Consider the following 72,089-nt stretch of genomic DNA (forward strand, 5'->3'; position numbering starts at 1 on the left):
GACTTTAAGGGGCTCAGCAACTTTTACGAGGGTACTTCAAAAAGTTTGTGGAAAAATAAAATTAAATGATAATATGTATCCTTCCACAAACTTTTAAAAGTACCTTCATATAGCTGTTTTGGAAAAGCCAGTATTAATGTAAGAAGTTTAACAACCTTGGGAATTCCATGCTGTGAGGAAGTCCAAGTTAGCCATGTGGAACTGACAGGTAAAGAACCACTGAGGCTCCAGACATGTAAGTGAAGCCTTTTTGTACTATCTGGATCAGCCTAGTTAGCTGAATGCAGCAGAGTGAGTGATTCCAGGTGGCACCACATGGAGCAGCTGAATCTTTGCAAAATTTCTGACCCACAGTGTGTGTAATAAATCATTTTCAGCTACTAAGTTTTGGGCTGGTTTCTTACGCAGCAGTAGATAATTGATACACCAGCCACACTGATTTTCAATATAGAGACTGCCATCAACATACAAGAATGTAGGTAATATTATTTCTGTGAAATTTTCCTAAGGAATCTAATAGACAATATACTTCAGACAACCAAAATAACTAGAGATACATAAAGACTAGTGATGAGCATTAGAAGTAGGATTAAATGAGGGTTATAAAGGAGAGTTTCGTATGTAACTGTATGTTTTGACTAAGAGAATTTAACTGTAAAAAAAATATGTGGGGAGAGCATATGCGAAAAACTTTTAAACTATTTTCAGCAATCATATTTTTTATTGTAGCATTGGTTTTATTAATCAGATATTGTTTTCTGTAGGGCCAGCCCGGTGGCGCACTGCTACAGTGCGCCGCTTGGGAGCGCAGCAGCGCTCCCTCCGAGGGTTCGGATCCCACATACAGACCGGTTCCCACTCACTGGCTGAGCGAGGTGCGGGCGCAGCACCGAGGGTTGCGATACCGTTGCCGGTCCTGGTCTGGTACGGGCGCGACACTGAGGGTTGCGATCCATTGCCAGACACGAAAAAAGACAAAAAGGAAAAAAAAATAAAAAAAAAGACTGTGAGATTCATTTTCAGTGATTTTTTTCTTTTATATAAACTATTCATTAAAATCTGTGATTTTTTTGATTGAGTGCCAATAATAATTGTAACAATAACTCAATCCAAGGGAAGTTTTTTGTTTGTTTTGTTTGTTCTTCTGTGTTTTTGTTTGTGTGTTTGTTTTATACAGAACCATATGGTTACTGGGTAAAATTTAGATTTACACATTTATTTTTTCAGAGGCTATGATAGAGTGACCAATAAAATACTTTGAATCTGTAAATATAATAAATGTGGATGTTTTCTGTATATTGTACAGCAAAGCAAATTATACATTGATTCTCTTATTGCCTATGTTTTTGAGATCTAGGAGTATCAGTGTGGAAGAAATTATATACAGATATAAGATAGAAGGTTAAATAAACACCCTGTGCTTCTGACTTTTAATTGGAAGTATCAGTATGATGAACTTGTGAGCTATTTTAATTCTGTTTTAAAATAGTATATACCTTATATATATCTATATCTACGTATGTATGTATATGTATAATGTTAATCTGAGAGTATTTTGTGTGTATTGTAGAATAAAGCAAATGAATATTTATATGATATTTTAATTCTGGCATTTCCTGGCTATGTCTGTGGAAAAGTCCCAGAAATAAGCAAGTCTAGTTTCCAGAGTGTGGTCTTGAAATGCTGTTTGTTTGTTTCCTACTAAAGGAAAGTGGGACTTCTTTGAGAAATCTTTGATTCCAGTTTTGGGGTATGAAATGTATAAGATTATCCTGGAACATTTTTATATCAGATACTAATGGAGCTTTTAACTGTTAGGTTCATGACAAAGGAACTCAGGAATTAACTTGAAGAGGCTGGAGGGTGACCAACTGTCTGTTTTAGCACTGAAAATTCTGAATCCTGGGAAACCTCTCAGTATCAAGTAAAGTAGTATAGTTGATCACTCTCAGAGGTTCCCACTGCCAAAATAAGATGATTTGAGCATCAGTAAGGATAAGAGCTACAATGGATTGTCATCCCTCATTATATTTAAATCTATAAGTTCATGATAATAGCAACACTACCCCCCCCCCCCCCAAATTGTTCATCATAGGTGGATATTAGGAAACCATTACTTCATTTTGAGAACTGATAAACCAAGGGATTATTCTTACTTTCCTGTATGAACAGTACCCTGGTAAACTAATAATAGATGAGGTAAAGTTCTTTTTATTGAGAAATTTTATGTGCTAGCACATAAATAAGGACAAAATGATAGAATTGGGGTATCATCATTTTGTAATCGTTTATGTTTTAATGGATTTTGACATTGAGTACCAGTGGCTGCTAACATTATAAAAGGAGAGAAAATCATACATGTGTTATAAATATGCCATCACCTAATGATTAATCTTGCCAAAAATATTAAACCTGAGTCTGATGAAGCTGCCTACATTCAATTACTAATTTATAGGAAGTATAGAAGATAGCGGAACTTACTAAACTGCACTATGGGAATACAGTCAACAAAACTTAGTCTGTGGGAAACTTTATAGGACAGATGATCCAATAGACTCAACAAATTGTGAAGAGAAAAAGAGATGGTGAGGGAACCAATAGATTAAAAAGAGCAAAATTAAACTATAGCACTATACCTAAGTGTATGTAAAACCCTAAATAAAGTACAGAAGTGATTACTATGAAAGTCCGGATAGTGGTTTCTCTTAGTTGGGGTGGGAGAGTGAAAGGGGATGGAGGGTGTTTTGATTGGGAGGGAATACATGGAGGGCTTCTGCAGCGCTGACAGTTCTGTCTCCTGATCTGTGTAGTGGTTCCAAGTTAATTTAATTGTATATTTCTGAATGTGGTTTTCTATGTTTATATTATATTTAATAATAAAAATTTTTTTTAAAAAAGGCAAGGAAATTGTCATAGAGGCAACTATATTGGGAAATGGTGAGAGTTAACGCCTTATAGATTAGCTAAGACTTGTTGACTGAAGATTTTATTAAATGCTATTCTCAGAAAATTTAACACAATCTGTAAGTACAGAGCAACTAAAGTTTATTGAAAAGAGGGTCGTAGTGCTGCAAACTATGTTTTTAAGAAGATAAATCTGGCAGGGTAGATTTCAGTGAGAGACTGGAAAGCTAGCCAGGAGAACACTGTGTTAAGGTAAAGGTGATAAAAATTACGATTTGATAAAGATTTGGATTAGGGTGATTCTTGTAGGAATGTAAAATAACAGCTATGTGTTATGCAGTAGGACAGTCAATAAGACTTGGTGACAGATTAAGTATGATTGAAAAATAAAAACATTAGATATAAACTCAAAGCTTACATATTTGAGGGCATACACTTTATTGGGTAGGACTAGGGAATTCCATAAGGACAATTCTATGTGATCATGCTAGAGTAAAATATGGTATTTCTCCTTATGATGTATTTAGAATCTCTGAGGATTGGATGCTAGGGATTCTACATACCAAATTTTTTTTTATCTGAAAATGGCAATTCTGACAAGCAAACTGATAACAATGGTTGTTTCTGTAAAGTGAGTAGTTGGGGACATAGAGATATGAGAATAACTTTTCAATGTTACTTTTTATCTTTTGAATTTTGAATCATGTGCTTGTATTATCTATTCAGAAAATAAATAACATTTAATTAAAAGATAAAGATGCCCAAATCTTTAATTTCCAGGGGGAAATACTTATTGGGCATTCTTTTATTATTTTAAGTACTCCAGATTATAGTTACTCTGAAAAGGAGTTAGGTAAACATGTTTAATACTTGGTTGCCTTTGGCTTACATGTTTGTAACCATTGTATGTTTGATTTTATGCTTGTGTATGTTGTGTGCATGCATGTTGTGGCTGTGTGTGACTCTGGCGTGTATATGTTTCATCTGTAAAAGAATTTTTATAGTTGGAGGCTCAGGGACCCTGTCTTCTCAGAGCTTTTAATTCTTATTGCCATCATTTAGGATTTTTCTCCTTAGACAGGGGAGGTGATCTTGCTTCTCAACTAGCCTCAGTGTCATTCAAAGATGGTGGTGATGCGTCAGTATTGACTGTCTCTTTCCTTTGTTATTATTACTGAGGCTGAAGATACTACATGTTGATTATTCTGTCTGTCCTCTCCACTTAACTCTCCCCCAGGCAACTGCTCTGGATCTAGCTTCTGTAATGAAGTGTTCCAAAGTACATGAATCTATTTCTTATCTCAGCCTTTGGACCTAGTATTAGATCTGGGAAAGATAAGGGAATAGGAGGTAACATGAAAGTATGTGAGTATGTGAGATAGGGGTTTTTTTGGTTCATTTAAAAAAAATTTTAGTAACTTTCCCTTTTGTAATTTATTAGTGATAAAAACCATTAGGAAAACTCAAGTGGGGAATGCTAATTCTTTAGACTATTGAAATTGAGAGAAGTGTTAAGACTATTTCTCTAGGGACCTAGAAAAAAGAAACCAGGATTGGAATGACAGGCAGTAGTAGGAAAGCTAAGCAGCCTGGCATATTTGTTGTCAACCTTGGCTGCATATTAGCGTCAGCTGGGGTTATTTAAAAAAAAATATGGATTCTTGGTTCCTACACCTAGAGATTCTGATTTAATAGTCAGGGCTATGGTATAGTTATTGGAACGTTTTGAATCTACCTGCTTGAGTTTTTTTTTTTTTCCCCTTTTTTGTCTTTTTTACTGACCGGTAAGGGGATCGCAACCCTCGGTGTCGCGCCCGTACTGGGGACTGGCAACGGGATCGCAACCCTCGGTGTCGCGCCCGTACTGGGGACTGGCAACGGGATCGCAACCCTCGGTGTTGCGCCGCACCGCGCTCAGCCAGTGAGCAGGAACCGGTCTCCACATGGGATCCGAACCCTCGGCGGGAGCGCCGCCGCACTCCCAAGCAGCGCACTCTCCAGTGCGCCACCGGGCCGGCCCTACCCGCTTGAGTTTAATATGGGTAGGTTCAGTTGAGTAAAGACTGAGAACCACTTGAGTCAAGACTGAGAAAACTGGTCCAAGACTAAGAAGAATCCTTGGGTTTCACAGGGCCTCAATCCCAAATTCTTTCCATTGGGGATAGATTGGAGTTTATTGTAAAAGGTAAATATACTTCCGTGCGTTCTCTAGGAGATTTGATGCTTTTTAAAACTTATGATTATTTAGGTTTCTGATTGGTGGGAAACAAAAAAGGCACAAATGAGTCTTCAGCATCTGGAAAGAATGGACAGATTCACATATTAGCAGTAATAGTAATAAAATTTTATGGGTCAGCTATACTTAAACACTGTGATATTTGTGCAGGTTGCCTGTGATTTGCTTCGGAGAATTATTCGCATCTTGTATCTCAGTAAGAGACTCCAAGGACAACTGCAAGGGGGAAGTAGAGAGATAACAAAAGCTGCTCAGAGTCTCAGTGAACTTGGTAAGTCCTTTATGATTGGAAACTTAGCAGAGGTTTAAAGATTTTAAGTCACTCGATTTGTTGACTTTTGTTATTACCACTACCAAATACTCTTGAGCAAATTCTTAAAATAATTGACTATACAGCATTGTCATACTTTTCAGAAGGGGTAAGTAAAATTAGTTGATTTCTTGGAAATGCTGTTGATTTTTTAAATTATCGTTCATGTAAAATTGGCCTTTTTTTCATATACAGGCTGTGAATTTTAACATGTATATAAGTCATGTAAGTACGACTACAGTCATGATACAGAATAGTTCTACTCCACCACCCCCAATTCCCTCATTATCCCTTTATGATCATACTCATCCCCTCCCCCTAACCTGAACAACTACTGATCTTTTCTCCATCATTGCAGTTTTTTCTTTTTTAGAATGTCGCATAAATGGAAACATAAAGTATGTAACCTTTTGAGGCTGGCTTCTTGTACTCAGCATAATACCTTTGAGATTTATCCAAGTTATTGAGTGTACCAATCGTTTGTTCCTTTGTGTTTATATACCATTGTATGGATGTTTGTTTATTGACTTATTGGTTGAAGGACATTTGTGTTGTTTCCAGTTTTTGCTGATTATGAATAGAGCTGCTATAAACACTGGTGTACAGGTATTTATGTGAACTTCAGTTTTCATACCTCTAGGGGAAATATCCAGGAGAAATGCTGTGTTTTAGGTGAAAAATTCCACGTTGATATTTTTGCCTGGGAGATTTATTTAAATCATTTCTTTATTCATTTAGTCTTTTCTCAGACATTTAGAGCAGGACTTTGATATTCAAGGGTTTAATGTTCATGGTTTTGACAAGCTGCAAGGTCCATGATACAGCAATTCATAATTTTTCAGGTGGAATTTCAAATAGCTTGTGAGTGCCCATAGAACTGACCAACACGTGTGTTATAATGAGGCTTTGTGGTTTTCTTCTTTTTATTGGGTACCCAGTAATTTTCCTGAAGTGGATATATTTAGTAGTATTTGTACATTTATAGGTTCAGAAGTACTTATATAGCCATCTCAAATATTAATAGTTTGCTTTCTCTTGGTGATGTGCATTGAAAGTAGTTATGCCAAAATAAAAACAGAAAAGTGCACTGTGTGTTCTTTCTGAATTTTCCTATCTTTATTATTTCAATTTTATAGTCATGCTGTAATGCTTATTTCATATATTTTACTGATCAAGGAAATGTAATATCCTTCACTGATCATGCTTTAACATTTTAATTGTATAATGCTCAAATATAGGCTTTGCTTAGGCTCATCAATGAGAATCTGTCTAATGTGATTTAGAAAGCTTGGAATATATCATGTAAAAAGTTAATTTTTTAAGCAATGAATAATGCTCGAGTGTTGTTTTCACAGAATGTTCTAAACATAGGAGTGTAAAAATCCTAGTATCAGCTGTTATTTTTTATTCTATCATGTTTAATTTCTGTTTTTCTTCAAAAATAATCTGTTGATAATAGAATCATTAAACATAGATATAAATTATTCCAAGGTTTATTGTGTATGTTTGTCATCACCCACACTCCTTCATATTAAAAAATAGCTGAAATTTTGATTATGATTATCATCTCTTCTAGAATCAACAGATGCTGTAAAATAAATGGTGATGTCTTTTTTTAAAAACAGGCACAAGTATTGATCATAATGTTCTGAGTTGGTGCAATGAGGAGTGTAAGCCCATTATTTTTCCAATGTGGTATTGGCTTTTTCCAATGCTTTTATAAATATTAAATGTTAAAAAGTTGTTGAGAAAGTATAGTTCCTGGTGCAATTATCTCAAAATGGATTGTATTAATTTAAATTTTTAAAGCTTTGCAGATAATCGGTGATTTAATATTTGCAAAGGCATCATCTCTTTATCATTCACAGCCATGGTTCAGCCTTGAATCCTGGCACTGATGTCTAGTAAGAAGAAGCCAAGAGGAACATAAAGTTTCTACATTTGGAATTAATATTTTAATAAAAGTAATAATATTGCAGTCGCTATTACAATTACACATGTACACTAAATGACATTTCTATGATTGGAATATCTCTAAAATTATCAGTCTTTATCAGTATGGTTCAGATTCTCATTAGAAAGAATAAAATGGTGAAGAGTAGCAGTGTGTTTATACCACAGGCCTTTGAAATTAACTTAAAAGCATTCTTTCAAACTTGAAAGGTTTTGAGGCTTGAATTGGGATTACCAGGTGAAATACGTTGTTATCTGGAGATTATATTTTGAGGGTCTGGGGGAGAGTGTAGAGTGACTGTTAATGAGTACAGATTTCTTTTGGGGGTGATGAAAATGTTCTGGAATTAGTGGTGATTGCTGCACAACCTTGTCAGTATACTAAAAACCACTGAATTGTACACTTTGAAAGGGTGAAATTTATGTTATGTAAATTATATGAAGGTCTTCAAAAAGTTCATGGAAATAGTCATATTACCTTTCAATTACATCACTTTTTCAATTACCTTTTATTTTCCTAGATACCATTATACTGGTATCTTTTTAATTGAGGTCTTAGTGACATACAGTAAACTGCATGTATTGAAAATATACAGTTTAGTAAGTTTTGACATGGAACCATCCCCAATATCAAGATAGTGAATGTAACTATTACTTCCAAGTTTCCTCATGCCCCTTGGTAATCCTTCCTCAGGTGTATACTGATCTGCTTTCTGTCACAGTAGATTTGTTTTCACATTAAAGGGTTTCGTATGAATGGAATCATACAATTTACATCAAATTCATCAATGTTGTTGCATGTATCAATAGCTTATTCCTTTTTATTGCTGAATAGTGTTCCATGTATATATCATAGTTGGTTTATTCATTCATCTGGTGATGAACATTTGGGTTGTTCCTAGTTTTTTGATTTTAAAAATCAAACTACTATAAGCATTCATGTACAACTTTTTGTATGAACATATCCTTTTGTTTTTCTTGGATAAATACTTAGGAGTGGAATGTCTGGATCATATGGTAGATGTATGTTTAACCTTTTAAGAAATTGCCAAGGTGTTTTTCAAATTAGTTGTAATATTTATATTCCTACCAGTAATATATAAAAATTCTACTTTCCCTACCTTCTTATCAATGCTTGATATTGTCTGTCTTCTGAATTTTAGCCATTCTAATAGGTATGTAGTGGTACCTTGTTTTGAGTTTACAAAAAAAGCTAGTAGAACTAATAAAGGAGTTTAGTAAGATTTCAGGATAGTAGATTAATATATAAAAATTTAGTTGTATTTCTATACACTCTGCTAAAAATAAGCAATTGGCAATTGAAATTAAAAAATACCATTTAGGGCCGGCCCGTGGCTCACTTGGGAGAGTGCGGCGCTGGGAGTGCAGAGGCGCTCCCGCCGCAGGTTTAGATCCTATGTAGGGATGGCCGGTGCACTCACTGGCTGAGCGTGGTGTGGGTGACACCAAGCCAAGGGTTGTGATCCCCTTACCGGTCACATAAAAAAAAAGAGAGAGAGAGAGAGAAATACCATTTATAACAGCATAAAAAATGTGAAATACTTATAACAGCCTAAAAAATATGAAATACTTAGGGATAAATCTGACAAAAACTGTGCAAGAACTCTATACTGAAAACTAACAAGGCATTGTTGAGAACAATGAAAGAAGACAAATGAATATGTCTTGTCTATGAGTAGGAAGATGTAATGTTTATTAAGATGTCCATTCTCCCCAAATTGATCTATAGATTCAACACAATTGCAATCTAAATTCCAGCAGGTATTGAGAAATTGACAAGCTGATTTTAAAATTTATATGGAAATGCAAGGGGTCTAGAAGAGCCAGACTAACTTAAGAGAAAACACAGAGAACTAACCCTACCTGATTTGAAGACTTATTACAAAAACTTACTACAAATAGTTATCACAGTAATCAACAAATAAGATAGACATAGGTCAATGGAATAGATTTAGAGAGCCCAGAAATAGGCCCACAAATACATGAAAAACTGATTTTTGACATATTTAGTGGACAAAGGATAGTTTTTTCAACAGATGATGTAGGAGCAATTGGATATCAATATGCAAAACAGAATTTGTATCCACAGCTCACTTCTTATAAAAACATTAACTCAAAGTGGATCCTAAAGGGTTTGGATTCTTATACTGGCTAGCCACAAAAAAAAAAAAAAAAAAAAAAAAAAAAACCCGAAAAAAAGGATATTAATCCTAAATGTAAATCCTAAAACTATAGAACTTATGGAAGGAGACATAGGAAAACATTTTTGTGTCTTTGAGTTAGATGATGATTTATTATATGTTACCCAAAGCACAATTCACAGAAGAAAAAAATTGATAAAATTAATAAATTATCAAAATTTAAGACTTATTCTTTGAATGACGTTAAGAGAATGAAAAGACAAACCACAGACAGGGAGAAAATATTTGTAAAGCATATATTTGATAGAGGACTTGTATTTAGAATATATTAAACTCTCAAAACTCAGCAAGATCACAAATATTCCAATTAAAAAATAGGCAAAAGATTTTAACATACACTTCATCAAAGAAGATGTGTGGATGGCAAATATGCATATGAAATGATGTTCAACATCATTAGACATTAATAAAATGAAAATCATACTAGTATTTTACTGACAGAGAATAAGCAGAATTATTTTAGTACAGAGTTATTCATTGTATATTTTTCATGCAGGTTATTAATATGTAATAATTATAAAATAAAACTACATAGTGTAGATTATAATTGTTTCACATTGATTTATGACTTCTTCAAGAAGAGACCTGAAATGAGAAAAAAATTTAAATGAGCCTTACTACAAAGTGATAACATTTTTTTTTAGCATTAGTAAGACAATGTACTTAAAAAAATATTTTTTTATTTGACCAACTAAATTTTTCAATTATTATCCCACCTAAGCAGGATCTCTGCATAATTTTTAAGTTTAATATTTTTCATAATTTTTTGAACAGCTGGACGAATTGTCATTGTGAACCAGAGGAGGGCAGCTCTTTTTACATTAGTGTCTGAAAACACTTAACATGATTAGAAGCATTCGAAAAGTTTTTATAACACAATATGTGTGGATCAGGTCAAGTAACAGATTTGCTTATTCCAAGGAACCATGTCAAATTGAAGCTGCAGTGGTGAAACCAGAAAGTCCTATATTTCCACAATCAACATTAGTACTTTCTAGTTTTTCATATATTCCGCCTGTAATAGAGATACCTTCATCCAGCCATAATAGAGACATTAGTGAAGAATCAAGTGTACTCTTTGCTTCAGTGTTATTAAATGTTAAAATTCTGCTAGGTACTATTTAATTCAAATATTCAAATGCAGAGGGAACATGGAAGGTGTACATATGTACTATTTAAAATTTAGCCAGATGGTTCTTTTCCTGTATACTAGTTTCTTTGGATTTGCTGAGAAACTCATTTTGAAACTAGTTCCTCTCTACCTGTGATTTCATTTCAGTTATTTCCATTTTGTTTCTCCTTATTTATATGAGAAATGACTTGCTTTTAAAAGGATTTTTAAAAAGTCTTTTAATTGTCTTATGATTAATCAGATGTTTCTGAGATTCATGGCTGCCAAGAGATAGTATTTATTTTGGTAAATTTTTATAATTCAGTGTATGTTTCTTGCTTTTTCTAGCTTAGAAACTTGATTTTGCTGACACAGAATTATTTAATAATTGTTTGAGTGTTTATTGCCTAATTTGTTCTAAAGAAGGCAACAATTTTACAGACAATAATACATAATAAGAACTAATAGTAAGTCAAAAAGAGGATGAAAAAAAGAGACTATCAGCAAGAGCATGAAAGAGAGAGGAATCTACAGGAGCCCAGCTTTTATGTTAAAGTTCTCACTTGAGGCAGTGAGCATTCATCATTTTCTCCTCCCTCTTCCATTGATGGGCATTCTTTTCACTCTGCCTTTTTAAAAAAATTTTTATTTAAAAAAATTTTTTAAAAGTGTATTGGGAGCCAAATGTGAGGATCGACTCAGGAAACACCACCTGACAGAGTCAGTCAGAGAAGTGCTCTTCACTCTGATTTTGAGGATAAATGGAATATGGGATTCATAGGAGGGTAAAGATGATTGTATCTCTTACAAACCGTGGTGACAACTCATTCTTCTGAAATTTTCCCAATTCTGTAAATCTACATTGATGCTTTATGTTTTTCTTCATATTAGACAAGTTCCCAAGAGACTGGTTTATAGTCCAGAACACTGATTCATTAATTTGCAATGAGATATATGTTATCCACATGGAAACAGATTTATAATCAGAAACTTGTTTGGTAAAGTTTGAGTAAGATCAGAGGATGCTGGTGTGTGATTCAGATGTTTGGCACAAACTGTGATTAGCCCGATGCTTACGTGTTAATATTAATAATATACCTACTTTACCTGGAGTACTAAATAAAAGTCTTGGGTTATAGAGAGCTCTTATATGGCCACTGCTAATCTCTTGATTCTTAAATTTTTATTTCTTATGCTTCATATTGTTGACTGTCTTCATTTGGTTTACACAATTTGCAAACAGGACACAGTAAAATTGATTAGGTTTCTGCTTCCAATTAAGATTCTGTTTTAGGGGCCAAACCTGTGGCTTACTCAGGAGAGTGCGGCGCTGGCAGAGTGGCAGTGCTGGGAGCGCCGAGGCCGCAGGTTCTGATCCTATATAGGGGTGGCCAGTGCACTCACTGGGTGAGCGCGGTGCGGGCGACACCAAGCCAAAGGGTTGCGATCCCCTTACCGGTCACAAAACAAAACAAAACAAAACAAAACAAAACAAAACAAAACAAAACAAAAAGATTCTATTTCAGTGCTGAGTACAGTTATATTCTAGACATGAATTGGAATTTTGAGTGTTCCCTAAATTTCTGTGATGCATTTAGTCTCTTGAATGATAGAATAATTTTCTACCAATTCCTCTTGCTAAAACAAACTTGTTAGTATGTTGATACTTCAAATTTATATGCTGATATGATAAACTTTGCATCTTTTTATCATATTGATGCTTTCTTAGCTGAAACATAATCTCTTCATTTTTCAAGTCTACTTTTATATCTTCAAAGTTTTGTATGTCTTAAAAATAATAACGTCTATATCCTGCATTTTGTATGTCATGATAACTTTATTTCTAGGTAGCTTTTTGTTATTTTGTTATCTAATCTATTTTTTTTTTTTTGGCTGGGAAGGGGATCACAACCCTCGGCAAGGTGTGGTCTGCACCAGGCTCAGCCAGTGAGTGCACCGGCCATCCCTATATAGGATCCGAACCCGCGGCCTCGGTGCTACCAGCACCGCACTCTCCTGAGTGAGCCACGGGGCTGGCCCTATCTAATCTATTTTTGACTTATCCTACAAACAAGGATTGAATGAGGAAAATTTTCCATGAGAAAGTAACCTGACTATACTTTCATGGATACTCTGTCGTCTTTATGAAAAGCATGGTTTATAATTTATTTATCAAATAATTAGGTTTCAAATACATAAGCCTTGTAGTTTGTTGGGAACCTGTTATAAAATGAGTGAATAATGTGCAGTTTTTGTGTTTGAAAAGTTTAAGGTCTGTTCTTATTTGTAAACTAAGCATAAAGTCAATAACAATGATGATAATATCCATGGAGGAAACCAGTCTCATCTCGCAGCTTTCTCATTTTGGCTCGTCTGCACTTTCCATGAAGTAATAAGAAAAAACCTTCAGTCATTCTCTTACCATATGATTTAGGTAAATTCATTCATTTATTCAGCCAATATTTATTAAATGCCATGTGCTATTCTAGACAATGAAGACACATCAATGCTGTTTATAAAACTTATACTCTAGTGGGTCCTAAGGTCACACATATGGTATATCAGTAAAAATCCAATTTCAGACCTTGAGCTTTTAAACCACCAGCATTATTATTTATTTATTTTTTTTGTCTTTTTTTTTTTCGTGTCCGGCAACAGATCGCAACCCTCAGTGTCGCGCCCGTACCGGACCGGGACCGGCAACGAGATCGCAACCCTCGGTGTCGCGCCCGCACCTCGCTCAGCCAGTGAGCGGGAACCGGTCTGTATGTGGGATCTGAACCCTCGGCGGGAGCACTGCCGCACTCCCAAGCGGCGCACTGTAGCAGTGCGCCACCGGGCCGGCCCAAACCACCAGCATTATACTCTTTTCCTAAACTCTGTGGCAGCATTTAATTGCTTCACAAAAGATATTGCTGCCATTGGTAGATCTCCCAATGTCATTTTTTGACATACAAAATACAGAAAATTCACATTTTCAAAATCCCCGTTTCTAAGAATGCCTTGAGTGTAAAAGTAAGTCTAAGTGAATATATATTATAATTAGGTGAAAATGGGGAGAAAATGACCTTTGATTGATGTGATAGCCTCATATTAAAAATGAAAATATAGGTCCGGCCCGGTGGTGCACTCAGTAGAGTGCGGCGCTTGGAAGTGCAGCAGCACTCCCGCCGAGGGTTCAGATCCCATATAGAGACCGGTCCGCTCACTGGTTGAGCGCGGTGCGGGTGTGACACCGAGGGTTGCGATCCCGTTACTGGTCACGAAAAAAGACAAAAAGGGGAAAAAAAAATGAAAATATAAAATAGTATGTTACATATATGAGATGCCATGTTTGTATAGTAAACATACTTTGTGTTGTGATGTGGGTTGACTGTTGTTAGTGACTTAACATTCTGTATTAAAGTTGTATTGAGTTACTTCAAGATCATTTTTAAAAGTATAACCAAGCAATAAATTAAAATCAAGCAATTGGATATGATGGAAAGTATTTCCTCCATTAATTTTTATTGCTTATGGTCTATTTTCTGGGTTTTAAATTTTTGTTGCTAAGCTGCAGTATATTAACACCATGTGTCATGAAAGAATATTCTTAAAACCAAATTTATCATAGAAGCATTTTAAGATTATGTTTGTCATGGAAGGAAGGGATAGCATAAGCTTGTTTCATCTACTAATGTTCTTATTGTAGCTATGATATTTTCTTAATCTGATAAAACAGTACTTATTGGCAAACATTTCTGATTTACGTGTAGGTGAGAGAAAGTGTGATTTATATAATCTTTGCCACTTAAAAGGTACCCAGTAATTACTGAACTAATGAATGTTTTTTGAGATGTCTATAAGATGTTGTTAGTGAAAATTTTAGTAACTTTTATTACTTCAAGCGTATTAAAATTGTTTATTGATAGGAAATATTGTAACTATACAGTGAAACTATTTCCAGTATTAAATTAGCTTTGTTTTTATTATAGGTGTGAGGTGATTTGTTCTTAAATGCATTTAATACATACATAGTTTTCTTATGACAACTTCGGCATAGGGAATTTGATATACATTTTAAAATCTACAGTGCAATGACATATGATAAACATTTTCAGTAAGTATGTTGGATAAAGATGGTCTCTAAATTACTTACAATTGTGACTGGGTACAGCTACCACCAGGTGGGGGTGATGCTATGCTCAAATCCAGAAGATCAGAATGGCTTATGCTTAGGTTTATATGGGTTTCCAAGTAGTAGAGATAGCATATTAAAACTACAAACACATACTCACAAACCCTCTTTTTAAAAAAATAATTGAAATTAATGCTACTAAAATTTATATTTAGCAGATGATGCCCAGATAGCACTTATAATCTTATTTTATTGGTCAAAAATTCAGAATAACATCCAGACAAAAACAAGCATCTCATTTACTGTAAACTTTAGTACGTTCTTTTTCATACATTTCAAATTTGCAGTAGCATTTCAAGGTACGTGTTTTATTCTATATTGTTGGTTAATAATGCTTATGGAAGCTCTGTATTTTACCTGTCACCCCTTTCTGGACCATTTATTACTGCTTGAGAACAATTTATGTAGTGTAAGTTTCCTCAAACTAGTAATGTATCAGATTTTCTCATTTCTTGGTTCTAAGGGGTTTTCTTTTCATTTGGATGCTTTAGCCAGTAGTTCTGATTCTCTCTTTCATTCTAATGTGTATTACTATTAGTGTTAATTTTTAAAAATTAAATGTGTCTTACATGTATACAAACAGTACCTCAGAACTTACAGGCACTGTTGTTTGTTGACTGTTCCTTTAAAATGGTGTCAGTTTCTTAATCCATTTTTGGATCTCTACCTCTAATATTGTATGGGAAGGTTAGGTGGATTTGAAGGGTGCCACTTAAACCTGATGGCCGTCTGGGTGCTGTAAAACCCAAGTAAAGAGTGCCACATGCAAATGGGCAGATGACCCGAGAATGGGTGCCCCTGCAGAATTTCAAGTATGTTTTCACCTGGTGAAAATGTGGAAAAGTTAGTCTCCATTACTACATGCTTGTCTTGGTGGCAGTGGTTACAGGAGAGCCACAGATATGCATGGGGCAAGGCAGCCACTCCTTGATGGACTGGGTGAATGCAGCTCTTTGAACTGTGGGCAAATGCTGCTGAACTGCCTGAGACTGACTGAGTAGCTGGTGTAAGCTGAGCTGATTGAGGTAATTCAAAAGCCAGAATGTGAAGGGAAGCAGAGCATAAAGATTTGGAAAATTTGCAGCCTGGCCATGTGGTAGAGAAGCAGAGGGCAGGAGAAAAATGCAAGGGTGAAGCAGATAAACTGTTTGCTAAAGACATTATTTTGGAGGTGAGGCAGCCAGATGCTAAGAGCCAAAACAATGGGGAAAAAAAGCCCTAAACGCATTTGAGAAGTCTGGATGGGTGCCCCACCCATAACAGGCTCTGAGGGCATTTGAGAAGTTTGGGAGAGTGCCCCTTCCATCATAGAAGAACTGAGTTTGTCCTGGAGGGCATTCCTGAGGTGTCATAGCCCTTGGCAAACTGCTCCTCACATCCTAGCCTCTCTGGCTGGAGCAATCCTGCCTCAGCACCTCCAAAGAAAAAAAGCCAAAAACCTTGGTGGCATCCATGTTGTAAGTTTGTAGGCTGGCAGTATGTGAGAGCGATGGAGGCGTGGCAGCCTCCACCTAGATTGTGGAAGATGTATGAATAAGCTGGGGGACTGAGGCGGAGACCTGCTGCAGAAGTGGAGCCACTGCGGAGGTCATCTATGGAGCAATGTGGATAAGAAATGTGGGGTTGGAGCCCCCACAGAGAAACCCCACTGAGGAAATGTCTAGTGGAGCCAGTATGGTGGGACTGCCACCAGGAGCCCAGAACCGTGGGGCTGCTGGCAGTGTGCAGCGCCAGCTTGGAAAAGCTGCAGGCACCAGGGCAGCTCAATGGACTGCACTTGGCAGAGCTGTAGGAGTGAGGTTGCCCAATGCTTTAGGGGTCCAGGTGCCCCAGTGTGCTTAACATTTGCCCTATTTGGATTTTGGATTTGTTTGGGGCCTGTTTTTCCTTTCTATTCCTCTCTTCTGGAATGGGAATGTGTACCCAATGTCTGTCCCACTCTTCCTTGGAAGTAGATAAACTTGTTTTTGACTCTTTACAGGTTCATGCTGGAAGGACTTTTGCCTTTGGTCTCAGAGGAGACTTTGGACTTTGGACTTTTGAGTTGGTACTGAAACAAGCTAAAGACTTTTGGGACTGGGATGGAATGTGTAGTATGTAAATGTAAGGGTCATTTATCCTCACTAAGGGAACATCATGGAAGATTCTGAATGCATAGATTGTATGGCGAGGACCCTGAAGGGGTGGATTGTTGGGAAAATAGAATAGTTTGGTCGGGGCCCTTGCCTTGGGTCCAGTTGAGTGTGATTTAGCACATCCGTTGTAAGCAAATTGTGTGTGTGTGTGTGTGTGTGTGTGTGTAGTTAGTGTGCATGCACACCAATGTATCTTTTAGTTTTGTTGCTATTCTTGTGTTCTTCATAGTAGAGAGAGAGAGAGAGAGAGAGGGAGAAAGAGAGAATTTTAGTGAAGTAGGCGGGCGGGCCTCTGCCTTGGGCGTCCGCCCTGCATGGCCATGCTTTCCAACCTATGGCTTCAAGGACCTTTTGGTCGGCTACCTAGCTCATAGACCTATGTGTAAGGGGTCTGGTGACCCAGCCTGGCATGTGTGGGGTGTGGGGACCCAGCCTGGCATGTGAAGGGTTTGCGACCCAGTCTGTGAACGGGTTGTCTATGTTGTTTTTTATTTATTATTTATTCCACATATATATTCAGAGTCTAACTTGGGCCAGCTACTATTCTGTGCTCTGTGGATACTGCTAAGGACAAAACAAAGTCCCTGCCCATAAAAGCTTATTGCCTAGTGACTGAAAGTAAAAATAAGTACACAATACAATACCAGGTTGTGATGAATGCTAGAAAGAAAAATAAAGCAGGTATGAGTATGGGCAATGATGGTGACAGTGACAGAGGAATGTTAGTTTTAGATGCAGTAGTTAGGGAAGCCTAAGAAGGTAAGAGTTGAGTGAAGTTATAACTAAGTGCTGTCTTATTTGACTTAATCTACTCTTAAACTTTGTGCTTATAAACATAGATCACTGGAGAATAATGTGCTTTGAAGATGTTCATTCTGTGCAAGATTCTGGAAACAGCAGTGATGAATTAACAGCTTAAATATTAAATACAAAGTAAATCATAGAAAGATGAAAAGGATCTTTATTTCAGATTGCAGAATTAATATTAAATAAACAGCCCGTGCTTATAAACATAGATCACTGGAGAATAATGTGCTTTGAAGATGTTCATTCTGTGCAAGATTCTGGAAACAGCAGTGATGAATTAACAGCTTAAATATTAAATACAAAGTAAATCATAGAAAGATGAAAAGGATCTTTATTTCAGATTGCAGAATTAATATTAAATAAACAGCCCCATATTAAATGTGTCCTCAAATATTGGGAAAAAAAAATTTGTCTTCAGGTATTCGTTCTTTCATTCAAAAGCATTGTTTCTTATTACCTACCATATGCTATAGCCCCACAAAGTTGCAGTATACAAGAGACATAATGGTCCTAACCCTACAGGGCTCAAATTCTAGTAGGGGATTCTATTCATATAAATAAGATAGAGCTACCAAACACTCTTCACCTGCTATTATTAAAGTTTGAGTTAAAGATATTGAAATTAGTATGTCCATCTACTTCTTATCCTCTTTTACATCTGAAAAAAAGATTCACTTCACTCTTCCTTTCTATGGCATAGCTCCTAGTACTTTTTCATAGGGTACAACCAGGTCTTTGGCTTCTGATGCTAAAAAGGGGTGAGAAATGAGAGTGTACTACAGATGCAGAGTTTTGTAGTCATACCAGATCAGTCATTTGTAGTGATATTAGACAATACCTATAACCATAATGATGTATGATTTGTTAAGTCTTTACAGTGTGTTAGATACTTTGTACATGATGTACTATTTAACTTGTACCATAATTATGTTCATCATATTTTATAGATGAGTTAGATGAAGCTCAAGGAGTAAAGTAGCTCACTCAAGATCATGTGATTCACAATACGGAAGTCTGAACTTGAAGGCACAGTGGTCTAATGCCTATGTTCAAACCACTGGGCTACAAATTAAGAACAAGAAAAGAAAAATGAGGTTTACGCCCAAGAATTCTGGAAGTTAAGAAAAATTATAAAACTGACATAATAGAAAAGATTAGGGGGTCAGCAAATTTCTTTAAAGGGTTAGACTGGATGTTAGGCTGAAACAAAGTCAAACAGAAGACATTCATCTATCTGATGAAAGAAAAGGTCAATCAGAGTCAAGTCAGGTTAATATTAGAACAACAGCAAAAAGAATTCTGGAAGCACGTGTTGACACTGCCCATTCGGGCATTGTTAAAAAAGGGGACACCTTGGCCAACAGACTCAGAGAATTACATGCTCAGTCATTCATTCATTCAACAGTATTTTTTGAACACTTAGTACATTCCAAATACCACACTAAGGATGCAGCAGTAAACAAGACCCACAATTGCCCCATCCTCATGGAGTTTGCATTTGCAGGGATTTCTATCCAAAGAGAATTCTAGATGGAGGCTTCCTTTCTAGCCTGCAGTAATTTACCTGGTCTCACTATACATTCCTCCCCTGCATTGTGTAGTTGCTGTCTTTGCTCAGTTCTTCCATCTTATAGCTGCTACTTTTGTGGCCTGGTGCCCTATAAATCCCTTGTACCTCTAGTAGTTAGCTATCACCAAAGATTTTGGCAGAGTTGATACTAAGATTATGGCCCTCATTTTTTTTTTTCTTTTGAGTATTTTCTCTCTAATTTTCCAGCTGCTCTGCCAGCCATGAGATCTGTCCTCTGACTCCTCAAGTTAGTAAGGTCCCAGCTTTCTGCTGCTTTGCTGTTCATTATTTAGAGAATGCTGTCAGTCTGAAAAAGCAGCAAACTCACCTATCTTATAGGTCCTTTAAATGTAGATACCCCTCTGACTTTTGCTTGCTTTTCCAGCCCCCAATCCCCTATGAACTCCTGGTACATAGGTATTTTAATGGTAAGCCAGGCATTTGGATCTTGTTCCTTCTGCAGCAATATTGCTCTTAGGATTTCTCCTCCTAAATATATAGCTACTCTGCCTGCCCTGATTCCTGTCTTCTGTCATCTTGAAGCTGTAAGCCTGTGGTTTTCTTCTGCAAGATTGGAGAGCAGAAGATCCAAAAGTAGATAATGTCCCTGTTTTAAGATTACCAGCTTGCAACCATTCCTTCCCACTGTCCAAAGAAAGGAAATGGCTTTCCAAAGACTTTGTGAAAGAGATAAACTTAAATTACTGTAGCTACAAAAATTTATGAAGCTTTCACTGAAAAATGCTAGCCTGAGTAACACCTTCTAAAGCTCCCATACATTCCCTCACATTGAAATGTCACAAACTCAAAGTGAAGAAGATTCTTTGGGATTCAGGAGGACTCTAAGAAGTTCCTTACCGTTAAAAAGAAAATACATCATAAGAATTGCGAATGCAGTTCTGATCCACCTGCAGAAGAATATTCTTTTGAGTATTTGAATAACTCTGAAAGACATTAATCAACAAGTTAATCAAAACTAAACAAAATAAAATCTGTGTACAAATTAAGAAAAAAAATCTGTGGGCATTGGAATGGAGGTGGTGGTGGGAGTTGTGGTAGTGAGTGCCCTCAGGCAAAACGGGCCTAACTTGCAATTCTTAGCTTGACAACTTTTGTAATTCAAAGGTAAATCTTCCTTTATCGTATTCATTCCTGCTTTTGGTCACTTTCTGGTACCTTCAAATAGTGTGTTTTTTGGAAAAGCTTTATCTAGATTTAGAACTTACCTGCAGGAAACCAGGCCTGACCAATTCACTCTGCCATTAGTGGAAACTAGATTAAATTAGTTTGTATTTGCCTGTTTCTCATATGCACTCAAGGTCTGTAAAATTGAATGAGCATTGTAAATTTGAATCACTTCGAGAACAATTTGTGTGGGTTGAGAACTCATGCATTAATTTTAGTTTTTAAATACAAATAGAGGTAATATTAAATGCAGGCAAACTTTTTAAAAATTTTTATTGAATCGTAATTGATTATACGTATTTTGGGGGTTCATTGTTGATATCTGTTGATCAAATCAATATTACTAGTATATATATTGTTACAAATTGTACTTATTCTTTATGCCCCTTGTCCAGTCTCTCCCAGCGACCTCCTTGTTCACCCTCCCTCCCACCTCTGATAATCTTAGATTTCTTCTCTCCCTCTGAAATTTTTATTGAATCGTAATTGATTATACATATTTTTGGGGTTCATTGTTGACATATGTTGATCAAATCAATATTACTAGTATATATATTGTTACAAATTGGACTTATTCTTTATGCCCCTTGTCTAGTCTCTCCCAGTGACCTCCTTGTTCACCTCCCTCCTCCCTCCCACCTCTGATAATCTTAGATTTCTTCTCTCCCTCTGAAAGAGTAATGGTTACTCTGTTGATTTGTTGCCTAGGTGATCTGTCTAATGCTGAGAGGTGTGTTCAGGTCTGCCAATATTATTGTAGAGCAGATGCTGCTTCTGTTAGTCTGGAATGGGCTTTGTGGAGAGAGATATCCTCTTCTTTTCTTTGGTCTCTGCTGGTGACTCTCCTTGTGTCCATGCACTCCAGTGGCTGGTGGACCATCTGCATGGTGGTTGTGACGTCTAGTCACTTTCACAGCAGCTGTAGTCACTGCGGTGGCTGTGGTAGGCCACCCACATGGAGGTGATGTTTTTGGCATGTTCCTTATCACTGGCAGTGTGCCTGGTTGTGGGGGGTCTGGTCCCCAGCTCTGTGCCTCAGGACACTGGGCAGGCCCTAAGGCGCTGGCAGTGTGCCTGGTTGTGGGCAAAAGTCCAGTCCCTGGATCCATGCCTCAGGTCCCTGGGCAGGCCCCGAAGTGCTGGCAGTGTGGGTGGGGGGTCCAGTCCCTGGCTTCATGACTCATGTCCCCTGGTGGGCCCCAAGGCACTGGTGGTATGCTGGGGCTGGAACTAATTTTTTGTCCTTTGCTTACTTCTAAAATGGGGGAACTTCCTGTGGGAACCAGTACTTGAGCTGTGTTGTTGAGCTAAATTGCTGCTTTGCTACTGTTTCCCTAGGGAAGGCTTTTTGTGCGGCTTAGGGTTTAATGGTTGACTTTATAGGTACTTCTGGCTCTCCAGAGACCTGGTGCACCTGGGTTGTCTAGAAACTCTGATCTAGGCCTGAGTCTTTTCATCAAAGTGCACCCCATCCAATTCTATATTCCTGACCAGTCTCCTCTGAGTGGTCCTGTACTGATTGGGGGGTGGATTGGCTGTCCTTGCTGTGTCCCAGTATTCTCCTGGTGGGTCCATCTCCCCCACCGCCCATGCTCCAAACACTTCCCATGGGATGGGCCGCACACTGGTCCTTTGTGATGACTCACTGGCTTCTGAGTGGTTCCTTTTTTTCAGTTGTCGTGGCTCTTTGCTCCCATGTGGGTCCACAGGAACCCTATTAGTGGTCTTGTTGTCCTGGGAGCCACCAAGGCCCTCTTCTCTCTTGCTGCCTCCATGCAACTTCATCCGAAGGGCACAGCTGTGGCTTCTGCCAGCTCCTGCTCTGTGCGCTCAGCAGCTCTAGCCTTAAAGTGTCCATGTCCTGAAATGCTCCGAGCAGTTTTTTTTTCTCTCATCGTGGTTTCTCCTGCCTTCATGCACTCCGTAGCTGTCGTTGATTTTTTATAATTATAAATTGGTTGGTTTGTGAGACAGAGTGATGCTGGGGATCATCTCTTCCGCCGTCTTGACTGGAAGCCAGACTTAAACTTTATGTACATAAAATCTGTGTTACCAAAGAATGAATGGATATAAGAATGTTTCATATAGTCTACACAGCATTCAAATTTAGGACAATAAATTTGCTTAGTCATTTTTCTTTACTTTGACTTTCAGGGTCTACTGCTATTAAAAGTTATTTCTTTGTTTTGAAAAGATGACATGTTTTGTGGAAATTTTTAATTAAGGACTGAAATCAGTTTCGTGCGATCATTTTTCTAGCTATTTAACAATCTATTTTCTAAGGCAAATCTTTACTTAGAATAGCAGAAAAACTATGCCTATAGAAGTTATTCTTTCTCTTTGTCATACTAATTTGAAACAGTAGCACCTTTGCTGTGATATGAAAAATGTGCTTTCCAGAAGATTTCATCTAAGCCTCTGTGTCTTCCAATGTGATGTTAGCCTTGTAGGAAGATTATTTAAGGATAAAGATTTGTGGGATATAGAGGCAGTGAAGCAAAGAGAGAGAAGTCTAATAGTAGAAACATGCTATTTTATAATGAGAAATTTAATTTATTTAGCCTTGAGTAAATTATGTTCAGGTATTTAGATATTCTTCCATTTAAAAAGAATTAAGGATTTAGTGATAGTACCTATTCAAATTGTTGGATTCACTGATAGTGGTAGTATTTAATGATGTGATTTCTTAGCATTTTGAACTTTAATGCTTTTGGTAACAGCTTTTGTTGCTAAAGGATAGTGTTTTAGTCTGTTTTATGCTACTATACAGAATACCACAGACTGGTATTAGAACAGACTGGGTTATTTATAAAGAACAAATTTATTTTGTCACAGTTGTGGAAGCTGGGAACAGACTGGGTTATTTATAAAGCACAAATTTATTTTGTCACAGTTGTGGAAGCTGGGAAGTCTAAGATCGAGGTGCTGGCATCTCATGAGTGACCTCTTGCTGCTTCCTCACATGACAAAAGGCAAAAGGGCAAGCGAGATGAACTCTTTGTCCTCACATGACAGAAGAGCAGAAGAGAGAGAACCCACTCCCGCAAGCCTTTCTTATAGCAGCATTAGTCTGTTCATGAGGTTGGAGCCCTCATGACCTAAACACTTCTCAGAAGGCCCACCTCCCAACACTGTTGCATTGAGTATTAAGTTTCCACACAGCAGATAATGACATGCTCTGTGGCTTTTTTCCTGACTTCAAATTAGTGCAGCTCAACAAGTATGGTGTGGTAGACAGAGTAATTTTGCTCCCCCACCGCCCGAGATATCTACTTTCTAATCCTTGGAACCTATGAATATGTTACCTTACATGGCTGAAGGGACTTTACAGAATGATTAACATTATGTACTTTGCGATGGGGAGATTATTCTGGATTATACTGATGGGCCCATTCTAAATACATGAGTTCTTAAAAGTGGAGGAGAAGGCAGAAGGGTGGGTCAAATGATGGGAAAAGAGAGAGGAGGGATTTGGAGCGTGAGAAGTAGTATTTGACCTTCCATTGTTGACTTGGAAGATGAAGGAAGGGGGCCATTATCCAAAGCATGTAGATGTCCTCTGGAAGCTAGGAGCTTCCCTCAGATGACAGCCAGCAAGGAAATGGGGACCTCAGTCCTACAATAATGAGGAACCAAACTTTGTCAGCGACTTAAGTGAGCAAAGAAGTGAATTCCCCCCTAAAGCCTCCATAAAGGAATGCAACCTTGCCAACACCTTGAGTTTAAGGCCATTGAGACATGTTTCGGACTTCTAGATTCCAGAACTATAAGATAATAAATTTGTAATATTTAAGCCTCTAATACATGCAGCATCTGTACCATGTCGGCTATGTGGAAAGAGGATTATTTGTTTTGGAGGAAAGAGAATAATTAATCTTTGATGTTCTGCCCTAGAAAGACAATAGAATTAAACCAAATTAAGATACACACACACATACACACACACAACACAATTTTAAAATATTTTCTGCCTTTCCTCACAGAAGAAAATGCTGGGGTTAATATGAGTTTTTACTGGTAGGAACTAGATTTTTTTTTTCCTTTTTGTCTTTTTTACTGACCGGTACGGGATCGCAACCCTTGGTGTCGTGCCCGTACCGGGGACTGGCAACGGGATCGCAACCCTCGGTGTTGCGCCTGTGCCACGCTCAGCCAGTGAGCGGGAACCGGTCTGTATGTGGGATCCGAACCCTCGGGTGGGAGCGCCGCCGCGCTTCCCAAGCGGCGCACTATCCAGTGTGCCACCGGGCCGGCCCGTGATTCCTTTTTTAAAATAATTTTTTCCTTTTTAAAATAACTACATTACATAATTGAAAATTCATTTGTTTTTTAAATAAAATTCTCAATAATTAAGATAAAAGCATCCATTGATTGCTATGTGGCAATGTTTATGTTTTCTCTCATTGAAGCTTCCCAACAGCCCCTCTGAGGTAGATATGAGCATTTTACAGGTGGGCAAACAGATTCTGGATGAGATAAAGTAGCTTTAACAGGATCACAAAGCTAGTAGGAAGAAGACTTTTATTTTTCTTTTCCTTTTCTTAAATCTCTTGGCCACTTATTTTGCTATGTTGCAAATTAGTTGTTGAAATCATAAGCACTTAAATTTTTGATCTGACTGGGAAGCTGTTTTCCTTGAGGGTCATTCCTTTATAAGCAATTCTTAGGTTAGATAATTGGAGTGCAGTAAGTTTTTGAGCTTAAAATTCAAGCATCCTTCTTCACTGAACATAGATTTTTTTTTCTTTTAACAATAAGTAAAATTGTTTATTGGAGTCCCACTTTTATTTCCTCAGCTTATACCCTGGTGGAGGTGCTAATGACAACCAAAGCTCTATGAGACAAGAGTGTCTGTGAATTTGGGACTTCTGTAAATTTTGGATAGGGCTTTAATAATATTGTTAGTAGAAGCTGAATGACCTGTATAACTTTTTTTTTTTTTTTAATGTAATGGTGCCTCTTCCTTGACGCTGTCTGTATTTTTCTTTTGAAACATCATTTATCCCAGCAGAGATATGAGATTGGTTATTTTGCTTATTTTGAGTATTCTAAGAAAATAAGAGTACATCTTGGTCAAGAGTTTTTGTATTTCATTACTGGTTATTTAAATGTATTCTAGAGAACATTTAAGAACATTAAACAGGCATTATTTAAGTAGTCTCTGTAGTTTTATTTTTAACATTTTATTGAACCGTTAAAAAAGTGGACATACTGCAAATGTACAGTTTATTTCACCCTTGCAGTTTTGATAGCCTGGTCTAATTACAAATACAAGAAAATAGAGGAAAACTTATTCAAAGAACATTCCAGAGGCTGGAGAAATCACAATTAATGTACTGTGTTTGTGTAGTTGTCCAGGTTTTTTAAAATGGGAAATGGCATGTTCCATATGTTTAACATTTTTTTTTTTTTTTTTTTAAAGATGACCAGTAAGGGGATCTCAACCCTTGGCTTGGTGTTGTCAGCACCACGCTCAGCTAACCGGCCATCCCTATATAGGATCCGAACCCGTGGCCTTGGTGTTATCAGCACCGCACTCTCCCAAGTGAGCCACGGGCCAGCCCTATGTTTAACATTTTAAATGGGGAAATATATAGTTTTGAATGTAGGAAGAAGAAATGAGAAAAATGCTGCCCATTATTCTTTTGGTTTAAAATAAACCCAAAACATGGAAAATTATATGTTTTCAGTTTTGTAATCTCTTCATATTATGGCAGCGGAATGAGTGTTTTGTAAAGTATGCTCGTAAAAGATAACCTAAAACTAGAGATGAGACAAACAATGAGACCTGGATTTTGACAAATTGGTTTCAATCTGGAAAGTGCCTTTGTGAGAAAATCTTTTCTAAATATTATATTGATGTGACCAATTAACTTGACTTTCAATGGCTCAATTTTCCTTGTATGTTTCATTTAATAATATAATTTTGCACTTATTTTTGGTGACTATTAATAAGGTCCTAAATGCAGCAGCAGAAGGAATTTTTATAAAGCCTGCCATATGCTCTATTTTCTTCTTTTTTAATAAACACATTTAGAATAATCAGTTCAAGTCTGTGTTATTTTTAAAATTAAATAGTACTGCCACATTACTTTCAATAGTTTAATAAAATAATGTTTTTATAAACCTTTTTAATTGATAATGTTATATTAATAAAGTTTATTGTGAAAACTAGAAAATTCAGGTAAATGTTAATTGCTGAAAACTAGAAAATTAAGGTGTTGGGAAAATATAGGAAAATGGTCAGGGCCCCTCAGATGTTCAGAATCTTGCCGAGCATTTGCTGCAAATAGGTTGTGTGGGCGGATTTAGTGCGCCTGCATGGTGCCACCACCTTGGCTGGAGTTTACTGCCTCAGGAGGCTGCTGTGCATGTGGCCATGCTTTCCAACCTATGGCTTCCAAGGACCTGTTTGCTGGTTACCTAGCTCATAGACCTGCATGTGAGGGATCTGGTGACCCAGTTTGGACAACAGGCTTGAGGGGTCTGTGAGTTCTAGACCCAGCCCTAGCTCGACAACTGGCCCAGTTGGCAGGATTACGGGCAGGTAAAAGAGCCTGACAACTGGCGTAGTCATGTAGCTTTACAATTAGTGACGTCAGCAGGATTCTGACAGAGCCAGAGCTTTACATCAGGTATCATCCAGAGACTTGTTATTGGCATTTTGGGAAACCAACGTCCCCAACTGTTTGCCTGTACATTACTATTTTTATTATACCTATTATTTTGTACCTAACATTATATTATGAACATACTCCATATTAATAAGCATAAAGCCATGTCATCATTTTAATGGTTGGATAATATTTAGTTGAAAACTATACAATAATTTATGTAAGTAGTCTACTATTTGCAACTATATTGGTTTTTTATATTTTTCCACCGGTATAACTAGTGTTTTGATGACCATCTTTGAACATACATCTTTCCACACTTGTTCAATTTTTTCCTTGGATCAATTTTAGAAGTTGATTTCTTGGTCAAAGGTTATGTTTAAATTTTTTAAATGAGATATATGTTAAGTAGAAATGTGAAAGAGCATATTTGTAGCTTTGTGAAAATTAGTAGTCACTAGCATTTAAAAATTATTTGCCAATCACGTGAAATTTGGTATATTAATTTGCTTTGTTAATTGCAGTTTGTATTTGTTTTTGCTGTCTGTGGTTGGACTTTTGTTTGTCACTTTTGAGTTACCTCTGTGTGTTCTTTGCCCATTTTTCTTTTGCCATGTTGGTTTGTACATGTTCTTTACATGGCAGAGGTGTGTGTGTGAGAATGGAACTTGGTAAAATGGCCTCTGAACTGTGAAGGAACTTTGAGACCAAAATAATGAAGCAACTCCATAAAGTATTACCACGAGTTTATTGATTGGTAACTTACATACAGGAAGGATTAGGTGGGCAACAATTCATATGTTTGTGCAGCTAAATCCTGGAACACCTGGAGTGGGGATTGAGGCTTATAAGGGGCTTAGAGACAAAGGTGGAACTTTGCCAGAGAAAGAAATCTTTTGAAGTGGATGATTCCCAGACACTGTAACCACCTGTTATTTATCCTGGGGCTTGCTTGTTTCACTCAAAGTGATTGGTCCCTTATCTTACAGAAACATAGCATTCAGTTTCTCCAGTTGCCTAGTAACCTATGCAGCAAAAGAGTGTAAATATTGAAATGAGCTTTGGAAGTCGTGAAGGTGTAGTAAGGTCTGATCAGCTTCTCCATAGTGCATTTGTTTTATTGTAGAGGCTGTAAACATGTTTCCCAGTTTGTACTATTCTTTTTTTTAAATGTCTAATTAAAAATTTATAGTCACCCTTGTTAATATTTTACTTAATAATGGGTTATTTTGGTTCTTCACCACAATATTACAAAAATATTCATCTTCATATTCTTCAAATATTTTTATGGTTATATTTTTATCCATTTGGCATTTATTTGGGTATAATTTATGCACATAGCAACCACATCTCACAACTCCAGGCAGTGCCATTTATTGTCACATGGAATATAATGTGAACTGTGCTTCTTGGAGTTGTGCAATTCACTGTGCCTGGGAATGGGTAAGTATTTAACTTTATTTTTATATTTAGTTATTTCCCCAATACCATTTAATGAATAATTCAACACTTCACCATAGATTTGAAATATTCCATTATTTCATAATATATTCTTACATTTCCTTGAGTCTTTATAGACTTTTCATTGTATTTCAGTGTCTATTCTTATTTTCCTTATTTTTTAAATTTTAGGATTAATTTTTTTGTTGCATTTTAGTTACTTTTTACCTATTATTATTAATAGCTAGATTTTTTCAATATTTTCTTTTTTATATTTTTTAATAGGAAAATAGAATTGAACATATTCATTTTTCACTGACATTTTTTTCAGGACTGTATCTTTGTAACTTCTGGGATATCTGTAATTCTGCATTTGAAAAATATTGAGACATTACTGCAGTATTTGGATTTGAACTATTTTCTATTAAATATTATGTTTTTTCATGAAAAAGTCCTTATTTTATGAAAAAAACTTAGCTAACAGAAAATTTAACAAGTTTCACTTAGCAAAATACACCCAAAGGAAATCACAGTACAAAGAAAGTTGCAAGGCCTTACCAGTTCCTACAGTATTAGTTTTGTGTCTCAATTCTTGAAACTAACTTATGAAAGCTTAAACTTAACCTAAATGATTTTAAATGAAAATATAACCTGGAATGAACAAACATGAGAAAAGTTTCTTTTTGAATTAGAGGTCTAGCACCTTTGAGTTTTCAAAAACACATCTCCCCAGAGTGTTCACTGTGATGTGGTACAAAAGATCCACAGTTAACATACTTAAAGTACTTTAACTCAGGTAACATCACTCTGAAGTGTTATACCACACTATTAATTGAGAAAAGCTGAAAATAGTTTTATTCTACTCAATATCACATGCTAGAAGAAAAATTTGCATGAGAAAATACTGAAGAAGTAATTTTCAAATTGAGATTTCACAAACTCATGGTACACACAGCTTCCTCTAGAGTTATAACTGCTCTTCACTGCTTGTTGGCTGCCTGTGAAAATTTGGTTGAAATAATTCAAATGCTGTTAAAAAAAACTGGTCATGTCCAACCATGCTGTTCTGATCACTATAGCCAGCCCAGTAACAGCCACTCACTGACTGGCTCTTTAGGCCACTCTTCAGGCCTGGGCCACCAACACCCCGATGCCTTCCATCACCTGGCTGCTATAAGCTGCATTGCTGATACCCATTGTGGAATTTGCAGAGTTCTGTGTATCTGTGCTGTATCGTGCCCTGTCTTTTGACACAGCTGCCATGGCTTCTTTGTGAGTGGCAAATTCAACGTCTGATTTACCCATAACTCTTCCATCAGGGCCAATCTCATTGTGGACTCTCACAGGGTTGAGTGGAGGGAAGAAGTTGCAAATATTCTCAGTTGCTTTGTATGGCAGTCCCCTCATGTGGACACAGTGGCTGGTAGTGCTCTGTAGTGTGAACTTGCTGTCTCCATATCTGTGGTTACAGAAGGGGACTTCAAAAAGTTCCTGGAAAAATGGAATTAGAAGATAAAAATAAGAAATATAAACTTTATTTCTTAACATAAGTTCAATCAAGTTTAAGATATTTTTGTAAGCAGTATACCTGCCATTCAATCCATCTTTAAAGAACTGAGGGCCGAACAGGTACATGAAAAAGTGCTCGATATCAGTAATCATCAGGGAAATGCAAATCAAAGCCACACTGATGTTTAATCTCACTCCAGTTAGACTGGTTGTTATAAAAAAGACAGAATAACAAATGTTGGGGCTGGCCCATGGCTCACTTGGGAGAGTGTAGTGCTGATAACACCAAGTCCACGGGTCTGGATCCCTATATAGGGATGGCTGGTTAGCTCACTTGGGAGAGCGTGGTGCTGACAACACCAAGTCAAGGGTTAAGATCCCCTTACTAGTCATCTTTAAAAAAAAAAAAGGAATAACAAATGTTGATGTGGATGCAGACGAAGGGGAACCCTTCTTCACTGTTGATAGGAGTGTAAATTAGTAAGCCATTATGGAAAACAGTAAGGAGGTTTCTCAGTCAACTACAGATAGAACTAGCATATGATCCAGCAATCTCACTTCTGGGTATATACCCAAAGGAATGGAAATCATCATGTTGAAGGGATACCTGCACTCCCATGTTTAATGCAGCCTTGTTTATAATAGCTGAGATATGGAATCAACCTAAATGTCTATTGACAGATGATTGGATAAGGAAAATGCGGTATATATACACAATGGAAAATTACTCAGCCATACAAAAGAATGAAACTCTGCCATTTGCAGCAACATGGATGAGCTTGGAGAAAATTATGTTGAGTGAAATAAACCAGACATAGAAAGAGAAATACCACATGTCTTCATTCATAAGTGGGAGCTAAAAAAGAAAGAAACAATAATCACAGCAATACTCTCAACATTCAGAAGGAGAGAACAGAACTGTGGTTACTAGAGGTGAGAAAGGGGTTAGTGAGAAATTGGCTAATGGACACGAAAAATGATTACATTTTGTAATGATGAATATGTTAATTGTCCTGTGATCATCACATATTGTACACAAGTATTAGTAGTCAAATCTGTACCTGCAAACATGTATAATCAATTATGTTTCAGTTAAAAAAAAAAAAAAGGACTGAGAGCCCTGGGAATTTAACCATGTCAGTACAGTCTTACATTATTAACTGAAGAAAAATGAGTGCCCTTTAAAGATTTTTGTTTTTAAGATCTTGAAACAAACAGAAATTGAAAGGAACCAAATCAAGACTGTAAGGTGGATGCCAAATGATTTCCCATTGAAACTTGCAAAATTGCCCTTCTTTAATGAGAATAATGAGCAGGAGCATTGTTGTGGTAGAGAAGGACTCTGGTGAAGCTTTATTGTGTGTTTTTCTGCTGAAGCTTTGGCTGACTTTCTCAAAACACTCTTATAAGTAAGCAGATGTTAACATTTTTTGGCCCTTCAGAAAGTCAGCAAGCAAAATGCCTTGAGCATCCTGAAGAACTGTTGTCATGACTTTTGTTTCCTTTTTACTTTGAGTGGACCACTTCTGTGTGTTGGTAACCATGGCTTTGATTGTGCTTTGTCTTCAGAATCGTGCTGGTAAAGCCATTTTTCATCTCCTGTTACAATTCTTTGATGAAATGCCTCAGGATCTTGATCCCACTTGCTTAAAATTAATACTGGAAGCCCAGCTCTTGTCTGCAGCTGATCTGGGTGCAGCTTTTGCACGCATTAACTGGAAAGTTTGCTCAAGTGTGATTTTTCAGTCAGAATTGAGTAAGCTGAACCAGTTGAGATGTCTATGGTGTTGGCTATTGTTTCTGGTTTTAATTGCCAGTCCTCTTCAATTAGGGCACAAACAAGATTAATCTTTTCATTGTAAGTTGATGTAGGTGGTCTGCCACTGGGGGCTTCATCCTCAGAATCATTTCCCCTCTTCTTAAAACCAGTTCTCCATTTGTAAACTGCTGATTTCTCTGGGGCGTTTTCCCAACAAACTTTTCATAAAGCATCAATGGTTTCACCATTCCTCCGCCCAAGTGTCACCATAAATTTGATGTTTGTTCTTGCTTCAATTTGAGCAGAATTCATGTTGCTCTGATAGGGGCTTTTCTCAAACTGTCTTATTCTTCTTAGTGCTTCAAACTAGGTCCTTAGGGAACAGTCATGGATGCCTGTAGTGATAGACACTCTGGTAGGTAACAAATTGTCCTTAGGCTCCAAGTCTCTATGCTCTTGTTCTCATACCCAGCACCTCAGTAGTCCTTCAGAACACCTTCTTCAGGAAGATGTGGCACAGTCCTGCTTTTATGATGGAGCTGGAAACACACAATCTTTTTTTTTATTTTATGTCTCAGTGAAGAGTATGTGATTGAAGATCTACTGTGGTGAGGGGATGAATATGAGTGTAATAATACTTTAGAAAGAGGAAAATGGAAGTTGTGAGAGATTGCTGGCCTCTGACTTGGTCTCTCCACCTCACAGTGGTCTGTCTAGGTATTGAGGGCCTAAGCTATCATGATAGAAATAGAAAGTGAAAATATGTTTTTTACATGCCGTTACATACTGTTAAGTCCAAAATGACTTTTACTGGGCTTTGAGATTAAATTACACATTTTTTGCCTGACAAAACATGTCTATAACCTATTTTCCTCCTTTGCTTATTTTTGCTTCCATATTTATAAGGTGTATACCAGCCAAACTGAATTGCTGTCTAGTCTGGAGACTTTGTTTTCTTGCTTATGTGTAATTGTCCACGCTTGTGTCTCTGCCTATGTTGTTCTTGCCATGATGCCATCACCCAGTCTTATCCCTCACTCAAAGTTCACTTCAAATGACATTTTCTTTCTACGGTACAGCTTTTCCAAGTACACATCCTTCTTTTCCTTTGCGCCCCATTGCTCTTTGTTTGTACTTCTACATTATTTTGCCACTGCTTTTGTAAGCACATACAACCTGATGTTTTATGAAATGTTCAAATCTGGTGTAAGTGAGAGCTAAGTGCTATCATAATGGACCATTTAAAATTGCTTTTATAATTTTTTTTTAGTGCTTAAAAGATAAAAGACTTATATTGTGTTAACTAGGATTTATGATTACTACTGTTTGATGATTTAGTCTGGGTGTTTTGCGAATCTACCTAGTAGATCTTGTGAAATTTATTATTCATTAGGTTTTTTAGAAATATTTATGTAGTTTGAGAAACTAGTTATGTTGTAAAATCAGTAGGCATATTTGTTATTGTAAATGGTACTGGTAGAAGTAGTATATATTTAAAAGTAATTGCTTCTCTTATTTCCTGTATTTAACAATGGTGATAAAGTATTTGTGTGGTGTCTTCTGTCATGTAGTTCAGAACACAGTTCTTTTCTTTTAGCTCTTATTTTATTGTTCTAACTGTATCTTTGAATCATCACTAGGAAGATGTTTTAATGAGAATCAGAAATTTCAAAGTAGATTTTTCTTTTTCATATTTTAAACTTTTTTTTGGCAGCTGGCTGGTATGAGATTTCGATTTTTCTTAAAATTAGTTAATGAAAATTCAATTCTTTAGCTTGTCATTTCAGAATTTGCTAACAGCCACCTCTGTGCAGGGGTAGGGTATTGTTAGTCACTCTCAGCTTCAGTGACTATTCAAGCTTATGGTCTGCACTTAACCATTTTTCTGCCCATTATTTTTTTCAGAATTTTATTGATAGAATATTTATAAAAGATTTTTCTGAAGGATAATGAGTTCAGGCATTTCTCTTAATTAGTGAATCTCTGAAGGCTGTGCGTAATGGAAGAAGAGGAGTAGGTACATCAGATCACCTGGGGCTTTTTTTGTTGTTGTTTTTAAGAACCTGTCATCTTTTCAGTTGGAAATGCCACCCCCCTTTTCTGCTCAGTCTGATTGACCGCTTAGGTATGTCACAAAATGGTTGAGATTCACTGCTTTAATATTCTAGGATCTATCCTTGCATTAAACCAGAGCTAGGGTTTTATACCTGTACAACATTATATTATTCATTTCCACATAATTCTTTTTACCAAATTTCTCTTTAGCTTGATGTCATTATGGTATATTGAGGAAAATTATAATCATCAGCCTTATGATGACTTCTCGTTGCCTTTAATTTAAGTTTGTTGTTGGCCATTTTTGTTTTTGGTGGCTGGCCAATACAGGGATCTGAAACCCTTTATCTTGGTTTTACAAAGCAGCACTCTAACCAACTGAGCTAACTGGCCAGCATGGCCATTTTTATACGTTGAAGAATATAGGAAAAAACCATATGAGATAACCGTAGGTTTTCTTTGTAGTTTTGAAAAGCGTTGTTTATCCGCTATATACTTTCTGGGAAGACCTATGAGAGACGCTGTTCTCTGGTCTTAGTACCAGGAATAGTTTGTACTTCTATTGAGCAGCTAGAGGATTTTTATCTTACCAATGCTGAGTCATGTAATCAACTCCTTTTCCCTCTTTAAATGGCCTAATAGAAAGCACAGGGAAGGACAATTTATGGCTTACCTCTTGCGAGAATGCAGGACTTAATGATAAGCATTTTGCATTTTAATTTCATGTCAGGTTAAAATTTTTTTTATTCTTCCGATCCTCTTATTACTTACTTTCTCATTTAGTTGATTGTATCTAAAATTCTCTGCTTTTTAAAGTTTTATATTCTCCTTAGAATAAGACAGGATATAAATAATTAAAATTATATATAATATTTACCAATTTTGCTTTCCTGCTTTCTTTTTAACACCGAGAATAGTTTTATCTTAGTTTTGGGTTACCTATTCTTTGGAGGATCTTATTGAATTTATAAGGAAAAAGAAAAAAAAAAAAAACCTCACATACACACCTTGTATCCAGTTTTAGGGGACTTATGAGACTCCAGGAAACCCTATACCAAAGGCGTTGTTTATCCAGGGTACGTTATTTGTCAAATGTTTTTTTATGAAGTGGCCATATGTAATTACCTGAACTGTTGTCAAGCAAGCACCTCAGAGGATTCTGTTATAGGTGGACTAGATTTTGAGAAACACTCTTCTAAAAAAGATACAACAGTAGGGTCAGAAATTTAAAAATTGTTCACTTTTAATTCCACTAATATTTACTGATCAGTTAGTGTGTAACAGGCACTTTTTTGGGATGCATTGAGAAAGGGATTGAGGTCATTTTGCTCACCCTGCTTACAATAACAATATGTTTTTATTGTGCGAATTTTAAGACAGTTTTGTAAAGTTAGGTAGCTTCAGTTTGCTAGCATTTTGCTGTTTATAAGAAGTGTAGTTGGAAAAAAATCAGTAGCAAAAGAAAGACAGTAAAGTTTTTTAAGAATTGGGAAGAACACTGTTAAACTGTAGAGTATATGTGTTTGATATTTTTATATTTCAACCTTTCCTAAGGCATTAACAGTATTTAGAGTGAGTGGAATATATATCTTTAATTCTTCTCTACCCAATCAATATATAATGTACCCAATCAATATGACCAATATATAGTATATGGCATGTTGGATTGTGTGTAATATTACTGGCTGATTGAGATTATATATTTATTATCTCACTGCACTCCCATATATATTTCTCACTCCTACAGTTTACATTTAGTATGGCCAGAACTCTCATTACTTAATAGCATTACTATTTAAAAAATTTTATATTGAAAGTTTTTAATTTTGTGTGTTATAAGTATTATATGTCCACAGCTGTCTGAGGGGAAAGCAATTTCCCCGTAACCTTATCCTCACTTGCTACTTTTTCTTTTTATCCTGAAAAATTGGTGGATGTGCTTTAGTAGTCTGCCTTGCTTAATACGGCTCAGAAAAACATGACATAATTGCCTTCATGGAAGCAGGGTGAGGAGAATGACCTCAATTCCAGACAGACTCAGCTTTCCCCCTTTATCTTACTTGTTGCTTCAGGGTTTGATAGAGGTAGGGAGTAGATATTGGTGGCAGTGACAAAATGACAGGACTTTTTACCACTTGCTGGTGGAAGTACAAAGCTGTCATGCTTGAAAGCCATGAGTACAGCTTATGGAGTCTGTAAAAAAAAAATGTGAATAGAATGGTAGAGATATTTAGGATTGTTTTCACGTGTTATTTTATCATGAGCAAGGGAGAAATATTATTGTAATTAAGTCTGGTCAGCTCTTTTTCTCCTGAAAAAAAAAAATGAATATTCCTTAAAAAGTGATAGCATTTCTATTAGTGATAAGCCCAATTTTCCATTTGTTTCTACATCTCAATACTGCTCTTTTCCAAATGTCTATGAGTTGTAATATTCTAATATTTATTCTACTTTTTATGATGTAATATATGTTATATTTCTAAGACTGGGGTGTCTTTTTATTGTTTTGAATGCTTTTTTAAAAAAGGTCAGTGTTCAAATGAGTTTTCTTTCTTATATGAACTCTAACTCACAATTCTATGTTCTGTTTGTATTTCTCTAAGAGATGAGCATCTCTGAGTATTTTAGGTCTTTTTCCAGCCGTATGTGGGTTTTATTATCTCCTTATTTTTCTCTTATATAATATGGCCTGAGCTCTTTCCCCCCGCTAACATTTATTATTAGATAACTCATGTTTTAACTTTGTTGAAATTTACTGAAGTTCCTGAGGGGGCACACATTCAGGAGTACATAGAAGTACTCATCTTTCTTTCTTTCTTTTTTTTTTTTTTGGTGGCCGACCAGTACTGGGATCCAAACTCCTTACCTTGGTGTTAAAACACCACACTCCAACCAACTGAGCTATTTGGCCAGCACACAAGTGCCCATCTCTGAGATATAAAGAAAATAGTCTCTGAAGTTTCTTTTAATTTTCTTATTTCTCAGTGTACATATTATTTAGTGGAAAAGAAGAAAAATGCACTTATTTTTCCCCTTGCTTCTTGCCTTCATTCAGAAAAATAATCTGTTTTAGTTGCCACGTTACCTTTCTTACATTTTCCAAGATGATCTTGAAATATAGTTTGAAGCTACTTAATTATGATAGAAAAGGGTTTAATTATTTGATCTTTTATCAGTATTATATTTTATTGATATTGCTTTTTTGAAGTTTTAAGTGTAGAAAATTATTTTTTTTTGTCTTTTTGTCTTTTTCCGTGTCCGGCAATGGATCGCAACCCTCAGTGTTGCCCCCGTACCGGACCGGGGACCGGCAACGGTATTGCAACCCTCGGTGCCGCTCCCGCGCCTCGCTCAGCCAGTGAGCGGGAACCGGTCTGTATGTGGGATCCGAACCCTCGGGCGGGAGCGCCGCCGCGCTTCCCAAGCGGCACACTTATCCAGTGCGCCACCGGGCCGGCACCTTAAATTGTTTTTATAGTTTTTTTATCATTAAAAAATTACTGAAACAATGTGTGCTTAATTAGAAATAAACCAATTGCAAAATATAAAGTAGGTAATTTAAAACATTAACTTGAAATTTTCATTTTGCATAGTTATAATAACTAGAACATTCTTGAATAATGTTATTTATTTTACTCTATTTAATTTTCTACTTTGCAAAAAAAATTATTTTTGTTTTTGCCCTTATTATCCATGTACTTTATGCAAAGCATAATTAAATAGTTCTTTGTTGAGGATAGTCTACTTTCTTAATGACCTTCTTTATGGTCATTTTAAATTCTTCAGTCTCTTATGCCAGTTGTTTTTCTAGTCATTTAGAAAACCCTACTGATTCTACCTTCATGTTGCCTGTCACATCTGTACTCCTTTGCAGAGCTACTTCCATCAGGCATTGCCAGGCATTTCACTACATATCAAGGTGACGGCAACAGCTTCCCCAACTTCTGTGTCTTACACAATCAATTCTATCTACGTATTGCTGTTTTGCTAATTTTTTTAAAGTTCATTTCTCATCCTCTTATCTCCCTACTCAGATATCTCTGCTAGCATTTAAGGCCTTCTATCTTATGGCCCCAATTTGGCTTTTCTAGGTAACTTCTCACTGCTGTATTACTTTCCTTTCTGAGAATTTGCTCTTTGCAGAATATGCTGCAGTAGCTTTCCTCAACAGTGCTTTTATTTATAGTGTTCTTAAATTCAACATAATCTCTTTCTTCTTAAGTCTATCGAGAACTTTACTCTTATAGAATTTCCCACATTCTGCTTCCTCTTTTAGGTATTGCTACATACCTTTTAATACCTTGATTCTAGATTTTAAGGTCTTGCGGGTTCAAACTATCTGCCATAATGCCTTAATTATGTAAGAATTCAAATGTTAATTGAACTACAAATCTTACTTAATTGTATAATAATGAATTGTAATAAAACTAAAAGTTGTATTGATTTTGGAAAGTAGCCTTGAAATTACTATGTGGAATAAAGCCCTACTAAGGGCCTGTTTTCTTATAATTTTATGTATTTTTTACCCTTAAGTGTAATCTCAGTTAAATGAGGAGTCTGACTTTTTAATGCCCAGAGAACTGAGATTTTGCTATACCATAGTTCCATAGGGGATATGTTCCAAGACCCCCAGTGGATGCCTGAAACCTTGGACAGTGATGAACTCTATATATACTATGTTTTGTCTTATACATACATATCTATGATAAAGTTTAATTTTTAAATTAGGCAGAATAAGAGATTAACAACAATTAATAATAAAATAGAACAATTACAAATAAATTTATAAATTTAAATAGAACAATTTAAGACTGAATTATTCATTTCTGGAATTTTTCATTTAATATTTTTAGACTATAGTTGACTGCTGGTAACTATAACTGCAGAAAGCAAAAACCACGGATTACAGGGGACAACTGCATTTTATTTAGAGGATGAAAAAATAGACCACATACCTAAAAATGGTTTTACCATGGATGAGAAATACAGAATTATTATGAATGGCATTAAAGAATACCCATATAATTGTAAATAAGTCAATCTTTATAATAGGTTTGAACATTTGTTGGATAGTAGCTGGTAGAATAATGACCCCCTTAAATTAGCAAACGAAAAAGCAAATTTTTTCTTACATTGTTGAGCTCATCTTTGGTAAGTTTTAAAAATAATAGTTCTTATTTCTATCCGTTTGAAGAACTGACCCAATTAACTATTTAGAAATTGATACTTATGTGATTTATAGCATATAGATTTTTTTAAAATGCAGTTTAAGAAGGATCCTATATTGAGTTTACTGTTGCTTCTATTGCTTTTGCAATTTTAATTTTCATTCTAACAGGAAAAATTAGCATTAAGGCTCTTTTTGCGTGGTAAAATTATTTGAAATAGTGAAAATTTTACACATTGAGGCAAAGGCCATCATGAGGAAAATAAAAATATTTTATCTTTTCATAGAAAAAACATTTAATAAAAAATGTAAGCTTCTCACTGTCTTATTTAAACTGAAGTCAGTAGTTGCAAACCTATTTGTGACTTGATTTTGAAAGTTCAATTTTTAACACATAAACATTAGTTTACATATTATATGCTATTTAACACATTAAAAGCTATTAGAAGTTGTCTGGTGGGTATGAATTTTCTTTGTAAATCAATTGGTGCAAATCATTACAGATGAGCAAAAATGCTTGCTTATTGCTCCAGTGTCAGGTGTAGAAATAATAGCAGTTTAAAGGGCAATGTCATATTTGCCCTTTTATTTCTTATTTTGTTTGATTTCTTATTACAGAGAACAAGGTGGCATGAAAGCAGTTTAGTCAAATGTGCTAGAAATCTCTGATTTTATGCTGAATTCTTTGACATGCTTATAAACCCGAAAAGTAAAAATATTTAGAGCACAAGGTTTTTTTTTTGTTTTGTTTTGTTTTTAAATATGAAAACTCTAAAAATAGTCTAATTTTTATTAAGGTTATAAAACTAGATATTAAAATTTTAATTTATGCTTGGGAATCCAAGTTTAAAATTTATTTTTTTAAAAATTTAAATGAACATGTTAGGAGATATTCTGTGCCAAATGTATTTATTGAATGAATATTTTCTTAATACCTTTGTCCATGTAGTGTTAATTTCTCATCAGGGTTTTTAAATAGATAAGTTTTACTTGCGTATGCTACATTTTGACAAAATGAAGCATTTCTTTCATTCCATAAAACAGTAGAAAATAAGGCAGAAGGAAACTGGACCTTTGCCAAGATTTGACATTATGTTACCTTTATTATCAAAAGTAAGTCACTATTTAATTTGCCGTGTAACTTCAGAGAATGCAAGCTATTGCATGATGCTCATATCCCCAAGGATTATGGTATTCAGTAAAATAGATTGGGTGAGTCTCATTTATTTGAATAAAAGTAATATATTGTTGAATTGTTTGACATGCATTTTTCTAATTTAAAAATGAGTTGCTACTTGATTTAGTGAATACTGTGTTAAAAAACAGAATAAAGATCATTCAGCTAACCAATTACAATGTAGCAAGTATTTGCCTATTTTAGGTAACTTGTTGCTAATTTTCTTATTGAGTAATATTAGATGTCATTAATAGATTATTACATCATAACAATTGGAAAATATTTGTTCGATATGAGATTCCCAATCTTCATAATCTATACTTAAGAATAATAATTTCATAGTTTTCCAACATGAATTGAGGATTGGAGACAAAAATGTTTAAAATTAAATTAAGTGGTGGTAGAGTAGAAAATGTGACAAATTTATTGTTATTTTAATGATTTTCAGAGTGGAATAGAACATCTGTATTTTGAAATACTTGGTAGCTATAATTGCATAGGAACATTGTGAAAATTGTACTATAAATTTTCTATGTATCTAAAATTAGAAACAGTTGGCTTTGTTAGGCTTTTCTACAATGATATAAAGTCTCCCCCCACACCTGTATTCATATTTGAATAGTTAATGTCTATCAATCATTCTGAAAGGCTGAGTTGAATAAAGTTAGGAAATCAGTTTATTTTAATGCAGTGTTTTTTACCAGTATACTGTATTAATCCAGAGCATTTGGCTTAGACTCAAGCAAAGTGAGGAAGGAAGAAAGAGGCTGGTGCTATATTTTCTTCCTTCCTTTTATTGTCAGTTCATTTGTATATTATAGGCATGGTACCCTTGAACTTAGAAAATCAATCTTTTTTTTAATAGTAAGCTTGAATTTTAAAGTTTCCCTATTTTAGTGTGCATATACAGGGTTGTTTTTTGGTTCATGAATTTTAAAATCCTAATGCATCCTATGCTTTTTTTACATTCAAAAAAAAGAATAAAGTTTAATACATAGTTCATTATTTTTGATGCATCAAATATTATAGCAAATATGCTCTACCAGGAAATATAACATAGTGATACAGAAAATCCTGGATTGTTTTGAGCCCGTAATTTTGGTTTTTATGTTAAAATGCAATTCCGGTTGTCATCATATAAATAAATCTGTAGTTTGTGGCTCAGAAACAATATACCTTATTAAAAAAAAAAAAGGTTACCTATGTTGGTTACATTTTAATGTTATACACTGTTTTAAGGCTATGTATTTATTGTTTAGAAAATATGACTTACATTAATATCTTCTGATGGACATAATATTGACAAAATGTACATATGATATTACTTTAACAAACTGCCATGCAACAAATACATTAAGTAATGAGAAATTGAATATATATGACCTAATCTAATTGACATTCACATTGAAAATTTACAACATAATCAATACTTAAAGTATTTTTTCTTATATATGGCAGTAATTTCACTTTTTACAATTTAAACTTAAAACTATCCTGAATGTGGATTTGGTGAAACTTAACACTTTCCCCTAGTCTGTGACAACCTGAGGTACTAAACATTTCTCTCTTATTTCACTATCTTCAAAGGTGATTTTTTTGTTTCTTTTAGGATCTATCCAAGAGTTGTGTATTACAGCATTATTAGGCATGGGATCGGCTTCCACTATGGAAACAACTCGCTTTTTCATTTTACTTTTCAAGACCTTTTGAAATTTTTGTCTAGTGAACGCATATAATAGAGGGTGAAATATAGTTGTTCCATAACCCATGACTAGAAAACACAATCTTAATTTTACTAAAAGGTCACTTGGGCCTAAACATAAAATGGTGGTATTTAAAACAGAAATTGGTGTCCAGCAGAGAAGAAATGTAGAAATAATCAATAAAGACATTCTGAAGACTCTTTTTTGTCTTTCTCGTCGTTCACGGTGTCGTTTCACAGCTCGCCGGAGGGCAATTATTACAGAAACTGAAGTTCTTACACCAAAGACTACATTTCTCCCACCAGTGCTTTGTGACATGTCTGTAGTCTCATGTTGTGTAGTTAGAGAAATTGTCTTTTTCTTTCTTGTTTTCTTCTTCTGCCCTGTTGAAAATCTTGTGCCTATTCGGATATTAAGAGCCTGAAGTATTTTGGTATATGTGATTAACATTACTATAACAGTGAAAAAGAATATTGGGATCTGTACTAGCAGGTGATAATACATTCCCAGTTCAGTATAGTATTCATTTGTACTGACACACAAAAGTGTCTTGTTTTCCCATGTATTTCCACTGTGAAGACTGAAAAAATTTACCTCAATAAAAGGAATAAGGAAAGAGAAAAAAGAAAAAATCCAAATGGATATCATTAACATTACAGCTCTGCCCATTGTCAGAATTCGGTTTGCAGGTTTTACAGAGATGTCATATCTGTCCAAAGTGATAGCAAAAACGTTGATTGCTGTTGAGACACTTGCAAAAGATACACAAGCCTCGTGGAAACAGCAGATGAGAGCAGTGTTACTCTCCAGTGAAAGCAGAAGGATAACTATAGTTAGAGGAATACATCCCACACAAATTATTACATCAAGTACATGAAGATTCATTGTAATAATGTTACTGACAGAGTTGATTAAGTTGGATTTCATGCAGTAAAGTACCAATACGGTGAGGTTGCTGCCAAGTCCCAACACAATTTCTAACATAAGAAATCCGGTGAGAGACACTTGAAAGCTTAGTGGATATGATAGTGGTTGGTACATATTGGTGTTGATGTCATCAATGTCATCTCGCACTGTAATGTTAGATTCAGACTGCATGTTGATTGCCAGAATGGGAGAAAAACACATTCTTTTGGAGCAGTTGGTTTTTTCCCCTAGAAAGTGAAATAGAATATTTGATATTTGGCAATTTAAATGACTTATAAAACATGTGTTCTTCGTAAAATAAAAATTTTTATTGTGTACTTAATTTGATCATTAAGTTTGTAAACTACTAATGGAAAATGTAGAATTAAGTTACATCAAAGTTGCATTGTTTTGATATAAAGGGGAAATTGCATTGTTTTGATATAAAAGGAAATTTTCCTTTTGAAGAAATAACTGTATGGGGATTGTTCCCCTGTAGTGCAAAACTATTTAATATTCTTAAAGGGTTTTCCTCATTTGGAGTTTTCAAGCTTAATATTTAAGATAAAGTATATTTTTGCATAATAAAACTACACAGTATGCAAAAGTAACTTTAGCCCAGTGTTTTAAAACTTTACTTAAAAATGTTATGAGTAGGTAGGAGATAAATGCTATTTTAATATGCTCTAGCATAATTAGTGTAGGTGTAATTATTCCAATGAGATTTCAAATGAACAGGACAAGTGTTCATTTAAAATGATAAATGGTACAGAGTGCTAGTTTGTTTTAAACTACTTTATCCATATTGATTGAATTTCATATCCAGAAGTTAACAGTGTACTTGGAGATAGTTGGAGCCCTTTCCCACAGAAATAGGCAAATGATAAGTATTTCATACATCACAGTTAAAGTGTTCATTGAAATTTACAATTGGCAAACTTACAAAAATTGGAAGAAAAGGGACATTACGCTAAAGTAAAAAGCCACAAAGCTTGGTAAAAGAGCACTAATCACTCCTATAAATGATTTATTCTGTGATCAGACCCTCTGGTGTCTTGTGGAAGGAGAAAATGGAAATTTAATATCATACTAAGAAATAGCCATTTGTGAAGTGGTTTAAAATAATATTTATCAGTTGATTTTATTTAAACAGATTTTTTAAAGTAAAAAATGAAATTCTAGGGGAAAAGAGTTTGTGAAGCCCATTTTTGAAGGAAGCTTTTAGAGTTACACATTACTTATGGAACCTTTGTATACATACATCACCCAGTGTAAAATTTTGAAGAAAAATTAAAAAACAAAAACACTCTTTTGCTAATTTATACAAATCTATATTTTAATTATATAAGGGTTTGGAGTAATTTATAAAAATAATGTCTGATATTCTGGGCTAAAATATCACTAATCAGTATATTCAGTTTAAAATATGAAATCATACAACCAACTATATTTCACATTTCAAGTACAGCATTTCAGCTGCAAAATCATATTCAAACATAATTTATAAAGCTAATAATTTTCTGTGTTAAGCTTTCACTAGATGTTACCTTTGACAAGTTTTATAATACAATTTTATTTACGCATGTTATTTTTGGGATATTCAGAAACACAAATGATAACATTATTAATTTCTTTTGAGTTGGTATAAAGTATTACTAGAGGCATATTTATTTGAGTAAGTGAAGCTCTTAGCTAACACTGAAATCCTATAAAAATGAAAAATTTTAAGCGTGCCAAATTTTCTGAACTGACATTAAATATTAGCTCTTTGTCACATCAGTTAGATTTATAATTAAATAAGGCAAAAATGTCAAGTTAGATGATAATTAAGAAAATGCATCTCCTCTAAAGCAAGATTCTTTTCTCTTGAAAATGTTATTTAACAGTGTGCTGGGATGCATGCATCTTCTGACCTACCTGTTTGCTGTTGCCTTATGGGCCTTTTGGCTCACTATGGCAGTTTTTCACAAATTGATACATGATGTCATTGACAGACTTTGACATGCATTTTTACCTGACAACAGTGAAGTAGCTGTGTTTTATTTCATATCTTGTAGGAATTCTTTCATTTTTCTCTCCAATACTTCAACTGCATGAATTATGAGATTTAGTTGGCTGATGGATTTCTAAAGAGCAGTACATAGCATTTGTGTTTTTCTGCCTTAGAAAAGTCACGACCAAGAGAAAAACTTCCTCAAATGATAGAAATTATGTTTCCCTTTGAGGGAATATATGATAGTGTCTCTTTATTTTCCAGAATATGTGAAAATAAAAAAGGAAACATAAGGTTTCTAGCTTCTAAAATGTATTTAGACATCCTTTTGTTACAATTGTAAATCTGTTTCTATAGCAGTCCTCATTATTTTCAAATAATTTCTTGATCACCTAACTTGCTTTATATTATAAATCCAGTCCATGTTCTTTTTGATAAAAACCATCTGCTCTTTAATTTGGTTTGTTTTCATTAGAAGAAGATACAAATTGGTTATAAAACTCAGATGAAAAAGTCCATTAGTCATATCAATATGAATATTTGAATATTTAGTGCAGGAAACACTTGCTAAAGCTTCATTTTGCTTGCTGGCAAAATATGTCACTTTCTTTTTGAAAATCCATGTCTCATTATTTCTTCAAGATTCAGTTTCCACAGTTCTCGTATGTTAAAGTATAAACTCCTTCTTTCATAATCCTCACCATTTTGTTTTCAGGCTTTTACAGTTACATTGTTTTTGTTTTTGTGGTTATTTATAAAGCCTCTTCTTCCGATACTTTTGATATGTTATATTCCAGACATAATGTAGACCTAACTCCTTATAATGTCTTCAAATTTTGTGTGTTACAAGGATATCTTGCAGTTCGTGGTTCAGACAGCTAGGGAGATGCACAGTCAATTGCATTCTTCATATTGTTAGTTATAAATTCTGAATTAGCTGGTGTGGGCCCTTGTGAAAAGAAAAAAGAAATGGTTAAGAAATAGGGTTTCTAATAATTTCCAATTAATTGAAAGTTATTTTAGTTTTATTTTAAAAACATATAGTATTTGTTATTAAAACAAGCAAACTATTATTAGAACCACAGCCATATATGCATAAAATTTTCTTTATATAAAATATTCCCTTTTCCTAATAAAGATTGTATATATTATCTTGCAATAGAGTTAGCTTTTCTATAATTGCATTTGAAATGCTGTATTTTTTAAAAACTAATTTTTGCTCTCATTTTATAAGCTAACCTGTATTTTCCAAGATTATTAACAGTATACACTCAACATTCTGTCATTCCCTCTTGTCTTTGTAATAAATTTAACAGTTCCTGCTGTAAAAATATTGTAGCTTGCTTAATTATTAACGCATAGTTTGAATTTTAACTCATTAAAACAGATTCTATGATAAGATACTATAAATTTCCATTGATGAATTGTTCATGTGGTTGAAATGTAAAAGGTAATACAAAGATGTAGAAATGCAAATGAAATAATTTTCAATGAACATGCCCAATAATAAACTTAACATAAAATTGAGTAATAAATAACAGCCAAATAGTAAACCTGTTTCTTTTAAGACATATAAACATTTTCTGAACTTCTAAGAAAAACTGTACTTATGACATTAAGAATATTGAGTAAGCCCGAAGTGACTTAAAAGCTGGTGTCTTCGTAGTGAATTAACAAAGAATATTATTTGTATTTAACAATGCACACTAAAAAATTGCATTTAAACTATATCATGTGTTAAAAGAAATAGATCTAGAAAATACATGTTTAGCAATAAATAGAATTAAACAAATAAACTGTTAAAATTTAGGCTGAAATTTTTCAAAGTAATTTTACCCCACTATGCCGATTCAAAAGCAGCTGTATACTATAATAAGGAACACATCTTACCTCCGCTAAAGATTTGATAAATTCTTGATGTAGTTGAGGCTTTTCCAGTTTTGATTGATTCATTTTGTTCAGTTGTTAGTAGAGGACTGGGGGAAGAGGTTCATAAACATCTTTTCAAAAATGACCTTAATGAAAATATGTGTCTGTACTGTGCCATTGTTTCAGCAGTACTGCTAATGTATGGAACATGTAGTGCTGCTTAGAGGCTGCTGCAGTCTCTCACTCTTCCTACTGTGGAATCAATAAGCATGTGAAAATACATAATGAAGGTCATTTAACATACTGAAGCCTTCTTGTCTCCAGAGACAACATTTAGATTCAGTCTTTCTGAAAAGGAACGGCACTGCTTTTCAGAGGAAAGCTTGTTCTGGGCAGCTTTTGCCGAATGACAGCCTACCTTGTCGCTTCTCTCCACTGCAGAGAGATGCAGTGCATTCACTAATTTTGATTGGTCAGTTGTATTGGGCTTAAACTGTGCTTCATATGTATAGCAGGGATTCCCCCCTCCCCCCCACTGTTTTATGTAAGAATGGCTTTTTAAAAAAGGCTGAACTCATAAGTGGTTGTATGTTATTCTTAAATAAAATGAGTAAATTAGTGATTTAAAAATGTGTTTTCTATTCTGGTTTGTTGGTCATTTATGCCAAACATTAAAAAATGCAGGGAGGTGGGGGAGCAGGAATGATTTACATAGCAAAAAGTATATATTCTTTTTAAAGCCTTGATAATTGCATTTGAGAATATTGTTGTTGTACATACCCTTTTGGTTGAGATTCTTTGTTCTACAAATAGAAATTCACTGCATCTTTACAGTGAGCCACACTGAATTTCAACTAGTTTGTTTATATTCAAGTCATCTTCTCTGTGTATTCGAAATTTCTGTGAACATATCTAGGTGTTAAACATTGTCATGGCTTCAGTATTCATTCATTTAGGTATTCATTCATTGCATTTATTTAAAATATTAATCAGGTTGATCTAAGATGATTATATTCTAAAATATGTTTTTAAATTCCACTGCTAACAGCATAGTCTCAGTTTATAAAACTTTCATCATTTGCATTACTTTTGGAGATTACTTCTCGGTCTTCACATTTGGTTATCCTTTTACCTGGTTATTTGCCATAATGTTTTATTTCAATTGGCTATTTCAGTTCTTGACCTGGACACATTTTTTAGTGGGTTGCTATATCTTAAATATTACATTTAGCTTTATGCTAATGTTGTTGGTAAATATATGTGGTAAAGGAAAAATTAAGTTAGTTACATGTTTTCATACTAAAGCTAAATTATTTTAAGATAAATATGCTGTCAAAATAATACAAATGGTATAAGAATCTCAAAATATTGATTTAAAATGAAATATCTATTAATTTTGCTTACCTATATATAAGTTTTTGTTTGTTTTTTTTGGAGGCTGGCAAGTGTGGGGATCTGAACCCTTGACCTTGGTGTGATAACACCACACTCTAACAACTGAGCTTACTGGCCAGCTCTCTTCCTATAAATAAATTTTTATTCTCAAGAATGAGGTTACATTTTTTTAGACTTGAGTATATAAAGTGACTGGATTCTGTAACTTTTGACAAAATAAACATTGCAGATGGCTGGATCATTAGAATATTAATTATCACCTATTTTCATTATTTTAGGAATATTAGTGATCTTCATTTTCCAAAATGTTATATGCTAAGTTTTTTATTTGCAACTGGAATTTTTCTTTTATAATTTAGAAAAGAAATAGGCATTTTTATAATCTTTCGCTGGTAGTATTTAATCTTTATAGGGGAATGGCAGACTAGCATATGAGTCTTGAATTGCATTTCTGTGTAATTTAAGAGTAATATAAGTTTTATTGTGAATTTCTAAAATTTTCTGCCCAGCTTTGGGTGGCAAGACTTTGGTAATGCTTTATGAAATGTCCTTGTGCTATTATTCATGCATTTTGAAAGTTGGGGAAAAGGATCTTGTTAGAATGCCAGCCATGTTACACACAACATGCACACACACGCAGTTATTATTTTAAGCTTAAAACTAAAACCAGAGAAAACATGTTGGCATCAGTTGAAATGTGTGGTGGAGACAAGGAAATTATTAACATAGTAGAAATTTATATAGTGTTTTTCTGCCAAAGAGTTCAAGTGTTTGCTTATGTTTATTGTCAAAATATTCCCATGAAGTAGAAGAAACCAAAGCACAGAGAAATTTACTGACTTTAAAAAGTCTAGAAAGTTAGCAACACAGTCAGTGTTGGAAATCTGAAACCCTGCCTACTAGGTAATTGTTCCTCTCTCCTTGTAAAATAATGAAGGTACTTGGGACTTAGAATTGGATGATCTAGGTTTAGGCACTACTTGTTAGCTATATAACTTTTGGCAAATCAAGCTTTCTTTGGGTCATGGTATGACCAAAGATTCTTTTTGTTGAAGTATATTTCTGTACTTTAACTCTTTGTGAGATGTTTCCAAGTTATAAATCTGAGGTAGCAAAAAAGCTCAGGTCTGGACATTGCTCTTTATTTTCCATATAAGTGACTTGTGGTTAAGGATACAAAAGATATCGCATCTTTTTTTTATGTATACAATGCTTAGTATACTTTTATTTCTTTTTAAAAACCATAAATTGGTTTGTTGATTACAAGATACTATGAAATCTTAACAGGGTAATCCTAACTTCCGCTATTTTTAACAAATATGCATATATCTAAGCCACTGGGTTGAGAATCAGATTAAAATATTTTCATGCAAAAAAAACCCCAATTACATTTGTCAGAATTTACAAAGATCCACGTTTCCATAGTAACACAGATTTTCACACTTTTGCATTTCATATGTGTATTTAGTATATGTATATGTATTTTGCATTCATATATGATACTAATTTTGAAAAATTCTACAATTGGTGACTTAAAACCAAATTTTATGTTATAAAATAATAGGTTAATTTTTATGTAATTAATAAATTGGTAAAAAGGTTTGGCTTTCCTCATGATAACTAAGTAGTAGATATTCTAACCCCAAAATACAGCTTGGTTAAAATCCTTTTTCAAAAGTTGTGCTTTTCTTTTTAGTTATAAATATTTTCATTGCATATTTGTCTTAATTTCTAAGATTCTTGATATGGAGATTCTTTGATTTTAATTTTATATATTTGTCTTGTTACGTTTGGACAACTGTGACTGTGAGAAAGTAATTGATTGTTATTCTTATATTGCACTATTCATATCAAATCATTCTTACCCAGCTTGTGCCTAGTTCTGATGCCACATTTTTGATGATTCTAAAAAACTCAATCTTGTGAAATATTGAAATTAACCATAACTGAGAGTGCTTTGAAACTGTTTGCAAAATATGTATGCAAAAGCAGTTTCCAATTGCTGAAAATCACATTTTAAACTGTATTGCTTCAAGGGTGCTTTTTCAATGAATTCTTAATATAGTTAACTGTGAACTCTCTCTGATATGGAGCCCAGGGAAGAAAGGATTATTTCAGTTTAAAGCCAATTCAAAAATTTCGTTTGGCTTCTCAACTTTAAATTTCTTTCATAACAAATGTTTTATCAGAAAAATAGAAATGGACCATCTGCTAAAACCTCCATCCAGAGGGGAGTAGCCAAGGTAGTAGAGTCAACAACACTGGTGATTCATTTTCTATAAAAGAATAATTGAAAACTGATTATATTGGATAAAGTACATGCATCAGAATTGCATACTCAACAGACAGAAAATTTCACAAACCATTCTTCCCCATCCTCCCTACCTCACCTAAGTTGAGCAGTTGGGCATTTAACATTTTTTTTTTTCCACACTGTGTATTCGTAAGTCATTTGCCAGCACTGCATACATTATAAAAATAAATCTATGGCATTTCTTTCCATTTTCTCGATGAAACCTAGACTTTGGACCCTGTGACTATTACTACCATTTAACCTCCCCTTGTACTACTTGTTGGCATGTCTACTTTACCCCCACCTCCAATTTTCTGCTTGCTGTTCTGACTGACTTATATCCCACTTTGCATCCATAAATATTAAGGATTTTGTTGTTTTGCTCTTCTATTTTAATCAAAGAATTACACAAAGACATGTCTGTGTTTTGTTCCCCCACTGGTTTTTCTGTTGCTTCCTTTTCTTTGCATAATTCTCCCATTCTAAATTGTTATGCAGAATCAATCTCATTTCTGTGTCCTGAGGCCAGGTCAGTTGACCAGCTAGATTATATATTTAACAAAGCTATGTCAAGTTGCCTCTTCTGTCCTGTTAGGAGTCTTATGCTCTGTGAGAGACATAGCTGAATGGCTACCAATGATGTAATGGTCTATTATTGAAAGTATTTAGATACATAATGCTTTTGTAAGAAGGCTGCCATTCTTTATGTGTAGAACCAGTGAATGGTAGAATTCTAATGTAAGCTACCATTCCACTATTGACTAGTAACATCCACTATCATCCATTTGGGAAAATGGATACAATTAAAAAGTTCACTAATAGTTCTTAAAGACTGTGATCACTGGTAATTTTCTGCCAGGTATATTCAACAATATATCTTCAGTTACTGCTACCTTCTAGTCTCTATTTAGGGATATAATATCTACAAAAATTCCTGTTATTTTGATTGGTATTGCAGAGAATCTATGAGTCATTTTGGGGAGAATTGACATCTTAACAGTATTGAGGTTTCCAGCTTATGGACATGGTGTATCTATTATTTTTAGATATTTTTTTGATTTATTTTATCAGTGTTTTGCAGTTCTTAGTCTATAGATCCTGCATATATTTTGTTAGATTTGTACCTAATTATTTCATTTCTTTAGTGCTATTGAAGTAGCACCTAATTTTAAAAAGTTCAATTGTTTATTGTTAGTATATACAAATATGATTTTTTTTGTATATCGAACTTGTACCTTGGAACTTTATTAAAGTCATATATTAGTCTTGTGAGCTTTTTATTTTTTCGTGAATTTCATGGCATTTTCTATGTAGACAATATGGTCTGCAAATAGAGATAGTTTACTTTTCCTGAAACATGTGTGACTTATTTATTTTCTTGCCTTATTCTACTGCCTAGGACCTCTGGTATTAGGTTGAGTAGGAGTGTGTTGGGAGAAGCCATCCTGCATGAGCCTTGAGCAACCCTGAACGTTCCTGCTGGGTATGCTAAGAATGCAAAGACATGACTGTGTTTTACCTGGTCTGTTTCTCAGGGTTGTATTTGTAGCTAGCAACCTTCAAGGATGAAGTAATGACTTCCCAGAAAAAGAGCAGACTTGCTTTTGCTTGTTATAAAAATGGTAGATTTCCCAAGCCCGGTATTCTTCAGCTGTGGCATAAACCACATGAACGCGGTATACACAGCATCCAGTTAGGCCCCTCTGCCAGGGGTACTTGGAGGGCAAGGTGAATTGTCACCATGATGTGCATACTGCTTGTTGTATCATGGGTAATAAAGTCCTTTATCTCTGGCCCAGGCATTTTATATCTTCTGCTAGCATTCATGAAACACTGACAGGCTAGCTTCATAGCTTATAAGTAGGGTAAAATCTCAGGCTGTTAACAATTTTTCACGTTTCTGGTAACAAGGATGAGATGTTGACAGAGATATGGCTTCCTACAAGACAAAGGATATGGGGCCTTGTAGGCTGGTTTAGGGAATATGAGATCCAGTAGGAAATGCTCTTAAATTTAAGTGGTGATGTAGTAGTAGAGAGTCCCTTACCTGTTAATGAATTTTTTAAGGCTAAGCAGTGGGAGGTGCAATTAAATGAAGCTTCTAGGAATGGTGCTTCACTTGTTGCTCACTCTCTCGGCTAGAGGACAGGCATCAAGCCTCAGAGGCCTAGGCAAAAGGCTGTATGGCTGTAGTTGTTAAATCAAGGGCTTCAGAGAGTTAAAATAAAAGGTGTCAGCAATGAGGATGCAGAACTTTGGGTAGACTAAAATACATTATAAATTCATTTGTTGCATCTGAGTGGGCAGCCACTTGAAATTGATTGTACATGCAAAGTCTTGCTTTCTGGCACAGAGCTGCTCTTTCCCTCTGTGTTCTCTGATTCTTCTCTTTCCCTTTACTCTAACCTCAGCTGCTTAAGATAAAAGCCACGTATGGTAGGGAACCTCAAGGACGGGGAGGAATTCAAACTTTTCTAGCTCTGCTGGATTTGACACGCCCAATTCACCATCCTACCCAGTCCTGAGGGGAAAAGGCATGGTAGGAGGCAAGGGAGGCTGAAGGCACTGAGAACAGCACGCACAGGGGTAGGTTAGAGACCCATAGGCCCAGGTGGTGAAGCAGCACCACCCTGGAGTGAGGAACCAAGGTGGAAGAAAAGCCTTCTTGCCACCACAGACCTCCTCTGCAGGCTAGCCTCCCCCACTACCCTGTACTCCCCATGCTTCTGGTCAGGAAATAATGTGGTCTCTTGGCAGCTATGGCTGTAGTCCCTTTTGTGCATGTGTTAAATTCCTTGGTCTGTATTCCTGCAGGGGGAAAAACACTCAAATTCAAAAAAAGCTAAGGTGTGGGTGGATCTTCTGGGCATATTCAGTGTACTGTTGTTCTGGCTTCTTGTGCTAAATGGATAATTTGTATTGATGTTTTATAAGTTCTTATACTGTGAATGGTTGTAGATCCAGAAGAGATTCTCCCATTCCTGGGCTGCTGCATGGAGAGAGGTGATCCCCACTCCCCTCACAGGATGATCCAGCAAAAATAATGTATCATTCCTAGAAGGAAAGAAAAGAAAATTACTTTAAAGGTTTGTTGGCTTTAGTTAAAGATTTGGTGGCTGCTGAAGAACTAAGGCCATTTCCCAGTACAGCAGTGCCACTTGCCTGACCCAGCTACCAAGTATACCTCTTTTGAAAATGCAGATAGCTATTAGCCTACTGCTAAGGTCTTATTAAAATGAAGTACCTGACCCGTAGATGTCTTGTGATTCTGGCCCGATATCCCCATTTTGGGGTAGGTTAATTTTGACTTGACTGTTAACAGGGAAAGGGCCCAGTAGACCTCACTGATCAAATGAAAATTGTGCAGGGATGCAGCTGGCCTGGTTTTAGTGTCATTTTGGTTTTCCACAAAAGAGTGGAAGCTACCCCTTGTGGGGAAAAACTTCTCTCTCATTTTTCCACCTGAAGCAAAACACTGGCTCATCGGGGCCCTCAGTTCATAGAAGTTCCTGAAAATATCTGGGCTTGTTTTACTGATGGTTCAGCCAAGTTAAAAGCTGATGCAGCTGTTCAGGGTCAGTGCCAGTGACAGAAACTGAGAATGAATCTAATCACTCCATTTTCATAGCTCTGACCAAGACTTGATTAACTTTGTTATATTTTTATGGACTCCTGGCCTGTGCCAATAGCCTAATCTTCAGGCCCCCTGCCTGTTAGGAGACTGGCAGAGTAGAAACATCTATCTTTAGGATTGCGAACTACGAAAACACATTCCAATAACCAGTCATACAATCTGGCTCATTCAAGCCTCTACTTCCCAGATTGCCACCATTTCTACCTAGATCCATTATTGTATCAGATTTGGCAACATATCCACTGTAATAATAGACTGGACAACCATTGTGTCCTGGGTTTTGGGAATGGAGACTTCTCAGTGTCCCTCCCCTGCTTCTACTTGTAGGTTGAATTCATTTTCCTCACCCAAGGTTATAGGATTTTTTTTTTTCTGTTCTCCTAGCTCTAATGGCTTTTCAACAGTGTCTAAAGAGTGACAGGGTTTGTTGTCCTCCCCTCAGTGGTTTAAGACCCCCCTCTCCCAATATTATTGATGGTAGAAAGGATCCAGGCTGGACTTCATGCTTTTCTCTCAGTGGCTGCCTATTCTCCTTCAAAACCTGCACCGTGAGGGATGCTTTCTTAGGCCTTTCACTGTGTACTCATTTTCTGTGAATATCTGTTGAGGTCTGTGAAGAAGAACCTGTGAATGGGTATGAATTCTCTTTGCATCTGTGGTCTCCATGGGTTGTATATTTTCTTGCTAGCATACACTCAGCCTTTAGCCATTAATTAACAATTTTAGCTCAATTATTATTAATATTATTATTATTATTAGTTTATTTTCTTAGCTGAATTATTCTTAGTGTAGTGTCCAATATTGTCTTTCCCAGGCACTCAAGTGCTCTTATACCAAATGTCCTTCAAAGCACCTGTCTTTCCTTAGAGTTTGGGCTGGTTGGTTGCTGGTTGCCCTGTAACCTCAGCTCTCTGATGAGTTCAAGGCAAGTTTGTATTTGCAGATTGGTTTTTTTTCCCCCTTTGTTCCTTTTGTCATCAGGGTGTGAGCTATGTTTTTTCTAGCTTTCTACATCCCATTGTGGAGGCCGGAAGAATACCTGCTGGGATTTTGATTGGCATCAGATTTGATCTATAGATCCTTGGGGAACATTCACACTTTATATTAAGTCTTCTGATCTATAAACATGGTATATCTCTCCATTTATTTTGGTTGTCTTTCATTTCTCTCAGTAATATTTTGTAGTTTTCAGTGTAAAGGTTTTACACATGTGTCAAGTTGGACAATGCTAGACTCATAACCTTTTTTGATAGTATTGCAAACAGTATTTTTAATTTTTGATTTTGCTTTTATAAAGAAATACTGTTGAGTTTTGTATATTGAATTTAAACCTTATGATCTTGCCAAACTCATATATTAGTTCTTTTTTTTTTTGGCAGCTGGCTGATACAGGGATCTGAACCCGTGATCTTGTCATTATAAGGCTGTGCTATAAACAACTGAGCTAACTGGCCAACCTAATTCTTTTTTTTTTCTTGATTCCTTATGGTTTTCTTCTTATAGAATTATGTAAGGGTACTTCAAAAAGTTCATAGAAAAATGGAATTAAAAGATAATAAAATCTTTCTGCAGATTTTTTGAAGTACCCTCATATTTGAATAAACAAAATTTTATGTCATCTTTTCAATCTTTATACCTTTTTTTCCGTTCTTGCCTTATTGCAGTAGTTAAGATCACAAGTACAGTGTTGAGTAGAAATGAAAGCAGACATCATTGCTTTTGTTTTAACCATCCCATTATCTTTTAAACAAATTTTAAAAATAAACTTTTAATACATGTATTTCCAATTTCTGGCACTCTTTATTTCTTTTTATATCTGAGAGATTCCTTCTGGTAGTACTTTCCATCATCCTGAAGAACTTACTGTGACTTTTTTTTGTGCAGGATTGTTGACAACCAATTCTTTCTGCTTTTATTGTCAAAAATGTGTTCCTTGTGTCTTCATTTCTTACTTATTTTCACTTTATATAGAGCTCTATATTGACATTTTTTTCTTTCATTATTTAAAAATATATTGTTTTCTGGCCTGTAGTTTCTGATGAGAAGTTTGTGATCATTCTTGTCTTTCTTTGTCATCTCTGTAATGTCTTTTTTTCTTTGGCTCCTTTTAGAGTTCCTTTTTATTTAATTATGATGAGCATTGGTGTGATATCTGTGTGTTTATTCTCCTTCCTTGCTTGAGGTTCACTAATATTCCTGGATCTGTGTTTTTGTTGTAGTTTTGATGCTGCTGCTGCTGTTTGTTTTTGTTTTTCATCAAATTTGAAAATTATTCCACCCCTTCAAATACTTTTTCTTTCTCATATCTTTCCTTTTCTTATTGGACTTCAATAACATGCATTTTAGACTCCCAGTATTGTGCCACATATCATTGAGGCTTTGTTCATTTTATTTTTTCTTTACTTTTTTGATAGTTTTACCCTGGTTCCAGGTTCATCAGTTTTTTCTTTTGTAGTGTTTGATCTGTCGTTAATCCTTTCTAGGGGTTTTTCAGTTCAAATAATGTGTTTTTCAGCTCTAGAAGTTTTGTTTCATAAATTTTTATAGTTATGAGTTCTCTTTTTATTGCATTCATTTTTTAAAAAAATCTGTCAACTTAGTTGTGGTAGATATTTAATGTCTGTCTCCTAACATTTCTTTTCATCTTGGTACTTTTAATTATTTTTTATTGGATGCTGGTCATTGTGTTTGAACACTGTGAATGGGTTTTATCTTCTTTTATTGAATGTTGCAATTGTTCTGTCACTTGTTACTTGTAGATGAACTTGATCCTTTCATGCTTGTTTTTTTTTTTTTTCCTTTTTGTTTTTTTTCGTGTCCGGCAACGGATCGCAACCCTCAGTGTCGTGCCCGTACCGGACCGGGACTGGCAACGGGATCGCAGCCCTCGGTGTTGCTCCCGCACCTCGCTCAGCCAGTGAGCGGGAACCAGTCTGTATGTGGGATCCGAACCCTCAGCGGGAGCGCCACTGCGCTCCCAAGTGGCGCACTGTAGCAGTGCGCCACCGGGCCGGCCCCTTTCATGCTTGTTTTTAAACTCTATTAGAGGCAGCTCTAAAGGAACCTTTACTCTGACTAGTTTAGCTCTACTAAGGCATAATGCTTCATAGAGCCATACTGATTACCCCTGTGTTCAGTGATGTCTCCCTATTTTGGCTTTCCAAACTGGAATATTTTGTAGTACTCTGAGAGTTGATCATTTTGCAGGCTTTCTAGTTTGCCAAGCCTCTTTGAGTCTTACTGTATGTGTTTATAATTTAGTATTCCTTTGAAGACTCAAGAGGTCCCATATAGAGATTTACAGAACTGTTTGCTTAAGGTACATTTTTCTGCAAAAGGCCTTCTATAGAATTTTCTAGAACTGTTTTTCTGCTTAGCTTTTTTCTGTTATTCTGACCTGAGAATTCCAGCTTCCTCAGCCTTCCTTCAATTCATTGAGCGCTTTGTGCTCTGCTGGGGTTTTCCTCTCACATTGTAGGGGAAAGTATTCAAGTATGTAGCAGAAAGCCAGAATAATCAAAGAGCTCACTTCATTTGTTTTCTTGCATTATCTGTCATCTAGTATCTGAAAACAGTAGTTTCATAATTTTTGTCTAGTTTTCTGGTTGCTAGGGTAAATTCTATACTGATTATTCTGCCAGACTGGAAGTAGAAGTTTCAATTCTGTTTTAAAAAGTTATCATGGGGGCCGGCCCGGTGGCGCACTGGAGAGTGTGCCGCTTGGGAGCGTGGCGGCGCTCCTGCCGAGGGTTCGGATCCCATGTGGAGACCGGTTCCCGCTCACTGGCTGAGCGAGGTGCGGGCGCAACACCGAGGGTTGTGATCCCGTTGCCGGTCCCCGGTACGGGCGCGACACCGAGGGTTGCGATCCCATTACCGGTCAGTAAAAAAAGACAAAAAGGAAAAAAAAAAAAAGTTATCATGGAACTTCTGTTAGCAATTAATTATGAACTATCTTGTGGCATTTCTTTTACTGTTATCTTAAAGTTATTAAAATCTTTTATTGTTGTTTTGCTCTTTATGACTTATTTCTTATGTTAGAGTCTAATAATAGGTTAGTAATATTGTGTATCATGTAATTCAGATTCTTGGTGTATAATATATTTGTCCTGGACAGTTTTCTTTCATAAGTCTTTTCATTATTTTTTTCCCTGTTGGAAGAAAAGATTACTGGAGAAAAGATCACACAGCTATACAGATTGAAGCCTCTACAAATTTATGTGTTCTAAACTCTAGTCATTTTCCTCTCTCTCACAGCTGCTGTTATATATACAAACTTTTCCAATAAAGGGCCAGATAGTAAATATTTTAGGCTTTATGGGCCATATACAGTCTGTATCACACATTCTTCTTTGTTTTCTTTTCTTTTTTTTTTGACCCTTTACAAATATAAAAACCATTCTTACAAGCGTAAAAACCAAAAACTGAGCCCCAGCTCAGCTTGGGGGCTCAGTTTGTCCCACGGGCCTTAGTTTGGTGGCTGTTGATATAGACCACCATCAAAGAACCTTTCTCTCTCTCTCATTTTTACCAGAAGTCCTTAACCTCCTACTTCATTGAAAAAAGAGAGGATTAAATTTTGTCAACTTCTTGTTTCCTGTGTATCTCATCTAAAAGCATATCTAGATCTAGACTTATTTGTCCATCTTTTATTCTTGTGTGAAGCAAAGATGTGTGCATATCATTTCATTTAAGACCATACCTACTCTGTGGATTCCTGCTTTTGTCCTCTTACAAGTTCATTCACACCTTGTTCCATTTTGTGTTATCATTCCTGACTCTTGCAGCTGTACTCTATCAACATGCACATATTTGCTATCTGTTCTCACTTTACTCCTGCTGTTTTAAATTTTGTATTTATGCCATTCGTCACAACAGTTTAAGAACTTTTAGTTGAGTTTAAATTGCAAGTGGAAACAATTGTTTTTAAACTGTAATGAAGTGTATATGTATAAGGTGTTTTAATGATACACACTCATTTCTGAGTCAGTCTTAACTGGTTTTCTTTATTTCATAAATTAATGGTGTTTTTCCTTTAGTGACAACATATTAATACTAATGAATTAGAACATCTCGAGCAAAAGTGTTCTGCGGTGGGAGGGAAATAGCTCACTAAAAGGCAAAACATCAAGTACAAAATTTTTTTTTTTTTTATTTTAGGAATCAGACTAGATCTAGGCACATTGTGTTTTAGCCGTCACCTCACAAATCTGCCAACGCATGTCCTTTCTGAGCTTCAACACAGCTGCTGTCTTAACCACTGTCTCTTCTCTCCTCTCCTTATAGTGGCTTGCACTGGTGTTTTGGTTTATGGTAGAGAAGGAAAAATACAATAGAATCTCTTCCTCATTTTTCTTGTGATATTGTGACTTTAAAAAAACTATAATGTGAGTTGAGTAGCAGTGGCTTCTTCAGGATCATTCTTTTAGTAAGAAACATGAAGGGCATTAGGTGTTATAAATATAGATGAAATCATTTATATAAAAAAAACTTTAAAGATAAGGTTCTTGTAAAGAATAAAGACACATTAAAAAACTACATGTTCTTACAACAATTTGTTCTAATCTTTTTTTTCCCATAACACAGTTATTCCTCCCCCGCTCCCCACACAACAGATTTGTAATGTAAGAATAGAATCATGGTGCAGCCTGCAACTCCCAGAGGTAAAACACACAGTACTAGACTTCCATCTGTGGAATTTACTTTTCAGATTTCATGTCATTTTTTCATAGTTAAGTTCAAATTTGAAATCATTTTAAGCTTTCAAGGACTGTATTTATGTTATGTTCTCTTCAGTGGTTTCATCATAGTAGTTATTTATATTCTGTGTTTAGACTAGATATTTTGTTAGGTGCAGTCATTTATATACTATACCTTGGCAATTGCTTTGTGTCTTGAATTTTAATTGCTTGCTTTTGTCTTATTTGATTAATTTTGAAATGGTCTTTTACTCTTGCATTTCTTTTCTCTCCCCATCTTTTTGATGAAATTACAACAGCATCATTATTGAGTATTTTATCTACTTGAGTAAATTTCTAAAATTTGTTTTGATTGGATATTTTAGATATGTATATGTAACCTAGAATTTTTTAAAATTGAAGAAAGGTGGTATGAATGACCTGGAAGGATTAGTAATACAATAACTTAATGTTTTTAAATGCATATTTGCCATTACACTTGGATTTGAGAATATTTAGCCTAGAATAAAGAAAAATTATTGGTATCATAATAGCTGTGTCATCAAGTATTTGAATATGTTGAATCACAGATGAACTCTTGTACTAGTAGAACCAAAATTTATGCTATATTGTCATCTCTTTTTGAGCACGTGACATAATGAAGATATTTCATATAAATTAAAAATACAATTGTTTTACTAGCTTAAGAAAGGAGAACAGTAAGTGTTATCAAATTGACTTATGTTATCTGGGGAAATTGCTCTGTGAAAACATTAGGTGATTTAACATTTGAAGTTCTGTTTCTCACTTGTCTTGAAAGATTTTTGATTTATAGTTATTTGCTTATTTGCTGAGGCAAAAGTAAGAAACACATGTTGAGGTTTAGATTGGGATATTGGGAGCATAATTAGAGATAGGGGAGCCCAGTATGCTCGTCAGGAGTTGATGGTGGTGAGAATATGAGGGTAGCACTCAGAATGGAACAAAGTGGTGGAATCCATTTTAAAGAGCTGTAGAAACAGTGAGGTTTGGTGAGAGAAGTGGGGCTTACTTGGCAAATTAAATGGATAGTAGAGCTCCTCACTGAGTACAGCTGTTAGGAGGAATGGTTTTGCAAGGGGTGATTATAAGTATACTTTGGAACATGTTGAATTTGAGGTGCTTATTGGATACCCATGAATAAATATCTAATAGAGAACTGTATATGTGGATTTGGAGTCCAGGAGAAAGAAAGGAGCAGACGATACAGATTTGAGAGTAGTATTGATGGTAACTGAATGTGAGAAAGTATGGAGTTGGATCCCCCAAAGAGGGTGGAAATAGGACTCGCTCCTAAGGAACTCTAGTATGTAAGGGGTAAGCATAGGAAGAGAAGACCACAAAGGTGACTGAGAGGCAATAGCTAGAGAGGTGAGATGTTATGATGGAAGATAAGAAAAGATAGTGTTTTACTGCTACAGTGTGTCGCTTGGGAGTGCTGCGGCGCTCCCGCCGAGGGTTCGGATCCCACATACAGACCGGCCGCTTGCTGGCTGAGCGAGGTGCGGGCGCAACACCGAGGGTTGCAATCCCGTTGCTGGTCCCGGTCCGGTATGGGCGCGACACTGAGGGTTGCGATCCGTTGCCGGTCACGAAAAAAGACAAAAAGGAAAAAAAAAAGAAAAGACAGTGTTTTAAAGATGAGGTAGTCAACCTTCTTATATGTTGCTGAGAGTTCAAATAAGATAAGAATTAAAAAGTGGTCTTAGGATTTAGCAAAAAAAAAAAAGAAGTAGTTGGTGACCTTAGCAAGACAGTGTAAGGAATATGGTAGTCATGTAAGCACTGAGATCAAGGTGAACACTAGTGTAATAACACCGAGGGTTGCAATCCCGTTGCTGGTCCCGGTCCGGTATGGGCGCGACACTGAGGGTTGCGATCCGTTGCCGGTCACGAAAAAAGACAAAAAGGAAAAAAAAAAGAAAAGACAGTGTTTTAAAGATGAGGTAGTCAACCTTCTTATATGTTGCTGAGAGTTCAAATAAGATAAGAATTAAAAAGTGGTCTTAGGATTTAGCAAAAAAAAAAAAGAAGTAGTTGGTGACCTTAGCAAGACAGTGTAAGGAATATGGTAGTCATGTAAGCACTGAGATCAAGGTGAACACTAGTGTAATCACATTTTCCAAATAACCCTTTCAATGTTCAGTTGTCAAGTTAAGCAATAAAGCATTTCATGTTTGGGGGGTAGTATCAGGGAGAATAAAATAAACTTGTGGAAAATTATTTTTGAAGACTTTATAATTAGAGTAACAGTCTGATTCTTGAAATGCTATAACTTGGAACTTTAGATTATAAAAGAAGAAGAGAAATAGATGTCCATAAATACAGCTTGGGTTTGAAATAACCAGGATTTAATCTAGATGCTACCAATGACTAAGAGTTTCATCTTATAGGTAATAATATATGGTTATTGGCAGAATTTAATGAGATGCTATATGGAAAAATTGCTTAGCATAATGCGTGTCAGGGTTTGTGTTTGTGTAAATATGTGATATATTGAACGCCTTATGTGTAACTATACTGGTTAATAATTTTAGGGTCCTTTTCCTCTTGGTGTGTGTTATTGGTTATTATTGTGTAACAAATTAAAAATTAAAAGTTTAAAACAACAAACATTTATTAAGTTACACTCTTTCTGAGGGCCATGTCCTATATCCCAAAGCCTGTGAATATGTTACATTATATTGCAAAAGTGACTTTGAAAATGTTGTTAAGATTACAGATTTTGAGATTGGGAGATGATCCTGGATTATCTAGGTGGGCTCAGTCTAATACATGAGCTCCTTAAAAGTGGAGAACCTTTCTCAGGTGAAGTCAGAACAGATGAATCATAGAGATGAGGCAGAGGGTGCTTAGAGAGATTTGAAGTGTGAGATGGAGGGTAGGGGATTACAAGCCAAGCAATGTAGGTGGCCTCTAGAAGCTGAGAATATCCTCCAGCTGACAGCCAACAAGGAAACAGGGAAGTCAGTTCTACAGCTGCATGGAACTAAATTCTGCTGGAAACCTGAAAGAGTCTGGAAGCAGATTGTCCCCAGAGCCTCCAGTAAGTAATTCAGGCAGCTGACACCTTGATTTCAGCCTTGTGGTATTTAGAGCAGAGAAAGCCAGTTAAGCCCGCTGGGCTTCTAACCTACAGAACTGTGAAATAGTAAATTGTTTAAAGCCACTAATTTTGTTGTAATTTGTCATGGCAGCAATAGCTAACCTAATGCAAAGGGTCTGGAATCCAAAAGTGACTTAGCTGGGTGGTTCTGGCTCAGGATCTCTCATGAGGTTGCAGTGAAGCTTTCAGCCTGGGCTTAACTTGGGCTGGAGGATGCACTTTCAAGCTCAATTCATGTGATTGATGGTAGGCCTCAGTTCCTCACCAGGAGGGCTTCTCCATAGGGCTGTTCACAGCATGGCAGTTGACATCCCCCTGGGAGAGTAGGGGGAGAGAGAGAGGAGAGAGTGACTGTGAGAGCATGTGAGTATATAATATACAAGCCACAATGTCTTCTGTAGTCATATCTCAGCTGTTTCATCATGTCTGTGATATTCTATTGTTCATACAGACCAACCCTGGTATAATAATAAATTACACTACAGAAGAAGATAATTACCAGGAGGTGGTGGGATTCATGCTGGAGGCTGGCTGTCACAGTATGTGTGTCCCTAAAATGATGAACTATCATTTCTATATTACATTATTAGCCATATATAGTCCCAGGTCTGCAGTATAATTTTAAGCAAGTTATTTAGCCTCTCTGAAACTCAGGTTATTCATTCAAAATTAAAGTTAGTTGAAATTAGTTTTTTCTGTCAGTACTAGAAATCAACATAGGCTAGTTTAAGCACATAACCTATTACTTAAAGGTCCCAGCACTATTTTTTAATTTGCTGTTCTAAGGTTAAGGATCCTGAGGTATTTTTGAGAAATGGTTGACGAAATTTCAAGAAATGGTTGAAGATGAAAGACTATCACTGGTTGAAGATAGAAGATTGTCACTGGTTTATCTTGATTTAGATGATAATCCTTGAACTAGGCAAGTTTGGTCACATCATTTAAACGTGGCTTCTCCCTTTGCAATTATATGGAATGTGGGGAGGGGTCCTAGAAGGTTAGTGGTGCCACTACTGCTAGGGGCACTATTCTCAATGTAGTCTATGTGAATGGCACTTGTAAAGTTGTTCAGTGGACAGTCTGTACACAGTGGTCCTGTGTTTAGGTACTTTTGACAGTTTTAGGGCTTGTGTCCATAGGTGTAAGTGTCTCATTTGTTCGTTGGTGTGTCTTGTAACATGGTGCCTAGCACAGGCTTCCTCATTGAACATTTGTTAAATGAGTGAATAAGTGAATGGTTGATGAGGCAATATGAGAACTATTCAAATATTTAAATGCTTTCCAACCTATACCATTCTTTTTCGTCATCAAAAGTGTTATTGTTGATTTACACCTTGTATTGTGATACCAAGGAGGTTTTATTTGCACTGAAAAGTGAATTATAACGGTTTGTAAAATAGTGGAATAAATGAAGGTATAATTACTGGCTGGTCAGTTTCTGACTGATGAAGGCAGTTTTTCAATTCATCTTTTAAGAGCTTAGTCCAAAATGGAATTAACAGTAAATCCATTTGCAAACAGCAGTTACTGTGTGCGCTGAGGAATTGCTTTCAGTTTGTCCTTTCACTGTAAGTGTAGGAAAGTTTGATGATCTTAAGGATTTTATGGTTAGTGTGTAAAGTACTTTAGTTGTATCTTGAGGAGTAATGCTATTGTCTCTCAGTTAAATTTTTGGAAATTAGTTATATATGGCTTTAAACAAAAATTTTAAAAATAAAGACCTTTGAAGTATTTTTGTTTTTTACTCCACAAAGATTTATTTGCTCTATTTCTACTTATTACTGTCAGAGTTATAAGTAAATTTCAGGGTATGAATGTCACAAGCTGAAGTACTCTTTTTGTCTGGTGCTTTTTAAATTGTATTTTCAGTTGTACAGAAGAGTAATTTTATTCAATTCTATTTTGATGTTTTCTGTGTGGAAATTGCTATTCCATTTTATAGGAGAAGCATAGCTCCTGCTGTCTAGAGTTTACAATATAGTATTTGAATATTTGGGGTGGGCGTGGCTAAGAGAAGTATAAAAATAACTTTAACATGATGAGTATTCCAAAAGAGGTGTTAATAGTGTGCTGTGAAGGTTCAAAAGTAACCACCTGATTTGAAGAATCTATACAAGTTTCATGAAATAGAGTAGGGGTGAAAGAACAGGTATAGCTTTGAAAAGTAGAGTTGGAGTGAATGGAGAAAACAGCATGAGGAAAATACAGGTATCTAATTGATTTAATTTTTGAGCTTGTAGCTTTAAAATCCTGAACTATTTGCCCTGTGCTACTTTACGTGGCTGACATTTTGCTTTTAATTATTATTGCTGAGTGTGATGGTAAGTTGGACTTGAATGATTTAAACTCTATAAAAATAATTCTGAATAATTTGGACTATTTTTAAAATAAATATTATGATTAACTTGCTGCTCTAGCAGGCAACCAACCAGTTTACTGAGGATAGAGGAATTGTAGCATTGGCTAGGCTAGAGAATTAGAAGAATATACAGACTTATGGAACTGGAAGAGACAAGAGAGACCAGTTAATTCATCATCCTCATTTTGAAGATTAAGAACCAGGACCAGAGGGATAAACGAGTTTCCCATTTTTCTACACGTATTTACAGTAATGGAGTTGGTCCATGTCTTGTAACAGTCAATCCACTAGGACTGTTTGAAGCAGGCCTTTAATTCATTTTTGTTAAGGTAACTGAATCTGAAATATTTAATTTGTGTGGGATCTGTAGACTCCCACAGATGAATCAGCCCAGTGCTCCTCCTGCTTCCTGCTCCTCTTACTACAGGTCTCATTTATATTTCACCTAGGAGATAACAAATATATAGTATCAAATTTGGCTATAGCAGAGACTATGAGTGGGATGGGTAGGATCATAATTTTGCCAGTTGGCATAGGGTTCTTTCTGTCACATAAACATGAGGGAACTTTCTAAAGTACCCTAAAAGAGGAAGAGATTGAATCCACCACAAAATAAGACTGGGTTGTTTTGTTTTGTTTGTTGTGGCTGGCCGGTACAGGGTTCAAACCTTGGATGTAGGTGTTATCAGCACTATGCCCTAACCAACTGAGCTAACCGGGCAGCCCAAGACTAGGATATTTAACAACAAAAAAATGTTTTTGGACTATTAGTAAGGTCATTCACATTTCCAGTTTGTAGTAGCAAGGTAATTTTAGGTCTCTCCTTTATAACACTTAATTGCATTAGAGGCATCATTTTGGCCAGAGGTAATTTTTTAACAACTTTATTAAGATATTAATTGACATACCACATAATTCAAACATTTAATGTGTACAATTCGGTGTTTTTTAGTATATTCAGAGTGGTGCAGTCATAGCCACAATCTAATTTTAGTATATTTTCAGGACTCCCAAAAGAAACTCCAAACCCACTAACAGTTACTCTTCATTTCTCCCCAAATCAGACAACTCCAGGAAACCAATATTCTACTTTGTGTTTTCATAGATTCAGCTATTCTGGACATTCTCTATAAATGGAATAATATAATCTTTTGTGTCGGGCATTTTCACTTCATATATGTTTTCAAGGTTCATCCTTCTTTTTTTTTTTTTTTGTCTTTTTTGTCTTTTTTCCGTGTCCGGCAACAGATCGCAACCCTCAGTGTTGCCCCCGTACCGGACCAGGGACCGGCAACGGGATTGCAAACCTCGGTGTTGCTCCCACGCCTCTCTCAGCCAGTGAGCGGGAGCCGGTCCGTATGTGGGATCCGAACCCTCGGGCGGGAGCGCTGCCGCGCTTCCCAAGCGGCGCACTATCCAGTGCGCCACCGGGCCGGCCCCAAGGTTCATCCTTCTTTAATGGCCAAATAATATTACATGTATGTTCCACATTTTGTTTATGTATTCATCAGTTGATGGACATTTGTGTTGTTTCTGAAGCAAATATGTTCTCTTACTCTGTGGGTTGTCTTTTCTGAAGTAATTTTTTTTTTTTTAACTTAAAGGTAATACAATTTGTGAAATATAACTTATCCTCTATTCATGGACCTGCAGCAAAGGAGAATCCTTGAATACTGCATCCTTTAAAGATATTATAGACTCAATCTTGGGATGAGATTAGGAAGTATGATTTAAGGAACTGGAGAGAAATAATGCAAAGTCAACTATTTTATTACAGTATTTTTCAAACTGTATGTATGGATCCTGTTCTCTCACCAGTATTCCTTTCTTCACCTTAAAAAAATCTCACGGCATTTGTATTTTCTGAAGCTGTGGCATGTTATTGGGTCTGCCATCTACACAAATGGTCTGTAACCCTAAATTATCTCTTGGAAACAAATTCAATGTAGCTTTCTCTTTATTTATAGACTTTTGGGTTTTTTAGGTTAAATCGATTTAAACCTCCGGTGAGACTGTATTTCTAGAGGGTAGCATGTATCCTGAGGCATATATTTGAAAGTAGGGAGAGAGCATGGTTGACACGCTATTGGCCTGATGTTGGCTTTGAGTGCATGTGTATATGTATGTATGTATGTATATATATATATATAGGAAAGAGTTTTTGCTTTTAATATGTGCAGATTAGTCATGGCACAAATATCCATATCCTGCTTTCTCCTTCATCAGAAGCCAGATGCCTAGTCTTTGAAATAGTGTAAGATTTCCTTCTTAAAAAATCTATTAGGTATCACATTTGCTCAGCTCATGGATTAGAGTTTGGGACAGAAGATCTTATTAAAATAACACATACCAATAGGCTTATCATTTTGAGGAATATTTGTATTCTAAAAGTTAACTTAGTTTACTAAATAAATCCCTGTTTGATCATGTTTAAAGTGTTTTAGTGAAATGAATAACTTTGGGCATTGGGTAAGATTTTTGACCATTAGTCATTAAAATTTAGCATGTATGGTCTAAGTAAATGCCACAAAAGATACAAGTAATATGCTGTGAAAATTCAGAAGATAGATAAATTATTTATAATTTGGGAGATTAGAAAAGATGTTATGTGTAATTAGCACTTGACGGAGTATTGAAAGATTAGATTTTATTGGGATGTTTAGAGATTGGGAAGGTGCTAGTATTTGGAATTAGAGGGGAATAATTAGTATTCTCGTTTTTTTTTTTTATTATTACACATACATGACATTCACTGTATTACATTTGTTTGTATTAATTGGATATCATCCTGTATGACTGACTGTTGGGAAAATGGAATAGTTTGGTCAGGGCCCTTGCCTTGGGTCCCGTTGGGTGTGGTTCAGCATTCTTTGCAAGCAAATTGTGTGTGTGTAGTTAGTGCACATGCGTGCCAATGTATCTTTTTAGTTTTGTTGCTATTCTTGTGTTCTTCAGAGAGAGAGAGAGAAAGAGACAAGGAGACGGAGAGAGAGAGAGAGAGAGAGAGAAGGAGATGGAGAGGGAGAAAGAGAAACAGAGAGAGGGAGGGAAGGAGGGAGAGAGAGAAGGAGACAGAGAGAGAGAGGGAAGGAGAGAGAGAGAGAGAGAAACAGAGGGAGGGAGAGAGAGGGAAGGGGACAGAGAGAGATAGAAAGAGAAACAGAGAGGGAGGGAGGGAAAGGGAGAGAGAAAGAGGAGACAGAGAGAGAGATAGAAAGAGAGAAAGAGAGAGAGGGAGGGCAAGAGAGAGAAACAGAGAGAGAGAGGGAGGGTGAGAGAGAGAAACAGAGAGAGGGAAGGCAGGAGGGAGAGAGAGAGGGAAGGAGAGAGAGATAGAAAGAGAGAAACAGAGAGAGAGGGAGGGAGGGAGAAGGAGAGAGAGGGAGACAGAGAGAGGGAGGGGGAGAGAGGGAGATAGAGAGAGAGAGAGATAGAAACAGAGAGGGAGGAAGAGGGAGAGGAGTTTAAGTGATGCAGGAGGTTGGGCATTGGCCTCGTGTGTCCGCCCAGCGCAGCTATGCTTTCCAACCTATAGCTTCCAAGGACCTTTTGGCCGGTTACCTAGCTCATAGACCTGCCTGAAGGGGTCTGGTGACCCAGCCTGCCATGTGAAGGGTTTGTGACCCATTCTGTGAATGGGCTTGAGGGGTCTGTGGGCTCCAGACCCAGCCTTAGCTTGACAATCGGCCCAATCAGTGCAGGATTACCAGCAGCTAAAAGAGCACCACAACTGGCATAGTCGTGGTTGAGTAGCTTTACAGTTGGCGTCACAAACAGGAATAAGAGCTAAACAATTGGCGCTGTGAGGATTCCAGGCCTTAGCCTAGCCAGACACTGACCTGTCTGTAATAGAGGAGCCTGAGCAGTATAGGAAAATACACATCCAGTATCAAGTGATGGTAGAGACTTATTTTCCTTATTCTACAGAATGAACAGCTCTCACATGCCTGAACAATAATATGGGTTATCCATATGTTAAGTGAAATAACAGTCTTTACAGTTCAGTATTCTAGTTTGATGAAAGTATAAGCTCTGGATTACTGGTCAAACATATTGGTTTGAGTGTACACCTTTATTTATACTTCCTCTTTAAAGTTCACTAAAATGACAGTAAAAGGCTAAAAAGGCATAAACCCACCAGGATAAAGAATGAAAGAGAACAGATGAGGGGAATTAACAAAATTTTGGAATATGGAAAGCAGATAGATGAGGGGTAATTGATATATTAAAGTATAGCAAGTGGAACTATAAATACCTGCAGAGGGGGAAGCCAAGAAGCAGCATGTTATTCTTAAAAGACATAGTATTAGAACCATCATATACTCTTGAAGATGGGACTAAAAACACAGAATGTGTTGAATTTCTTATAAGCTGTTACTTAGAACCTTGAGGAAAGCAGTTTGGTGTTGGAAAATAGGTGCATTGACTGGTAGTATTATCTTATTATCAACTAAACACTCCCTGGGATTCATTCACTGCCCTGAAGGTTAACAGGGCAGACCCAGGTAAAACTGAAATAGTCTTGAAACTATCTAGCCACCGGTCATTTCATTAGCATATAAAAGTCATTCTTATCAGTCCAGAGGTTCCAAGGGTTTTAGGAGCTGTGTGCCAGGAACCTGGGGCAAAGACCAAATATTTATTTATTTTTTTTATCACAACACCTATCTCAGCTGCTTTTACCAGGAAGAAAAACTAAAACTGGACTATCATATAGCTGATGGAAGTTTTAAGATTCTTTTATTGATTTCTGTTGAAGAATTAACAATTAAGACTTAACAGAATTAACCTGGTATTCCTTCATTCCTACAAGTATGTATTGGAGTTCTCTGTGTACTAGATATTGATTGCTCTAAGCACTAGATACACCAGCCAAATTTTTGCTCTCAAGGAAATTATGAGAATGTTTTATTTGACAGTAAGATAAGTGAATTCATACGTGGTACCATTTACTGATAGGGAGAATACTGAGTGACGAGTAGTTTTATGGGGGAAATAACAGTTCATTTTATATGTATTATGTTTGAGATGTCCTTTAGCTACTCAAGAGAAGGTGATATAAGAGTCAAATTCATGAGGGAAACTGGGACTGAGGACAATAAATTTGGGGTCAACAGAGTATGGATGATAATACTAGAAGCTGAGCTCCTCTCCAGCAAAAGCATAGGCCTACCTCTTGGTCCCCTTGTCCTTAGCCTCTCCCCTTTGCAATTCACATTACCAAACTTAGACTCCTGCTCTCCTCCTCCTCAATCTCTTCCTTTTTTTCAATATATGGCATTTTTGAAATATCATTTGGCTGAGATCTTCCACTTTCTTTTGCCCAGTGTTTCAGATCCAGGTAAAGTACAACCCATTTTCATTTTGAGAGAATGCCTCAGAAGTTTCAAGCTTCCACTTTCTAGAATTTTTGCAGATAAACAAAGTATCAACTTTCTGCCTGTGTTGGATGACCTACTTATGGATACTCGAATTTGAGAACTCAGAATACTCTAGCCTTGGAGTATAAATCTTGGAAACCATGGCTTTTGGAGTGAGAGGGGAATACTGAGATATTTAGCAATCTAAAGAAGACACAACATCACAAGACAGTTGGATTTATTTGAGGGTGCAAATTTAATTCAACGTAAGAATAATCAACTAATTACATTGACAGTTTAAAAGACAAACTGTCTCACGAGACAGAAAATGTATTCAATTCATTCAATATCTTTTCAAAGTAAAAAGTTATAGTAACAAGAAATAGGGAACATTCCTTATCTGATTCTGAATATCTATAAAACATTGTATTCACTATTGCCACTTTTACTCAACATTATACTAGAGATCTTAGCCAGGTTACTAGAACAAGGAAAAGAAAAAATACTAGAAAAATTGGGAGGAAAGAAACAAAACTGTCTTTATTTGCAGATGACATGATAGTCTACTTAGAAAACTTAAAAGGATCTAAAACATTATATTATAATCTTATATTGTTATAATTATATTTTATTTTACCATTATATATTTAATGTTATATTAAATATATTTAATAATTATTGTGATGATTATGATTATGATAATTTAGCCAAATTGATGGAAATAAGATCAGTTTATTATTTCCAAACATTACATATAGTGTTAGAAATATTTTTAAATAAAAAAGATACATTAAAATAGCAATGAAAAAGTAATGTATTTAGAAAAGAGCCATTCAGGTGGTGTCATAGCAGTGAAAGCCCATTTGTAGTGGGTTCAAGAGGAACTAGGAGGAGAGGAATTATCGATAGAATATGGACTACCTATTCGAGGAATTTTTGCTCTAAAGTGCAGCAGAGAAACTAGTAGTAACTGGAAAGGGATATAAAGTCCAAAGTTTTGTTGTTGTTGTTGTTGTTTTGTTAAGCTGCATGGTTATTTGCTGATGGGAATGGTTCAGTAGAAGAGGGAAAAATTGATGCAGGAGAGAGAGAAGAGGGGAACATTTCTAGAAGAATGTCCTTCATAAGGTGGAAAGGGATGGACCCGAGTATACAAAATGGAGGGTTTGGCCTTATTGTGAGACCATGGGGTTGGGTAGCAGGGATTAGGTTGAATACAAGATCTTTGGAGGAGGAGAAGAGGCAAGGGAGTGGTAAAGAGTAACATAATCTCATGACCTGAGATTCAAAGTTGGGGTTCTTAGGAAGGATAGAGGGAAAATGGTCTGAAAGTGTAAGTAAGAAGCAAAGTGGACAACATCCTAACCTCCAGGCCAAGTAATGTAAAGGGTAAAGGAGAAAGCATTCATCACTTAGGAGGTTG

The 72,089-nt window shown here is 35.8% G+C and overlaps 2 protein-coding genes and 1 pseudogene across 2 annotated transcripts in view; 1 reads left to right on the plus strand and 2 right to left on the minus strand.

Moving 5' to 3' along the window:
* The window catches only part of LOC103586181 (conserved oligomeric Golgi complex subunit 5-like), a 33,177-nt gene extending 26,243 nt beyond the window's left edge, over positions 1 to 6,934 (plus strand). The window contains exons 6-7 of the mRNA XM_008567373.1: positions 5,291 to 5,411; positions 5,646 to 6,934. Coding sequence (XP_008565595.1) covers positions 5,291 to 5,411; positions 5,646 to 5,659 — 135 coding nt within the window. The 3' untranslated portion in view covers positions 5,660 to 6,934. The remainder of the gene's footprint in view (positions 1 to 5,290; positions 5,412 to 5,645) is intronic.
* Positions 6,935 to 29,483: 22,549 nt separating this feature from the next.
* LOC103586183 lies at positions 29,484 to 36,149 on the minus strand (annotated as a pseudogene).
* Positions 36,150 to 38,890: 2,741 nt separating this feature from the next.
* On the minus strand, positions 38,891 to 47,213 carry GPR22 (G protein-coupled receptor 22). The gene is made up of 3 exons (XM_008567374.1): positions 46,824 to 47,213; positions 44,955 to 45,882; positions 38,891 to 43,188 (listed from the first exon to the last, which is right to left on the minus strand). The coding sequence occupies exon 3, from the start codon at positions 43,160 to 43,162 to the stop codon at positions 41,861 to 41,863; it is 1,302 nt and encodes a 433-aa protein (XP_008565596.1). The 5' UTR covers positions 43,163 to 43,188; positions 44,955 to 45,882; positions 46,824 to 47,213; the 3' UTR covers positions 38,891 to 41,860.
* Between the last annotated feature and the right edge of the window lie 24,876 nt (positions 47,214 to 72,089).

The sequence above is a fragment of the Galeopterus variegatus genome, unplaced genomic scaffold (assembly GCF_000696425.1).
Source record: "Galeopterus variegatus unplaced genomic scaffold, G_variegatus-3.0.2 Scaffold313, whole genome shotgun sequence".
Classification (NCBI taxonomy): Eukaryota; Metazoa; Chordata; class Mammalia; order Dermoptera; family Cynocephalidae; genus Galeopterus; species Galeopterus variegatus.

Coding starts and splice junctions, on each gene's coding strand:
- GPR22 (XM_008567374.1), bottom strand. CDS start 43,162: ATGTGTTTTTCTCCCATTCTGGCAATCAACATGCAGTCTGAATCTAAC.